This window comes from Megascapheus bottae, chromosome 16 (genome assembly GCF_031878675.1).
Source record: "Megascapheus bottae isolate mThoBot1 chromosome 16, mThoBot2.hap1, whole genome shotgun sequence".
In the NCBI taxonomy this organism is placed as follows: domain Eukaryota; kingdom Metazoa; phylum Chordata; class Mammalia; order Rodentia; family Geomyidae; genus Megascapheus; species Megascapheus bottae.
This window is the reverse complement of record NC_143524.1, coordinates 15,362,289-15,434,377: the sequence shown is the minus strand read 5'-3', so window position 1 is coordinate 15,434,377 and position 72,089 is coordinate 15,362,289. Positions and strand designations below refer to the sequence as shown.

At 38.9% G+C, this 72,089-nt stretch overlaps 1 long non-coding RNA gene across 1 annotated transcript; it reads left to right on the top strand.

The window, feature by feature from the left end:
* Nucleotides 1-14,256: 14,256 nt before the first annotated feature.
* LOC150052942 (uncharacterized) lies at nucleotides 14,257-70,083 on the top strand. Its single transcript, XR_016538135.1, has 4 exons — nucleotides 14,257-14,473; nucleotides 25,723-25,925; nucleotides 40,345-40,439; nucleotides 69,856-70,083. It is a non-coding gene; the product is annotated as an uncharacterized LOC150052942 (long non-coding RNA).
* Nucleotides 70,084-72,089: the final 2,006 nt, after the last annotated feature.

The following is a 72,089-nucleotide window of genomic DNA, read 5'->3' as shown; positions in this document are numbered from 1 at the left end:
AAGAAAGCAAATAATTAAAATCAAAGCAGAATTAAATTATTTGGAATCCAAAAAAACTATAGAAAGAATCAACAAAACAAGGAGTTGATTCTTTGAAAGAATTAACAAAATTGACAAGCCCTTAGCAAATCTTACCAAAAAAAGAAGAGAGCATATTGAAATAAACAAAATCGCAGATGAAAATGGTAATATCACGACAGATATTACCAAGATCCAGAATATCATGAGGGAATACTTCTCAAACCTTTATGCCAACAAATTTGAGAATCTAGATGAAATGGATGAATTCCTAGCCAATATTAACATACCCACACTGAACCAAGAAGAACTAAGCCAACTCAACAGGCCTATTTCAAGCTCTGAAATAGAAATGGCAATAAGAGAACTTCCACCTAAGAAAAGCCCAGGGCCAGATGGACTCACAGCTGAATTCTGTAAGGTCTTCAAAGCAGAGCTCACACCAATACTCCTCAAGCTCTTCAACGAAATTGAAAATGAAGGTTCCTTACCAAACTCATTCTATGAAGCCAGTATAACCCTCATCCCCAAAGCAGACAGAGATTCATCAAAGAAAGAGAACTATAGACCTCTATCTTTGATGAACATCGATGCAAAACTTCTCAACAAAATACTGGCCAACCGTCTACAACAACTCATCAAAAAAACTATACACTATGATCAAACTGGATTCATCACAGGGAGGCAAAGCTGGTTCAACATACGCAAATCAATTAATATAATTCAACACATCAACAGGAGCAAGGACAAAAATCACATGATTGTCTCAATAGATGCGGAAAAGGCATTTGACAAGATCCAACACCCCTTTATGTTAAAAGCTCTGGAGAAACTAGGAATCCATGGAACATTCCTCAATGTAATAAAGGCTGTGTATGAGAAATCCACTGCAAGTATTACACTTAATGGTGAAAATCTAAAGCCATTCCCTCTAAAATCAGGAATGAGACAAGGATGCCCACTCTCTCCACTACTCTTTAACATAGTACTAGAATTCCTAGCCAGTGCAATAAGGCAAGAAGCAAGCATAAAGGGGATCCAAGTAGGGAAAGAGGAAATAAAACTATCCCTCTTTGCAGATGACATGATTCTGTATTTAAAGAATCCTATAGACTCTACCCCCAAGCTCCTTGAGCTGGTTCAAAACTATGGAAGAGTAGCAGGCTATAAAATCAACCCTCAAAAATCAACTGCCTTCCTTTACGCCAACAGTGAGAGGAATGAGGCAATAATCAGGAAAGCAACTGCTTTCACAATAGCCTCAAAGAAAATAAAGTACCTAGGAATTAGCTTAACTAAGAATGTAAAGGACCTTTTTGACGAAAACTTTAAAACCCTAAAAAAGGAAATTAAAGCAGAACTAAGGAAATGGAAAAACCTCCCATGCTCCTGGGTTGGAAGAATCAATATTGTGAAAATGACAATCTTGCCAAGAGCAATCTACAAATTCAATGCAATACCCATCAATATCCCAAAGTCATTCTTTAAAGAAATAGAAGAGGCAATCCAAAATTCCATATGGAATAATAAAAGACCCCGTATAGCAAAAACACTTCTTAGCAGAAAGAAGAGCACTGGAGGAATTTCAATTCCAAACTTTAGACTCTATTACAGAGCTATAATTCTCAAAACAGCTTGGTACTGGCACAAGAACAGGCCTGAAGACCAATGGAATAGAACTGAGGACCCAGGTATTAAACCACAGACCTATGGCCACCTATTCTTTGACAAGGGAGCCAAAAAAATAGAAGGGAAGAAAGATAGCCTCTTCAGCAAGTTGTGCTGGCAGAACTGGTTAAGCACCTGCAGAAAACTAAAGCTGGATCCTTCTTTGTCACCTTGCACTAGAATTAACTCCAAATGGATCAAAGACCTGGAGGTAAAAGCTGACACACTGAAAACTTTACAGGAAGGAATAGGAGATACACTAGGCCTCCTTGGCACATGTCGAAACTTTCTTAATAAGGACCAAGAATCATAACAAATCAGAGAAAGGCTGGATAAGTGGGACTGCATTAAACTGCGGAGCTTTTGTATGGCAAAGGACATAGCTAGTAAATTAATTAGGAAGCCTACAGACTGGGAGAAAATCTTCACCAACCAAACAACGGACAAAGGCCTCATATCTAAAATATATCAACAACTCAAAAAATTGAATCACTCCAAAACTAACCTCCAAAGTAACAACCATCCCATTAAAAAATGGGCCAAAGACTTAAAGAGAGTCTTCTCTGAAGAAGAAACAAAAATGGCGTATAGACACATGAAGAAATGCTCAACATCTCTGGTCATAAAAGAAATGCAAATCAAAACAACTCTAAGATTCCACCTCACTCCAGTTAGAATGACCAGGATCAGGAAAACGAATAATAACAGAAGCTGGAGGGGATGTGGCCAGGAGGGATCACTACTACACTGTTGGTGGGAGTGCAAACTTGTTCAACCACTATGGAAAGCAGTGTGGCAGTGCCTCAAAAGGCTAAACATAGAACTCCCCTATGATCCAGCAATTCCACTACTTGGCATTTACCCAACCATCCAGAAACAAGGGCATGCTAAATCCACTAGCACAACAATGTTCATTGCAGCACTATTCACCATAGCAAAGATATGGAACCAACCCAGATGTCCCTCAGTTGATGAGTGGATCAACAAGTTGTGGTATTTGTACACAATGGAATTCTATGCTGCTGTCAGAAAGAATGACATCGCCCCATTTGTTAGGAAATGGAAAGACTTAGAAAAAATCATATTAAGTGAAGTAAGCCAGACTCAAGGGAACTTAGGCTCAATGGTTTCCCTCATTCGTCATAATCAGTAGAAACCTTGGGCTCTACTAGCAGAGATCTGCAATAGAGCAAAACCTTGATATATAAGGCCATATAATGTGAAGCTAATTGAAAGGACCTCCAGGATATTGAAACAAAAGCCATATAATGAATGATTGTTGTCCTTAATGTACTATGTTGTCTCTCATCTCCTTTGCTGTCCCTTGGCTATCTCATATTGTTATAGTATCTCACTTTGTTATCTGATATATTGAATTTATTTGTATTTGGATATTTGAAATTTGATAGGGAAGGGGGAAAACCAAGACGGGTGGGGGGTGTAGGGGGGGAGGGAAATGGTTACCAAGACATGTGAAAGGGTATCAATGTATGCGAATTAATGCACCTTCTATCTGGCAAATATCATGTAACCCTTTTACTAATTACAATAAAAAAAGAGAAAGAAATCAAGAACTGAAACAGAAAGGCAGTCTAAAATATACTTGATTAAATTAAAAAAAAAAAGGTGATGTAATCAAGATGAGGGAGTGAGGGAAATGGGGACCACGTCATGAGAAAGGGTATCAATGTTTGTGAAGTAAGGCACCTTCTATCTGGGGAATATCATGTAACCTTTCTATTAATTACAATTTTTTAAAAAAGAAAAAAATATAAAAAAGATGAGGGGTAGGTGTTGGGGGGAAGGAAATGGGGATCAAGACATATGAAAGGGTATCAATGTATGTGAATTAATGCACTTCCTATCTGGCAAATGTCATGTAACCCTTCTATAAAAAACCCTTCAATAAAAAATATGAAAAAAAGAAAATATAGAAAAATTTTTAAAAATCACTGTGAATAAAATCTTTATTAAAAAAAAAAGGTGATGCGCTCGAATTACCCAGTAGAAAATAATGTAACTTAGGCAATGTCCTGGAGAGAAGATAAACCCCATAGTACTCAGCCAATAAGGAATTGGGGAGGAAGGGTCTCCCACACTTGAGATGAGATGCTTGTCATTGCCTAGGCCTGCCTGCCCATCAAACACTCCATCTTGGAAGGCTGCCGTTCAAGTCTCATTGTTATACTTCTAGTCTCAAGTCCATCCTTTGAGCATGAGCAAGTGAGTCTGTTTCTTTACACTGTTGCTGAAAGTAATGTAACACACGCATACAAATAAATAAACCACCAAGGATACTATCTGGAACAAACTATGCAAATGTTTGTTGAATAAAATAAATGTGATATTGTACAGCTCTATTGCTGATGGAGCTCCATAACCCAACAACAACTGTGTCAAAAGCTGACACTAGCCAGGTACTGGTGGGTCATGCCTATAATCTGGGCTATTCAGGAGACTGAGACCTGAGAATCAAAGTTCAAAGCCAGCCCAAGCAGGAAGGTCAGTGAGACTCTTATCTCCATTAAACTACCAAAAAAAAATCAGAAGTTGGGACCAGAAGTTTGGCCTAGTGGTTAAAGTGCTTGCCTAGCATGCATGAAGACCCAGGTTCGATTCCTCGGTACCACATACCTAGAAAAAAGCCGGAAGTGGTGCTGAGGCTCAAGTGGTAGAGCTCTAGCCTTGAGAAAGTCCAAGGACAGTGCTCAGGCCCTGAGCTCAAGCCCAGGACTGGCAAAAAAAAAATCAGAAGTGGAGCTATGGCTCAGATAGTAGAACACTAGCCTTTGAGCAAAAGAAACTCAAAGTAGCCAGAACCAGAGTCCAAGCCCCAAGAGACCGGAAAAAAAAAAGCTAAAACTTTCCAGACTTCTTTTTAAACAAAATTGGTGTCATTGATTCCCTCCTCCAAAAAGGAAACAATTTGTTCCTTGTACTAGAAATGGAAAGGACTACCATTAGCCTTCATCAAACATTACTGACAAAGGCCAGAAATACTTTTCTCAGGAAGAAAAATTGCACCAACTTCCGACAGTTATGAAGTGTCAAAATGCTGACAACAAAATGTAAGTTCCACTCCATTCCCCTGAGAGTTAAGTCTGAACCAGGAAATATGAGTGCCACTGCAGATCACCTTGAAGAGACAGGTCTTAAATGTCCCTTTTATCCCAAATTGTTTCGTAAGTACAGAAGAACTACTAACCACCACTCACAGTGAAAACACACACAAACAAATCAGCAAGAAGTATCACAGAAATAGAATTTTAAAATAGCTCCATGAGAGAATAAAGCTAACAATGCTAGTGACTTGATAAGCTTGCCCTAAAATATGCAAAAGCCAGAGGGCTCTGACCTCTTGCTCAAACTCTGCTGGACCTTGGGGTGGAAGGGAGTCAGGCAGGAGCAATTGAATGTTCGTCTGAACTGATACAAGAAGAAAAGCATACACAGACTTCTATTTGTCTAGCATCAATTCTCTCTGAGAACTTGGATAACACAGTTACCTTATTTGAGCTCCCATTTTCCCAGTGGTCAAAGGGCAATATAGACTTACTGAGCTGGACTGCTTGACACGTAACTACACAGCCTTATACCATATCTCATACAGAGAAGGCTCTCCATTTTCTATTCCCTATTTTCCACATAATGTAAGTAATCAATCTCTGAAATCTGTAGTGGGAAAATAAATCATTTATGTGATCCTTCAGAAATGATAGTCCAGGTCTTTTCTATATGCTATGCATTCTCAATTTTCCCAAAAGATACCAGTAAAGATTCTTACTTGTGAGTATAAGACACTGAGTTTTGAGCACTTAAGAAAAAAATTGATTGCAAGAGTTCAGGACTTCACAAATCATTAGAGAATTTAAGGATCAACCCAAAAACCAGACAGGAATTATGAATATTACAGATTTTCAGAACACAGTCCCCAGCAAGAGTTACATCACAGACAAGCTCATATGTAAGACACGAATGCCATCAGCTGAATCTGAACTCCAAACTTCCTCCACTGCAAACCACTTGTTCAAGTCTTGGTATCCTTGGATTTAACTGTCTGTGGAACACAGCTCAACCCTTCTGTATCCCAGAGCATGTACAGGAGAAGGATCTAACCGCATTTGTTTCTGAAGAGGGCACGCAAGACAGCAATCTCTAAAACCTTTTATCAAACAGACCCAAGGGAGACATATGTACTAGGATACAGGAAGGTCCTGTTGAGGTCAAGAGTGGGGATTCAATTGACCCCTAGACAAAGGGTATGTGAAAAAGTACCTAAGCACTCTTATTGAGAAGATCAGTGTCCAGTATAGTTCTAGAGCTGTTAAAGGAACCAATGCACTTCCATTCATTCATTCATCAACTACCTATAGACTACCTACAGCCTCTATGTGTTGAAGATAATTGCTGCCTTCAGAGAGATAAACGAAAACAGATTGGCATAGGTAGTGCATGCAGGGTAGATGATGTCAGATGTACTTAACACCATCTAGGAAATGAGTGGCACAGTAATCATAAAATCAGAGTAAAAAATAAAATAACAAATAAATAAGTACATCTGCCCTTTTACCTAACATCAATACTTCTGTATCCACCTATGCCTGCTATACAGGTGAAATCAGGTCACCCTTTAAATCCAGACTAATAGAACCCTAGACATTGCTTCCCTCTCCCAGCTGAATAAGAGTTAAATTACTACTTTTACCTCTGTTCTAAGGGGAGGCATAACCCAGCTCTGAGATAATTTCTGAAGCAAGCTAGCTGTGAGGCTTTTCCACTTCTTCTATCACAGTAGATACCCTAAATCCCAAATCTTCACCATATACTTACTGGCACCCAGGCCTGATAGGGTCTCAGATTCCAATGATTAGCATTTACAAATACGAACTTAGATGCAAGCAAGAAAAAAATGGCGTTTTGGTATTTTATTATAAAATTAAGTGTTGATGGGAATGACTATGAACACTAAAAATTATCCCCTACACAGAAATTTGTAAATAAGTAACTGAAGCTTTTTCTAAATTCAAGCACCACTAAGAGGTCTCTGCCAGGCTTCTTCTTACTCTCCCCTGCTCTCTGCCTTTCTCACCCTCCCTTATTCCCTGAATGAACTATATCAATGAAGGCGCTTGACTCCTGGTGACTCAATGGACAGAGAAGTTAAGAGAGCAGCAGGAAGGGGGGCTCATGACATGCATTCCCTTGGCCTTTCTTTCCACCAGATTTGCCATCCTTTTACTGAAAGTTATGGCTGCTACCAAGCACCTGTTTCTCTTCCACTGTCTCTTTGGGTCTAAAGAATTAGAAGAGATCTCCAGCCACTAGTGTCAATGATCTACAATGTCTTCTGCTAATTTCTTTTAAGCAAGATTTGTCAAGTGAAGCACTATTGACATTTTGGGCAGATAATTGTTTGGGGAAGCTGCCATATGCCATCCATATAGGACATTTAGCAGCAGGCCAGTTCTCTTAATACCAGCAGTGCCCCATCCCCATCCTGAAGCTGTGACAAACAGCTTCCTGATAAGAAAGATTTTCACAAACCTTCCTATGTGTTTGTCAATAGGCCCTTTGCTAAAATGTTCTAAAATAATTTAAATGTGCAATTTTTTAAACCTGACTGACACTAAAAAGCTATAGGCAAAATTAACACATTAAAGCTTGCTTTAGCTGAGTGCAGCTTGGGTTACTGAGATCTGAAGATTCAGCAAGCTTGGGCAAGAAAGGCCTTAAGACTCTTAACTCCAACTAACAACCAGAAAACCAGAAGTGGCTCAGTGGCTCGAAGTGGTAGAGCACTAATCTTGAGCAAGATGGCTCCCAGATTCCAAGTTCAAGGCCACAACTAGAAAAATTAAAGCTTAGAATATATCGATAGCTAAAAAATTGAATCTCTCCAAAACAAATCTTCAAAGAAACAACTATGACATTAAAAGATGGGCTAAAAACTTAAAGAGACTTCTCTGAAGAGGAAATAAAAATGGCCTATAGACACAAGAAGAAATGCTCGACATCTCTGACTATAAAAGAAATACAAATCAAAACAACTTTGAGATTCCACCTCACTCCAGTTAGAATGGCCATGATCAGGAAATCCAATAACAACAGATGCTGGCAGGGATGTGGCCAAGAGGGAGTGTAAACTCCTTCAACCACTCTGGAAAGCAGTATGGAAATTCCTCAAAAGACTAAACATAGAGCTCCCCTATAACCCAGCAATTTATCCAAACACCCAGAAACAAGGACATACTAAAGCCACTAACACAACAATGATCATTGCAGCACTATTTACCATAGCAAAGAAATGGAACCAACCCATATGCTCCTCAGTAGATGATTGGATCAAGAAGATGTGGTATTTATACACAATGGGATTCTATGCTGCCATCAGAAAGAATGACATCGTCCCATTTGTAAGGAAATGGAAAGACTTGGAAAAAATCGTATTAAGTGAAGCCAGATCCAAAGGAACATAGGCTCCATGGATTCCCTCATTTGTAATAATTAGTACACATCTAGGACTCTCCTAGCAGAGGATTACAATTGCTCAAAGGTCATATAGGATGAGACTAAATGAAAGAATCTCTAGGCAATGGAAACAAGAGCTTTATCTTGTGTGATTGTTGTTCTTAATGTACTATTATTTCTCTTCTTTTTTTGCCCTTATGGTTAATCTCATATTGTTACTGTATCTGACTTTGTTACCTGGTATATTGTATATTTGTTTATTTGAAATAGGAAAGGGAAGGAGGGAAACAAGATGATTGAAAGGGGGTTGGGGACGGAAAGGGGGACAAAAACATGAGAAGGGGTATCAATGTGTGAGAAGTAATAAACCTACTACCTGGCAAATGTAACTGTAACCCCTCTATATATTATCCCAGCAATAAAAAATAAAATTATATATATATATACATTTAAAAGCTTACTTGACTGGCTATATTGTAAATTCCTAAGAGAAGAATAATGAGCATTTTTATTTACTGCTGAGTCCCTTCTTCCAAAAATAGTACTGGACCCTATTACATGCTCAGTGAATATTCCTCAACTGAATGCATTTAAGCTATGGCATCAAAAAGTGACAAGATGATTGGGAGGGGTTGGGAGGAGGGAAATGAGAACAAAAACATGAGAAGGGATATCAATGTGTGAGAAGTAATGCACCTACAACCTGGCGAATGTAACTGTAACCCCTCTAAACATTACTCTGAAAATAAAAAATAAAATTTTAAAGAAGTAATGACATCCAAAGAAATACAAAAAAGAAAAATTCATACACAAAATAGAAAATAAAACACACAACAAAAGGGTAAAACAAGCCAGGTGCCAGTGGCTCAAGGATACATGGGAGGCTGAAAGCAGAAATGTCATGGAAGGCAGCCAGGCAGACACACAACACTTTCTCAACAGCACCTGAACATAGTGGCACACTCTTGTCGACATTCCAAAGGCACAGAGAATGAACATGGGAGACTCTCAGTTCCTGGTTAGTGCTTAGCGTAGCCCAGGAATTAAACTACACAAGATTCCATCTCCATGGAAAGAAGCAGGGTGTGATGATGCACTCTAGGTGTAGGCACCCAGAGTCTACAGAGTCTAGAGACATGTCCAGGTATGTAGCAATACCTTGTCACACAAACAACCAACCACCCCACTACAAAAAAAAGGATGGAGGTACAGCTCATCAAAAAGTTACTCTCTAGGCCCTAAGATTCAAACCCCAGCACTACTAATACACACACAAAAATATCAAAACAATACAGATGTTCAGTAAATTCAATGCAGAAGAAATAAAGTCAATGGCTTCAATGGCAGCACCTACTGCAGGACAATCCCTCAATGTAATGTGGCTGTGGAACTGTTAATGATAGGAACTGCCTTGTACCTCAGTCTCAAACCGATGGAAACATAGTCAATTCTAAACTCCATGAGAACTGTATATTCACTGAGTGACTCCAGTGAATTAAAAAAAATTATTGAATCAATTCACATTTGATTATGATGTGGCTTGGCCACAGGGAGAAAGATATAATCTATAATATTCAAGGCCATCTAGCATATTGTTTCTTCATATGTATATTGATAAGTTGATCAGTTGTATTTATATCAACTACACTTAAAAAAAACCTCCTTATACCAGACTCAAAGAATAGCCAATGGATCAGAAAAGAGAAAGTCCAATTCTAGATGGAAATGGGGTTCAAGTAATGTTGCTTGGGGTTACCAAAGTAGCTGAGAAAGTGCACATTTTGTAAGATTCCACATCTTCTATGTCAAAAGGGGGAAATCTGGAATCTATCCTCTCTTACTTAGAGCAGGACATGAGTGTTTTCTTACAGTAATACTATATCATTACCCCATTTGTATCATTGCTAATATTATGACCTTCTTTGGTTAAACTGAGACAGAGTCCAAGCAATTACTTGGTCATCTCTGAGTTTTTAAGGATCAGTCACAGTCTGATCTTCAGCAAAATGATTGCATGTAACCCAGGAACAATCTGAATGTCTTTGGAGGAAGCCAGCATCGATGACTGTCCTGACTCACTAGCATCTGGCCCTTGGTTATCTAGTGGTTTAACCTCCAAAATAGCACTTCCATCTTTTTTTCTTGATCTGGCCTTCTTGTTTTGTCATTTGGGAGCTAAATTATAGCTTCATAAAACACCAGGGGTGCCAGAGAAATCGCTTAAATACAGTAACTTTTAAAACCTCAAACCGCTGTGCTAATTAAATTGCCTTATTGCTACAAATTTTGAAATACAAGGAAAGTAAAAATGCCAATCTCCTTCCTTGGCAAGAGGAAATAATCCCTTCTATACATGCTTACATTTGACTCTCAAGACGGATCTCAACCCAGGTGGCAAAGTGTATGTTCATGTCAGCTATCTGGCCTTCCTTTTTCTCCGTGAAGATGTCTGTACTCAATTAAGGTTATGTGGAGCTGGTGGATAATAATAGAACACACAAGGGCCACTGCTCACAAGATCCATGAGTTCAACTAAAAAGCTCAGAGAGGGCTGGCTTAGTGGTAGAGTGCTTGCCTAGCATATTGCAGCCCTAGATTTGATTCCTCAGTACTACATAAACAGAAAAGAGGCAGAAGTGGTGCTGTGGTTCAAGTGATAGAGTGCTAGCCTTGAGAAAAAAAGAAGTTCAAGGAGAAGAAGAAGAAGAAGATGGAGGAGGAGGAGCAGGAGGAGCAGGAGGAGGAGGAGGAGCAGGAGGAGCGGGAAGAGGAGATGGGGGAGAAGGAAGGGGTGGGGGAGAAGAGGGGGAGGGAGGGAGAGGGGGAGGGAGGAAGGGAGAGGGGGAGGGAGAGAGTGAGGAAGAGGAGGCAGTGTAGGAGCTCAGTGACCTTTGTGCTTGGCACGACTGTTGACACCTCTCAGTTCCTTTGTTCAAAGGAAATGATGATGGTGCTCTATCCTGATAGCCCTCCTTGAGTGGGGTAAGTCTGGGATCAGAATGCCTAACTTGAGCTCCATTCCATCAAGAGTGGAGGTTAGCACACTGTGGTCTAAGATAAAGCCCACTATTTTGGGCTGTTTTGTTAGAACTCCTTCTTGGAAACCTCAACTGGAAGCTACAAGGTAAAGGAGACCATTGCTGCAGTCCATCAACCTGCCAAAGGAGAGAGCAGGATGAAAAATGAATACAATAGATCAGCACTGGACCTACACAAGCTGCTTCTGCTTCAAGGGAAAGCATGCCAAGCCCATGCCTAACACACACACACACACACACTCACACACACACACACTCATACACGGATTGACTATGACATAGAGGTGGAATGGTCAAGAGAAATAATTTTATTCTCCACTCCTACTCTTTCGTCTTCCTTCTTATCAACACAAATGTAGAACACCATGATAAAAGACAAGTGTGATTTCAGTTATTTCCTCCCAGCAGGAGCCTTCTGTGAACATATCCTACAGATTCTCCAGGATATTTACAGGACTGTTGTGTTGGCTGACCTCCCTCTGTTGCCAGGAAACCTGGTGCAGACTGTATTATGTGAACACTCACATCTCTGTCCTCAGATGATCTGGGAGGAAGAAGTGGGCAGATGCTAAGGTCCTGGCCTGTGGTCAGTGCTGCTCACTGTCTGAGGCCATGTGAGAGGCCAGTTCTTCCCTGGCACAAAGTCTCTGCTGACTGCTGAGGCAGAGTAAAGCATGCTGTTCCATCAATGTTACCAGAACCCACTGTTACCAAATGCTTATATCTGTGGATATGAGAGTGGACCCTCTGCAGCCCATTTCCTTTGCAAAACTCATCCTGGATTCAGAGAGTGATACGGAGCAATAACACTGCAGTACATAGAATTGATCTAAAGCTCCAAACATAGGTCTCTGGAATATGAGAAGATTCAGGCAGGCACCGACCAGCCTTGATCTTATGAGAAATAATTTTCTTCTTGAGCAATAGTATTTAAAAAACACTCTTTGTAGACAGATGCTGGTGGCTTACACCTGAAATTCTAGCCACTTAGGTGGCTGAGATCTGAGGACTAAAGTTAGAAGTCAGCCTCAGCCAAAGCAGGAAAAGTTGGAAAGACTTATTTCCAATTAACCACGAAAGTCCAGAAGTAGAGCTGTGGCATAAGTGATAGAGTTAGCCTTGATCACAAAACCTCAGAAACAGTTCCCAGGCCCAAATTCAAGCCCCAGAAACACTGTGGGGCTTTTATCTTTCCTGACCTAATAGGAAAGATAAAAGAATCAGTTACAATTAGACTACAGTTGGACCCTGCTGCAAATCATGTTACATTATCCAGCCTCAAATTCTCTTCTGTATAGAGGGTACAAATAATGCTACTATATTAATCAAGTGCCTATTATGAGCCATGTGTGAGGTGCTTGGAATAGAGCAATGAAATCCACAAATCTCTTCCTTGTTTTATAGCTTATGTTCTTATTGAGTAGGTACTCAAGCTAATAAATATGCTCCAGGCTGTCAGGGAGTGAGTGATGGGTAGAGATGTGAAGACAAAGCAAGTAGGTTTGAGAGATTGATAGGGAGTGCTTATTGGCATGTTCAGGAAGGATTTTGTAAGAAGATGATTTTTTAGTACTTGTGTAAATGGAGTAAAAGAGTAAATGCTGTGGTGATGTGGGGAAATAGCATCAGAAGAAAACAAAACTTTAAATACCAACATTCTGAGAGGGGAGACTGTCCAGTCTACTCAGGGCTAATCCTGCTGAATACAGCAAATAGGTGCTCTAGGAGATGATGACAGAAATCAAGCCAGGGCCAGGGTTTTCTTTCAAGCATGACAAGCATTGATAACAGGAGACCAGCAAGACCTGATGGATGTTTCAGGAGGATGGCTGTGAGTGTTACATAGAGAAGGGACCTAACAGAAAGAAGGCAGCGAGAACAGGTAAGGAGGCTACTGATGCTGGTAAAGTACTTGGAACTGTGTCTGCCTCAACCATTATCCAATAAATAGTATCTTTTCAAAATATCTTCCTGAGGGCAAAGCAACAAGAAAAACTTGCATCATACTTTAATTTCTTGGCACTAGGGCTGAACCCAGGGCCAAAGTAAACACTGTCCTCATCCAATTTGGTATCTCACAAGCAGCATTTGTTCCTATGTAAGGTAGTTCTAAAACATATCCAGCATTCATTTCTCTGGCTCACTTTTTCAGGCAAGGTAGTTCTAAACCTGAGGCATTTGGAGGGGGGAGGGGGAAGGAGATAGTTCTCTGCATTAAAATATTGAATTAAAATAAATCAAGAAAAGATTTGATGATTAAATCTGTTGTTTCTCACCAAATTTTTCAACATGAAACAATTTCATAGCCCAATGCCTGGAATACATAGAAAATATTCAACAAATACCCATATTAAGTAAATAAATATATACATACGTACATACATACATACATACATACATACATAGTCCCAGAATAAACTACACAATACAGAAAGAAGGCTAAAGCATTTGGTCTCTGGGGATGTTTGTCTTATGAGTTGTGGAAGTACAAAACTTCATTTGTTTTTTCTGGAATATAGGAAAATGAAATGAAACCAGTAGGTGTAAGACCAACACTTGACCTTACATCTTTAAAATTAATTTTACCCATTCTTAGATGAAAAGAATTGTCTGATTTAAAGGGATAGCACCTAGACTACACTAGGTTGTCAGTCAGTATTTGCCAAATATTTGGGAATCATGTGAATGAAACTTTATTTCAAAGGATGCTAGCGACATTTTCATCAAGTTCTGGTCAATTTATTTTCTTTCTATTTCCTTACATATGGAAAAGCCAGTGACTTCTGCTTACCTCAAAACTATTTTAACAGCATTATGGACAAATGGAGTAAGGTTCTGTTTATATTCCGGTCAAATCTTCCTTGTTCATAGGAATCAATTTCGTAAAAACTAATCTTGACTGTATCAGCAAACCTAGAGATTCAATTGTACCTGGTTGAAAAGTCTCCTGGAGCTATGCCTGTTACCACCCCAATCTAGTCAATCCAGCTGTTTATTTCATCACAGAGGAAGGAACAAAGATTGATGAGAGTCTCACTCTGCTACATAAAGTGACAGACAGAAAGGCAAAAGGTCTAAATTCTCCTGTCTCTGAGAACCTTATCCTTCTCAACTTCCTCATTACAACCAGTAATCAGAGTGTGCCCAGACTGGCCAACAGTAATACACTTCAAATTCACATATTCTACCTGGACCTGGCCCTTGACCTCACAGCTCTGCCTTCCATTGGCACTTACCTGAAGCCATGAGCAGGGGTCTCTCTCTCTGGCCTCCATTTAGTGGTAAGTATAAAAAACTCTGACTTTTATCCTGGATCATTTTCATCTTTCATCTTAATTATCACCACCAAATGTACTAAAACCATTATCTTTACAATGATGAACATCCAATTAGCATTTCCCATATAAATTTTATATTATAAAAGAGGTTATAATGGAGAATGCAAATGCTAATAGCTTTTTTTTCCTGATCTGAGAAATAGAGATACTTAACAAAATGAAATTAAATCTGAATCATTTTCAACGAAGTCAAAAACTTTAATTACTTTGATGGGAAAAGAGGAGAGACAAAGTAAAAATTTTAAATGGTCACAATTTAAAATAGTTTCTCTTTCCATTACATTACTCAAGCTACCCCTCCAAATAGCTAAATGTTTGTCTTGTTATGCTCAATGGGTTTTAAACTGTTGTGAATATTGTTAAATGTGATTTTTTTCATTAGTAGCACTATTTAGCAAGTGGGGAAAACTTATTGCAAATAAACATTGTTTGCCCAATGACATTTTAATTGGTTCCCTTCTACCATAGTTCTTCACAAAGAAACAGATCATGTAGGCAGCACAATCTCTTAAACATCAAAACATGTTCAACACATTGCACTGAAAAGAAGTGTGAGATGCTGTGAGGATCCAGATGTAAGATGCTGGCACTATCCAGGCAGGTTAAGGCAACCCAGTGTTCAGCAATGTGATAATAGCGAACTGTCACGTTCTGAAATCCTACACACACCTCCATTTTAGGTCTGGTTTCATGACTTCCCACTTCTGTCAATTTCTGTGAAGTGAGATAAACTTCAGAGAGCCGTTATGACATATACAAATCATCTAGAAAAATCACTCAGAAAATAACCTCAATTCTGGCTTTAGGAATTATTTGTTTGTTCAGTGAATATGCCTTGAGCTGTTAATATGTGCTGGACAGGAGTCTAGACACTTGAGAAACACTAAAAAAGGAAATGGAAACTTTCTAAAGATCTCCGGAGTCTAGGTGAATCACTCAAATGATTTAACATACATCTGTCAAGTTCATGGCCCTGAGTTCAAACCCTAGCACAACTAAAAATAATTCCTAGAGAGAACTAAACATGGTAGTTGATTCTAATCCCAGGTACTCCAGAGGTGGAGATAGAAGGATAACAATCTGAAGCCATCCAGCAAAAAGCATGAGACACTACTTATAAAACCAACTTATAAAACTAAAACCTGATCCCAGCTTGTCGCCATGCACAAACATTAACTAAAAATGGATCAAAGCCCTGAAACTGCTGCAGGATAGAGTAGGAGAGACACTGGAACTCATAGGCTCAGGCAAAAACTTCCCAGGGTCACAACAGATTGGAGAGAGACTTGACAAATCGGACTAGCTAAAAATTAAAAAAAAAAAAAGGTTCTGCACAAAGGCGCAGCTACTAAAGTAGAAAGACAGCCAACCAACGTGGAAAAATAGTTACCAATAATACATCAGACAAATGCTTAATATCCAATATCTACAGGGAACTCAAGAAACTAATTCCCCCCCAAACCCAACGAACTAATCACTAAAGGGCGAGGGAATTTAAGAGAGACTTATCAAAAGAAGAGGTTAAAATGGCAAAAAAAAATATGAGAAAATGCTAATCATCCATGGTCATAAGGAAATGCAAATAAAAACAACCCTAAGATACCACCTTACCCCAATTAGAATGGCCAAGATTCTGAACTCAGACAACAAATGCTGGCTAGGATGTGGAGAGAAAGGAACCCTACTGCACTGCTGGTGGGAATGTAGACTAGTACAGCTACTCTGGAAGGCAGTTTGGGGGTTTATGAAAAAAATTAAAAACAGACCTTCCCTATGATCCAGCCATACCATTCCTGGGCATCTACCCTGAGCATCATAACCCAGGGTATGATAAGGACATCTGCGCAGCCATGTTCATCTCTACACTATTCACAATAGCCAAACGATGCCCACTACAGATGAATGGATACAAAAAAATGGGATGCATATATCCAATGGAATTCTACATAGCCAACAGACAAGATAAAATAATGGCTTTTGCTGGGAAGTGGATGAAACTAAAGCAAATCATGTTGAGTGAGATAAGTCAAGACCAAAGCAACAAAAGGTGCAGGGTCTCCTTGATATGTGGATATTAGATCCAAACAGTGCAAGAGTGATGACTCAATATTCAGGTATGGACAAGGTTATGAACATGGTCTTGGAGATATAAAAATAACTACATAGATTTAAAAATCTATGATGGCATATAAACTTTATAAACATAATGTTATACTAGATAGATTGATATGTATCTATGACATACAAACTCTCAGCTTAATTTTAATTGTGTTCTAAAATCTATGTGCATATAGAGATTCCCTTCTTGATTACTTGTTAAACATTATATTTTAAATATGATGTAAAAAATCAGTGTTAATAAAATCTTTCAAAAATAAGTCTTGGGACATCATTAAAGTGAAAGTGTTAACCTAGCAAGGATGTTGGCCTGAATTCAATCCCCAGTAACACACATACAGAGAGAGAGAGAGAGAGAGAGAGAGAGAGAGAGAGAGAGAGAGAGAGAGAGAGAGAGAGAGAGAGAGAGAGAGAGAGAGAGGGAGAACCTTGAGAGATAAGCAATAAGTAAATAGGAAAAATAATGAAGTAGGTAGTTATTTCAGAAAGGAAAAAGAAATCCAGGTAAGGATGGTTGGGAAAAAAGTAGTAAGAATGGTTTACAATTTTAGGTGGTTGCAATTTTAAATAAACCCCCTTTCCTTAAAAAAGTAGCCTGCCTCAGGTATTTTATTGCAGTGGCCAAAAAAGAAGAATACAACAACGAACTGAAACAACATGACAGGTTTCAGAAAACTTGGAAGTAATTTAATGATTCAAGTGTGTGAAATGAAATGATGGAGTTGATATAAAATGAACACAAAATGGCCCATTTATTGTCAATGGAGAAACAATTAGCAAAATCAGAAATAGTACAGATCAAATGACACACTAAATGAAAACTATGGCTATTCAAAAGTCACTATAACCAAATGGAGCATGCAGATGCTACAGAAGCTCAAGGTTCACAACTTTGTAGTCATCTAAACATAAAAGAAGAAAAACAGGCTTCTGGCTTGCTCACACTATGAACTTTAAAGTTCAATTCCTGTCTTATTTCCTTTCGAGAAATGACTGGTAAAAAGTTACATGATGTTTTTTTCTTTTCTTCCAGATTATACATGCGTGATAAAGAATTGAGATATTGTCTGACCTATAAATACAAAGCAAAAGTTTGTCATTGAGTGGATTTCAATTAAAAAAAAAAAACCCTGAGTAGTTCTTGTTAAAATCAGTGGATTGACCATTTGCCCAAACATATTGTCCCTCCTACAACTCTCAAAACAATAATAAAGTAAGTGGCACTGTGGCACAAGGGGCATGGCAGTACCTTTGGGCTGAAGTGCTCAGGCCCAGAGTTCAAGCTCCATGATCAATAAAAAAAAATATAGCAACGAAATAAAAGGGAGCTGGGAGTGTGAACTAGTGGTAGAGTGTTCACCTAGTATGCACGAAGCCCTGAGTTCCATTCCTCAGTGCCATTTACACAGAAAAGGCCAGAAGTGGTGCTGTGGCTCCAGTAGTAGAACGCTAGCCTTGAGAAAGCTCAAGAACAGTGCCCAGGCCCTGAATTCACGCCCCAGGACTGGCAAAAAGAAATTTTTTAAATATACATGGAGGTTCACAGTGATTAAAAAGTCCGAAAAGGGACTGTAGTAGTGCACATCAAACTTCAATGAGTTTCTAGAATCAGAAAGAGTAGAGCACAGCAGAGGGAAGGACAGGAGCAATCATGGCTTATGCAGATGCAGAAGGATAAGTGGGTGGTTTTAGAGTTAATTTTTCACTAAATCTAAAAAAGCTCAAGGTTTAGAATCACCAGATATAGCTAGCAGAGAATCAAGCATCTGAAAACAAGAGGGCTAGGTTAATGTCCGTGCCTGTGTGTGTGTGTGTGCATGTGTGTGTGTGTGTGTGTGTGTGTGTGTGTGTGTGTGTGTGTGTGTGTGTTGCTTTTGTTTTATTTGGTGTCTTGTTTGTTTTTTTTCCTTCATCGTTTTTTTTAGATTTCTGTACCTTTTATCTTATATGCAAGTTTATCTATGTCGGGGAGAGTAAGAGGTAGCACAGAAATGGTGAAACAATGGTGGACAAATATAGCAATGACACTCACTAGACACTATGTCAAAAATAAACCATACAACTTCAGTGAGTGGAGATCGGGGAAATGCAAAAGAAGGAGTGAGACTGTTCAAAAAGAAATGCTCTCATTAGTTGACATAATATATATATATATATGCATCACCTCTGCATATCACCTTTACAGTAACAATAACAGAAACAACCAAAAATCATCATCATCATCATCATCACCATCACAGTCAGCATTTCAAATACTCAATCTTTACACACACACACACACACACACACACACACACACACAAGTAAAGAGAGGGAGAGAGAAAGAGAGAGGGAGAGATAGCAAATCAACATAAAGTTTACCATTGCAACAAAAATTAAAAAATCTTATAATAAATGAAAAAAATATCACCAAAATGAAAAAGATACAGAGTAAATGAAATAAAACATATATAAAACCCTTTACATTTAGGCACACACAGTGGTTCACACCTATAATCCTAGCTACTCAGGAGGTTGAGATCTGAGGATCGAGGTTCAAAGACAGCCTGGGCACTAAAGACTGTGAGACTCTTAACCACTAGAAAACCAGAAGTAGTGCTGTGGTTGAAGGAGTAGGGCAGTAGCCTTGAGTTGAGAACTCAGGGACAGTGGCCAGGCCCAGAGTTCAAGTCCTACAACCGACTAAAAAAAGAGGAAAAAAGAAAAGAAATAACCTTTACATTTGTACACACTCATTCACTCATCATGTTTGTGGTGGGTGTCTATATTTAAAATTAAACAGTAACATTATTTGAAATATTTTGTTTCTTCAGTATCTCAGTGCTACATAAACATTATCAATAGCTTCTATTGTTTTATTTATAGATTGCCTCATCTTTTTGTGGGGGAGGGGAATCGGTCATGGGACTTGAAATCTAGGCCTAGGCACTGTCCCTGCACTCTTCAGATCAAAGCTATAGCCCTACCCCTTGAGCCATAGTACCACTTCTGGTTTTCTAATGATTAATTGGATATAAGACTCTCACTGAATTTAGTGCCCATGCTGGCTTTGAACCTCAATCCTCAGATCTCAGTCTTTTGAGTAGTTAGGATTACAGGCGTGAGCTGCACTGTGTCCAGCTATAGATTTCCCATCTTATCTACTATTTGTGGTTTCTCCAGTTATCTGGTTAGGAAGACAGTAGACAATATCCTTCCCGTTTTTGCAAGGTTAAGACATTGTCAGCACCACATCATTTCTCATTGGCCCATTTCATCATAGTAGGTTAATTCATCCTGCATTTCCTTGTCCTCTTTTCTCTTCACTCCGATGCTGTCACCCTCTCACACAAATTCTAAGTACCCTTTTTAGCTTGTTTTACTGAAAATCACAAAACATAGTTTAAGGTTTTAAGTCATGATAATACACATCATGACTTCTCCTAATGGGGAAACATGAAATAAATGAGTTTTTTTAAAGATTACTTAGTAAAATAAATGGAAATCATTGAGCCATTAATTTGTATTAGTTTCTTTTTTTATTCTAATGTATAGAGGTGTTACAGATATATTTGCCAGAAAGTAGCGTTAGTTCTCACACATTGATACCCCTTCTCATGGTTTTGTCCCCATTTCCTTCCCCCCATCCCCTCCCAATCATCTTGTTTTCCTCCTTCCCTTTCCTATTTCAAATAAACATATATACATTATGCCAGGTAACAAAGTCAGATATTGTAACAATATGAGCTTAACCAAAGGACAAAAAAAGAGAAGAGAAATAGCATAGTACATTCAGAACAACAATCACATAAGATAAAGCTCTTGTTTCCACATCCTGGAGATCCTTTCATTTATCTTCATCCTATATGGCCTTATGTATCTAGGTTCTGCGCTATTGTAATCCTCTGATAATTTGTATTAATTTCTAATAATAGAGGATTGATTTCAGAGTGAGAGAAAGACAGAGAGACAAGAGATTGAGACAGACAGGAAGCAGGAAACTTCATTGTAAGAAAAAAGTTTCTATGTACATAGTTATCTATCACTGTGCATAGTGTGTAATTCTGCTATTTTAAGAAGCAATAAAATTGCTAATATGAATCCTTCATGTACACATATCATTTAATCTTTACAGACGATCTCTACATTATACTTAAAACTCCTTTCAAATACAGTAACACTTCTTCAAGATTAATGCCTTGCATGATGCATCCCTCTTTACCAGAAAGGAAAATTAAAATTCAATTAATAATATTGAATATTTGATTAGTCAAATCTAAGGTGTAGTGTCAAGATTTTTAGCTACATGATTCTTTTTATTAAATTCTCTTTTACAGGGGCATTTGGCCTAGTGGTAGAGTGATGTCTAGCACGCACAAAGACCCAGGTTCGATTCCTTGGTACCACATGTATAGAAAAAGCCAGAAATGGTGCTGCGGCTCAAGTGACAGAATGCTAGACTTGAGGAAAAAGCCCAAGGACAGTGCTCAGGCCCAGAGTTCAAGCCCCAGGACTGGCAAAAAAATAAATAAAAAATAAAAAATAAATTCTCTTTTACGATATTCTAGCTCCACATTTTGCTTGTTAGTTTATCATCAATGTGTTTCCCAGCCTCCACAAATAGAATCAAAGCTCTAGCCTTGACTGTGGACATCTGTCTCATAAAATCCATGTAAACAAATGAACAACACATTTACCTTTCAAGGCCACACATTCTCTCACTGACATTACTTTTCTAGAGATTTCCTATAACATTAAAACAAAAAAGAAATCAATTGGAAGAAATAGGATTTGATGATCTGTGATCTGTGATATGCTTTGTGTCGCATCAATGACTTTAGAACAGTCTAAAAATTTTACCCAATTTTAAAACAAAAGCAAACTAAATCCTAAATTCAAAATTAAGTGATGCAAATAAACCTGATTATATATATATAGTTATCTAATTACCAAATTAAAATCATTTCAAGTGATTTTAAACCATAACTTGAATGCTTATTGCCAAAACAATATCCGCAACGCACTGAAAAAGTCTTGAATGATTTTGAACATCACATTCTTGGTACCGGTTGGTGTTGGCCCTGCTATTCTGAGATGGATCTGTGCAGAATGTAGAATGAAGAAAACTAGTTATTACATCTGTGCTGCTAAGCACCAGGATTTTCATCATGGATAAAAAATGTACAGATTAATATTGATAAGATTAAATATGTCTATGAAATGCTTTTCTCTGAAAATTAAAAAAAAATGTATTTTAGGCCTCTCTAAATGCCTAGAAGCACTAATACAGTCAAAGACAATGTACATTGTGTTCTCCAGATCCTCAGGGTTCTATCAAGAACCAAGAATCTTTGGGGGAAGGGGATGGGTTCAAACCTACAGCATAAAATTTGCATCTTTTCATTGGATTTTGTCAGAATATAAAAGGATGTTGGGCAAAAACGCTAAGGAGCTCGATTTAATGGGCTTTCACTGGCTGACAACAGGACTACTGAGCATCAACCAAGAGGATAATAGTCATCATTTTAATCATATAATACACATTTCAATGCGTGTGTTTATAACTTGTAAAAATGCAAGGGTCAATTCCATTACTTTGGAGACTGACCTTTTAAAAAAAACTGGGAGGAAAATCAAGTAGCTGCATTATCTGAAAGTCAAGGGAAGCTCTGAAGAAGAGACAAGAGCAAAGATGTAGGGATGGTATGATGAGCTGGACATCAGTGACTCAGACTTGTGATGTTAGCTACTTGGTAGGCTAAGACCAAGAAAAGACTTCAGTACAAAGGACAGCTGGACAGACAAGTTCACGAGATCCCCCTCTCAATCAATAGCTTGATTAAGTGGCACATGACCGTTATCCTAGTGGCACTGTTAATGGTGTGTCAATATTTCAGGCTAACCCAGGCAGAAAAGTCTTAGAGATTCCATCACAAGGGAAGTTGTTGGGTGTGATAGCACACATCTCTTAATCCAACTAAAAAAAAAGCACAGATAGGAAGCTGCATTCTAGGCATAGCCCTTGGATAATTATTATTATTATTATTATTATTATTATTATTATTTAATTAAAAAACAGATGAGGGTTGGAGGCATGGCTTGGTGGTGGTAGAGCACCTGCCTAGCAAAGCCTGAGTTTACACCCAAGTATTGCACCACCAGCAATTAAAAAATAATCCATGACTGAATTAAACTAGAGCTTCTGTATGGCAAAGAACATAGCTAGCAAGTTAAATAGGAAGCCCACAGAGTGCGAGATCTTCAATAGTGATACAATAAACAAGGGCCTCATATTTAAAATACATCTACAGTACAAAAAAAATTGAATCTCTCAAAAATAAATCCTCAAAAGAACAACCATCCCATTGAAAGGTGAGCTAAAGACTTAAAGAGAGACTCTCTTTAAGAGGAAGTAAGAGGGGCCAGGAGTTTGGCCTAGTGGTTAAAGTGCTTGCCTAGCATGCACAGAGACCCGGGTTCGATTCCTTGATACCACATATATAGAAAAAAGCCGGAAGTGGTGCTGAGGCTCAAGTAGTAGAGCTCTAGCCTTGAGAAAGTCCAAGGACAGTGCTCAGGCCCTGAGCTCAAGCCCAGGACTGGCAAAAAAAAAAAAAAGAGGAAGTAAGAATGGCCAATAGACACATAAAGAAATGCCCAACATCTCTGGACATACAAGAAATGCAAATCAAGACAACTTTGAGATTCTGCATCACTACAGTTAGAATGGCCATTATCAAAAAATCTGATAACAACAGGTAATTGTGGGGATATGGCCAGAAAGGAACTCATTCAACCACTCTGGAAAGCAGTATGGCAATTCCTCAAAAGACTCAAAAATCTCTCCTGTGACCAGGCAATCCCACTCCTTGGCATTTACTCAAATGTCCAGAAATGAGAACATACTAAAGGTACTACCACAACAATGTTCATTGCAGCACTATTCACCGTAGCTAAAATCCAGAGCAAACCCAGATGCCCCTCAGTAGATAAATGGATCAAGATGTGGTATTTATACACAATGGAATTCTATGCTGCCACTAGAAAGAATGACATTGTCTCATTCATAAGGAAATGGAAAGACTTGAAAAAAATAATATTGAGTGAAGTAAGCCAGACTCCATAGTTTCCCTCACTTGTAATAATTAGTACACATCTAGGATTCTCCTACAAAGGATCACAATAGCTCAAAAACCATGTACATATGGCCATATAGGATGAGACTAAATGAAATAAACTCTGGGATATGGAAATAAGAGGTTTATCTTTCTGATTATTGTTCTTAATGTACTATGTGAAGTTATTTTTATGCTTTTTCCACTTATGGTTAATCTCATGTGGTTATTGCATCTGACTTTGTTACCTGGTGTACTATATATCTGTATTTGTTTATTTGAAATAGGGAAGGGAAGGGGAAAATAAGATGATTGGGAAGGAGTGGGGGGGAGAAAAGGGGGGACAAAAGTATGAGAAGGAATATCAAGTTTCAAGAAGTAATGTACTTTTTAAGCCATAACAAACAAAGTTTAAGAACCAGTAAAAGTAATAACACTACCTAGTGTGAAGTGGTCCTCTCAGCATTTCCTGTGTTCCACCATTGAAAGTTCTGCATCCCAGGAAGCCTCCCTGAACCCACAAACCAGGGTACGTTGTCATAGTTCCTCTGGAAATACTCTCCAAGACCAGAAGCTCACATATGAATCATAGGTAGGTTAGAGCAAAAGCAACCTAGCACTTGTTAGCAGGCCTTTCTTCACTGTCAAGAGTCTCATGTGTTCTAAGTAATCATTGGCACATAGGATAGTGTCTTTGACTCATAATAACAATAGCTTCTAATTACAGAAAGCCCTATCTTCTGCTATGTAACATATAATACCTTAGAAGTAAGTCTTTTTAATCAAATACTTTAGCCAGTACTATTTTTCTTTCCATTCCTATAAGGGAAATACGAACTTCCCCTGTGTTAATTTACTTTCCCTAGATGTCCCGGGTCCAAAGTAGCGGAGCCTGAATTAAAATTCTTTCCTCTCCATCATTATCTCTGACTGTCACTTGCTTACTGTCAACCAAACAGCCTTTCTAGTCATCGCTAATCAAGAATTAAACATAGAATCTTAAAATACTTGCTTTTTCCCCAAGTCCACGAAATACTTTGGCTAGAATCAAATATAGACTGTAACCCCAATAACCCCTAGAATCTAAGCTACCAAATCTTAGTTTAGACTCAGCAATACTAATTTAGCTTTGTCTTCGAAAAAAAATGGAAGTATGGGCCTTTACAGATGGATATTTATCTTAAAAGACCCAAAGATTATGTGAGCCAAAGTTTTGCTAGTAACACAGATAAACATCCACAGAACTTCAAACTTTTCAACAAGGGAAAAACCTGACGAGTAAAAATCAAAAGCAAAGTAATAGACCTTCTACACTCATACAATAAGGTATCTTTGTAATGACTGGCAGGTCTCCCCAATTTCTGAAGCAGAAAGTTGAACAATGAGACCTCTTTCATGCTCCTAACTGACTGGCAACAATCCAATTTATAAAATGCAACATTTATAGAATCAATAAGATTTTCCCATCACAAAAGAAAAGAATATCTGCAGTAAGGAAAATCAAACTCTGAGCCCTAGGGCTCAGCGACTACAACTGGAGCTATAGCTGTAAATATATCCACAAAGAACAGAACTAGGATACGTTGCAATCCTTTTGAATAACTACATAGAGATAATAATAATATATATGATTAGAATAAACTAAAAATAATATTTATTTATATAAATGAATAAGAAATTATGAGAAGCATGTAATTCATAGTGACACAGGTAAGCCTAATAGGTGTTTAAAATAAATGAAAATTCATTCACCACAGAGTCTGTGTAGTATAGTGTTTACATTTTGGGAGTCAGTGCCAAGATTATATCCTAGCCCTTGTTGTTAATTGCCATTTTTATCCTTGCTAGCATTTAGCAAGGATATTAGTTACTGTACACCTAGCCCTGTAAGTACCTTAGTCTTCTGTTCTCATAAAGGTCACACAGGGGTCTACATAAGTTTTAAACCCCATCTCCATGTCTACCCCATCTACCTTCCAGATGATAGAACCATGTTTACGATCTCCACACGCCTGGATATCATATCATCACCTGTATTTATTGCTGCAATCTTCATAGTAGACAAATTGTGGAAACAGCCCAAATGCACTACAACAGATCAGTGATTCCAAAAAGATGCCGAACCTATATACAATGGAATGTTTACACAGCTGTTAGAAAAAATAATAATATGTCACTGGCAGGTAAATGTTTCTACCCAGAATAAATTATGTTAAATGATGTAAGCCAAGCTCAGAGAGACAAAAATTACATGTTTTCTCTCCTACTCAGATGCTAGATCTAAAATATACTGGGACATGATTAATCAAATACGAATCTAGGTACCCGTGGACAGTGAGACCAAAGGAAGATACTCTTGTGGGAGTGACACAAAGGCACAATGCCCACGTGCCTCTGATCATACAAAATAACACTTATCAATATCAACTCCAGGAAATGTAACTTTTTTTTCGTTTTTCCCCCGTCATGCTCATTTATTTATCAGTCTTTGAGGGATGCAGGGGGGACACGGAAATGGAGGGGCAAAGAGTAAACAAATGCAGCAGTACTACTCACTGAATGCTGGGTTGAAAATAAACTATACAACTTGTGGGTGGAGATGGGAGGGGGAAACTGGGAAAGAGGAAGGGGAGGGTGACGTTGTCCAAAAAGAAATTGCAATAGGAATGGATGTAGCTTTCTGGCACCATTACCAGCTCTGCCAACCATCCTACTTGGTAAAATAGATCCTACTTGGTGTTTAAAGTGCCTGTAGCAGAAGCACACCAAGGGCAAGGTCATCGCATGTTGAAGAAGAATGCCAAGCCCACTGAGTATCTTGTGATCATGGTGAATGAAAACAATGTGATACCCCACACACACACGCACCTGAATTTGCTCCTCTATGAAAGGAAGCAGTTGAATATATTTCCTGAGTAGTTTACCAGCTCTAAAGAAACTTTAATATCGTATGCCAGAACTTTGCATTTTCTACCTTGCTAAACTGCTGGGTGCTATTCATCCTGTTTTCTAATGTGGTTGCCAAACTGCTAAACCCACCCTCATAATAAATTAGGAGACAGTTTTAAATGTACTGTGTCTTCATTCAATAGCTGTGAGCTATTTGTTATCAATAATGGTTAAAATGTCAAAATCTTCTAAGCCTTTTTTTCCTGAACTTGAACATGATTATAACTATTAAAATATTATCACTCTTACTGCTAAGTCTTCTGGCATATTTTGCTGAGTAGCAGAACAGTGGAATTATGACCTTTCCAGGGGAAATTTTTCACATGGGGGTCATTCAATGTAGTTGTCATGCCAGAAAATTAGGTTGAGAGTTACTGATCTGTTGGGTCAGCAGCTTTGAAGAAAAAGTGAAAGAACTGTTTATCCTGAGCCAGAATATCAAGATTATATATATGATATATATACATACATATATGTATGTATATATATATATCAGTGGTGGCCTATTACATTACAATGAGGTCCCTGTAATGCATTAATTATAATGATGATGATGCAATAATTCAGTTAACTACCTAGAGAGTCTATGCATTCTCTGCTTCAAATATTATTCATAGTCTCCTTCCTTTTGTAGCCATTACACCCCTGTGTTTCTTCTCCAACTATAAAGAGTTATTGTGTTCCTACCTCATATAACTGGAATGAACTAAAATCTCCTTCTGCTTTTTTTGTTCTAAAACCAATGATAATTTTTTTCAGTTCCCACAAAAATTTTCAGTGATGAAATAAATATTTCTAATCACTAAATAATTTGTATATATTGAGAATATCATTTGCCTGTCCCTAGACTAGATATTTACAAGACTTAAAAGGAAGAATTAAATGACTAACTTGCCTTTAGGGAATTTATAATCTTTTTTCCTTAAATGCAATCTATTCATTGATGGCAAACTATGCGCCATGGGACAACAATAGTGAAATACAATGATTAAATCTTCCACTTCTAGAGTCACGTAGCCTGTAGATAAATTCTGGCTCTTGTTCGGGACAGCTTTGTTCCTGAGAAGTAGGGAAAGAAGGATGGTTGATGCTGTTACTGCCAGGAATTATAAAACTGAGGTGGTTGATTGTGAGAGCGGCCGAGGTTAGAGTGCATGTTTTGTTAAGGAGAGAGGTTGTTAGACATGTAGTCACTGTATTCCCAGGTTCCACAGAATTCATTTCCACTGTGAGATCAACGAAGTCCTTGGGCTAGAGATATGGCTAAAGTGGTAGAGCACCTGCCTAGCAAGTGTGAAACCCTGAATCCAAACCCCAGTGCTACCGAAAAATAAAACTAAGTCATTGTGAAGAAGGTAGCATTCCTAACTTCACCCAGATGGATGAATAAATCGAAGGCCAGAAAAGGGGTATTGCAAGACAAAGGAAAAACTCCAGGAATAAAAGCAAAGAAATAGGAATGCAAAACATGTGTCCTTGAAACCCAAGCAGTTCAATATAACTAAAAGAGACAGGAAATAAAGTTAGAAAGAAAGATGCAGGTCAGATTGTGGAGAATTTTGAGCACTGAATAAACTGGGGAATTAACATTTTAATTAGCATGGACATTCACAAGGAGCCTAACAGCTTTCCTGAAGGGAAGAGAATCTTTGTAAGGAAGACATAGGTCCCAAAACAGAGTGATAGTTTAATAAATTTCTATTACTATTATCACAGAAAAATCAATAGCTCTATGGTGTATGCCACGCTGGAACCATGCCTGCTACCTGTCAACCATAGAGAAATGGCTTCTGGCAACTAGAAACATAAGCTGAGGGAAAATGTGTTTATTGATGCTTAGTTTAATTTATTACTGCTTCAAGGGCTTTGCAAAAAGAGAAGGCAAGCTTAAAGGAAAATGGCAGCAGGATGGGGAGGTTTGGGTAACATGGCTCAGATCATTTTAGGAAGTATAGAAATGTTTTGTTCTCTTCAAGCTATGAAAGCACAATATAAGGTTACAACTGAAGCAAGCCCTTCAAAGATTTAGAAATTGAAAATGATTCATGAAATCAACCCTGAAGTCACCAAATCAGAATTTCCCATGGGCAGTTACCCACTTTTTCATATTGCAGCTAATCAAATACAAGTGCTTATAGAGTGAAAAATAAAGAATTTTAAGATTTCTGTTATACAATTTTCGCTTTACCTTCTGATGTCACTAACTGAGGTTCTTTTAGTGGCAAGCAAAAACTAAACTCAAGCTAACTTGAATAAAAACATGAACCCACATAGACACAGTTCCCAGGAATCCAGAGATAGACAATTCTCCATGCTCAAATAACATCAGGCTTTACCTTGCTACAACTCATCTCTGCTTTCCTCAGAGAGCTGGCTTCCTTTTCAGGAAATACTTCTTTTTTAGGAACTAAAAAATGGCCACAAGATACCAGCTTATATGATTTTTTTTTTGCCAGTCCTGGGCTTGAGCTCAGGGCCTGAGCACTATTCTTGGACTTTCTCAAGGCTAGAGCTCTACCACTTGAGTCTCAGCACCACTTCCAGCTTTTTCCTATGTATGTGGTACCAAAGAATCTAACCTGGGTCTTCGCGCATGGTAGGCAAGCACTGTACCGGTAGGCCAAACTCCCGGCCCCAGCTTATATGATTTTTATAACCCATCATCTTCTCCAGTCCCCCCCAAATAATTAAAATACCGTTGTTCTATTAGTATCAGGTATTGATCTTCATGCTCTGACTAACCATGCTCAAAACCTGTAACCACCTTTTGGATCAATCACTACAGTACGTCAGAAAGAGCCCAGCCTGCCCATCTTTATTATTAAAGGTAATACCAGTTGTGTCATCTCATTCTCCTTTAAATCTAAGATTTAGAATAAAAGGAGTTTATTTCTCGATGAAGCACACATTCAAAATCCATTATTTTAAATTGGCAGAGGGCAACTTGGCTCATATCATCACTTAAAGTCTGAGTGGGTTTTATATTATACATATTGGATGAGCAGGATTTTTGAGCTGGGAAAGCCAAGTGGTTAGGGAGTGATTTCACAGTGACTAATGGGAAATGAGTGACCAAGGCCATGTGTGAAAAAATCATACAACCTCCCCTTGCTCAAAGGAAAGAGAGTAGCTTCAGAATAAAACATTCAAGATTATATAGTCTGATAGCTACTATGTTTACATAGTAGGGGGTCAGAAAGTGACAGTGTTAGTCCACTACTATCTTCATCAAGTATGGTCTGATGTAGAATATGCTCACACTATAACCTGGAATGCTTTTCTTCATTCTCCTGTGACTTTTCATCCCCATTTGTCATTCTCTTGCTCCAAATCACAACTTTCCAAACTATCTGTGTGATAGATAGATGATAGCTAGGGAATGAGAGAGAGAGAGAGAGAGAGAGAGAGAGAGAGAGAGAGAGAGAGAGAGAGAGAGAGAGAGAGAGAGAGGATCCAATATCAATATATAAAATGAATTAATCTCTCACAATAAAGACAATTAAGACTCGTTAGAACATAATGGAAGAGAATAAGCATAAAAATGTGTGGGAGTCTGATCCTAGCCTGTTTTGATATCGAAATGGATGATGCTGTTCTCACAAGTTAGAAATAATGTTCTTTACACCCACATCTTGACATATGGACATGCATGGGTGTGGTACCATGGATGAGAGAGTGAGAAGTTATTGCAATTTTAAAACTTATATAATCCTGTCCAAACCTTGCTATCTGAGTCAAGCTTGGACTAAGAAATTATTAATATCTCTTATTACTCTATTTGTCAAACTCATTCAACTTGTGGTTCTAATGAACTATGATTTCTGACTGGATTGGTAAGAGAAGGAAGGGATTCTCAGTACCTAAAGACTGGTATTTAAACCTGCATTTTTCTGGCCTAGCACAACTGAAGCAGTAATCAATGAATAAAAGGAAGGAAGGACAGAAGGAAGGAAGGGAGGAAGGGAGTGAGGGAAGAAGGAGTAAAGGAGAGATGGGAGGGAAGGGAAAAAGGAGGGAGGGAGGGGGAAAAGGGAAGGAAAGAAAGAAATAAGGGAGGAAGGAAGAGTACTAGACTTCTATGATTCCAGTATAGATTTTTGTAAAGATTTTCATTAGCACCCAGAGTAGAGAAAAAAAATCATAATCCCTTGCTGAGAACCTACCTTCTTGGTCCAACTTTGTTACTGAAAGAAATCATAGGCCATAATATGAAATAATAGAAGAGAAGCACATTTCTCTATGCACTGAAGGGGAAATATTTGTGGAATAATAACGCAAATTATACAAAGGTCTCACCAACTCTAGAATCTGAGTTCTTCTTGATCATCCTCCTATGTTTATTATTTCTGCCACTACTTCGCAAGCAATAAAAATAATAATCATTAAATCTCTTTCTCCCTTCATGGGATCTTAATCTGTATGGGAATTTGGGCCACTCCTTTCAAGAGCTGAGAGCAGAGCTGGAGTTGAGTTCATAGCTCTTCACTCCATGCTTCTTTCAGAGGTAGGCCATGCAGCCTCAGCAAGCCACCTGGAAATTTGCTATGCTTTGCTCCATTAAAACTTGATTGGACACAGTATGATAAGTAACTCAATTAATGGTGAGAATGACATAGGAGAATGTCGCTGGAGTTACAACCAATTATTTCTTCCTTAATACTTTTTTGAATCACAACTGGACCACGCTCAACATGAGCCTTGTCCTTTCACAGAAAAAAAAAAGAAAAAAACTTAAGTCTTGTCCCTGCCTTTTACACTAGCTTCCATTCCCAGGTCCTGTAACTGTCACCAGCTATAAACTTCTTTCTACTTTGAACAGCAGTGCAGCTTCCCCCATGAACGAGCTAACTGAGAACACTAATCAGGCTTTCTGGCAGGATTCTGTGTTGTTGGTATATATTTTTTAATTTTGTTTTTCCCCCCTGTTCCATTGTACTTGTCATTGTTTTCAGCCTCAATTTAGAACTTGCCTGTTTCACTACAGTAGAAAGTTATAGGATGACTAATTTTACCCATAGGCAATTGGCTTGCCAATAAATAACCTTCAAAAAAAATTTTTTTAATTACATGAAGGGCCGGGAGTTTGGCCTAGTGGTAGAGTGCTTGCCTAGCATGCACAAAGACCCAAGTTCTTTTACTCTATACCACATACATAGCAAAAAGCTGGAAGTGGTGCTGAGGAACAAGTGGTAGAGCTCTAGCCTTGAGAGCTCAGGCCCTGAGCTCAAGCCCAGGACTAGCAAAAAAAACCAAATACATTAAAGCCAGGCACCAGTAGCTCACACTTGTAATCCTAGCTACTCAATGGGCTGAGAGCCAAGGATGGAGATTCTAAGCCAGCTTAGGTAGGAATGTCCAGGAAACATGGACATTATCTCCTTATCTCCTATTAACCACCAGAAAAGTGGAAGTGGAGCTGTGGGCACAAAGTGGTAGAGGACTAGCCTTGAACAAAATGAGCTCAGGGACAGCACACAGGTCCACAGCTCAAGCCCTAGGACCAGTAAAAATAATATTATGTACTTTGTTCAGTCCAGAAATATTTCATGATTGGAGGTTTTCATCGGGATACTAGCATTGCCTTTGTTCCAGATGGGTGAGTATGGGATGGACTTCTGTCTTTCAAGGTTAAAAAAAGACTGTGTCATGAGAAAAGAAAAACTAAAGGCACTTGAGAATCTCTACCCCCTACACACACACAGAGAGAGGGGGGGGAGGGAGGGGGAGGGAGGGAGGGAGGGAGAAAGAACTTTCTATCTTGCCTCTAAAGATTGAATTCTGAATTCAGATGTTAGAAGAACAGCTCCATGAATGAGTTCAGTTGGAAGCTAGTTAAAAGAAGTAAATTACTGGGGGAAGAGGTCCTACCTTCAAAGTTTATGCCTGCTACACAGACCCATCTAGCTTCTTCGTCTGTATGTCCCTGTCACCATGTCGTTCTGCCCAAGAGCCATCTGTGGACAAAACCCTCTGAAATCATAAGCAAAATACACATTTCCGGCCTTAAGTTGTTTCTGTCAGGTGTTTCATCAACAGTGACACAAAAGTACCTGAAACCATTACTCTGGGTTTAAAACACCAACACAAAAATGTGGTAGGAATACATAATTCAGCCCATAGAGTCACAACATTGAAATGTAGGATGCTAGACTCATACTAGAGCCTTGCCTAATGGGGCACTTCTCCTTTGGGGTATTTGACACAGTTTTAATTCACATCTCTGTGTGTGATCACATGCTTAAGGCCTTCTCTCTGCTATTATAAAATAAGAGGACAAGAATCTTTCTGCTTTAGCATGCCCGTTTATCTTAACATGGAGCAGAGAACGATGCATGGCACATACAGAAAGTAAGGGATCCATACATATGCTCAATGTAAGGATGAAGAATGGATGGGTGAAAATCAAGTCAGCACAGTGTTAGGGATGGAGGGTAACACCCTAACTCACACCTGAAATGTAGATTAGGAGCCAGTCATAGGGAAATATGAGAAGACAGCTGCGAGTTGAGTATGTATAAAGCTAGTGAGTTATGCAACAGGTGTATTCTACACTGCCATACATTAGTTAGATTTCATATAACATTGATCCCAAGCTGTTTTGTGTTTTTGATGTTCTTGGATATCCAGGGACAGTTTGAAAGCAAGATCTAGCAATATACTGTGAAGCTCATTACTTTAGGTCATTCACTAAAAATGAACCCCAAGAAAAATATAAAAGACCAATAATCCCCAATTGACTCCCAATCTCAAACTAGGAAATGATCTTCTTTACACAGAAGTCAACTCCCCAAAGCCAAAGAGAATAACTCTCACCAATCTGTAGATTCACACGTTATATATAGCTTATAAATATGGTAAAGACCTTATTACAGTTTTTCAGCTAAATTTCCTTTGACCTTGAGCTGGATTTGTTTTCATTTGTGCACGGACATTTTAGAATATTGACTTTCAGAAATCCAAAGAACGCTCCATTGGTTTTGAAACTTCTGCAGCAGAGTATCTCTCTCTGTGTCTCTCTCTCTGTCTCTCTCTGTCTCTGTCTGTCTCTCTGTCTCTGTCTCTGTCTCTGTCTCTGTCTCTCTCTCTCTTTCTCCCTCTGTGTGTGTGTGTGTGTGTGTGTGTGTGTGTGTGTGTGTGTGTGTGTGTGTGCGCACATAACTTTGAAAGACTGCTAACACAGGGCTTTATGAATCTTCCTGGAGAGCTGCAGTTGGTAAGATAAGCAATAAACATGCTTAAGCTTTTGCTCCTGAGTTCACACACGCCATGCAGTCTAGACCAAGGAAAGAACAATCTCTAATGGTCAAAATAGCCCTTACTTGAGACTTAGCCTTGCCAGTAGTCATCTATGTGGACTTAACTATAATATCACTCTGATAAGCAGGAGTGGGTGTTAAACTGCATCAGTAGATTTTGCCCCTTGTTCCTGCTACAACTGTCATTTATCAAATAAATGCTGAATATTTGGGTGGAATAAATAAAAAGCACTAGAAATGGGTAAGGCAGGTGCTATCCTGTTCAACAGTTCACCAAAATAAAACACATATACCACAATTAAAAGGTGAAAAATGTATCAGATAAAGGTTAAATTATATGAGATGTAGGGCTGTGTGTGTAGTTGTAGTAGTAGATCACTGGTTGAACAAGTACAAGGTCTAGAATTCAAAATCCAGTATAGAGAGACATGATAGATGATAGATAGATAGATAGATAGATAGATAGATAGATAGATAGATAGATAGACAGACAGACAGATGCCTACATACATTCCGATAGATCATACATACCTATATAATATATCTACCCACAAAATCAATAATAAATCAGTAAAAAAGAATAAGATGAGCTGGGCACAGTGGCTCACATCTATTCCTAGCTACTCAGGAGGCTGAGATCTGAGGATCAAGGTTCAAAGCAGCCTGGGCACTAATGTGAGACTCATCTCCAATTACTCACTAGAAAATGGGAAGTGGGGCTTTGACTCCAGGGTGCAACCTTGAGCTGAAGAGCTCAGAGGCAGCACCCACGCCCAGAGTTCAAACCCCATGACCTCCCCTCCCAAAGAAAGAATAAGACCAGCCTAACTTTCTCCAAACTTAGTTGAGACTGTATCATGTGAGAGCTAAATGAAAATTAACCTTACTAAAAAAAAAAGTACTACTACTTAAAGCCAGACTCAAAGGAACATAGGCTCAATGGTTTCCCTCATTTGTCATAATCAGTAGAAACCTTGGGCTCTCCTAGCAGAGATTTACAATAGAACAAAACCTAGATACATAAGGCCATATAGTATGACTCTAAATGAAAGGACCTCTAGGATATAGAAACAAAAGCCATTTAATGAGTGATTGCTGTCCTTGATGTACTATGTTATCTCTTTTTCTGTCCCTTGGCTATCTCACATTGTTACAGTATTTCACCTTGTTATCTGATATATTGTATATATCCATATTTGGTTATTTGAAATCGGATAGGGAAGGGGGGAAAACAAGTGGCAGGGGTAGAGGGAGGGAAATGGGGACCATGACATGAGAAAGGGTATCCATGTATATGAAGTAATACACCTTCTATCTGATGAATATTATGTAACCTTTCTATTAATTACAATAAAAATATGAAAAAAGTACTACTACTTAGATGTACATAAATTGCCTGTCAAGAATATAGCAAAAGAATTACTGAATTTCTTTATCCTGGGACTTATACCCTTCCTCACTCTTCAAACTGTTTATGATATATCCATACTCATGGATATTATCTTCCTTTATATATCTTTCCATTTTTTTCAACTATAATATTTTCAAATCTAGTTATTTTTCACTTGATTATATTTTATGATTACTAATATGTTCCCTTATTTCCGTAAGTATGTTTATTGTACTTATATAAAATTCTTTCTGTATCTGTTCCAACACTTCTTACTTCAGATGCTAAACCTTAGCCAATTTTATAGACTCTCTCCTTTGGGGAAATTGAATTCTTCCTATATCCAGTTATCTGGGGTTGTAGTTCATGCTTCCCTAGAGTTCACCTCAACTATTCCGGTCATTAGAGCTAAGAAAAATCCCAGTCAAGCCCTTTGGAAACAACTGAGAGACAGGATAAAAGTCTGTTGCACAAATGCTACAGAGTCACAGAATTAACAAAACAGACCCATATTTATGGACATAAATGTTATATTTTTGTGATTATTGACTTTTTCTTATGATTCCATTCATGCAAAGTGAAGGAGGAGGGAGAAAAAATGTTAGGGCCACACAGAGTAACACGCTGTAACCTGTGATTGTCTCTAGGTGCTGGAATTTATACTTTCTGTTGGCTTTTCTATATTGACTTAAGAATACTCACTTTTATAAGTTTTATGATTAGAAAGATATACAAATTTATTTTCTTTCTGTGTGTGTGTGTGTGTGTGTGTGTGTGTGTGTGTGTGTGTATCTGTCCGTCTGTTCTAGAGCTTGAACTCAGAGCTTAGGACACTGTCCCTGGGCTTTTTAGCTCAAGGCTAGTGCTGAAGAGCCATAGCTCTACTTCCAGCTTCTTGGTGGTTAATTGAAGATCAGGGTCTCAGACTTCCCTGTCTAGGTTGGCTTTTTAACCATGATCCTCAAATCCCAGCCTCCTGAGGTATTAGGATTATAGGCATAAGCCACCAGTGCCCATACTATTTTCTATTTTGAAAATGAGTAATAAATATTGTCAGATACCAGTGGCTCATGTCTGTGATCCTTACTACTCAAGAGGCTGAGATCTGAGGGTTGTGGTTCAAAAGCAACACAGGCAGCAAAGTCTGTGACACTCCTATCTCCAATTAACCACCAAAATTCTGAAAAATTGAAATATGAAACAAAAGAAAATTAGAACTATGGTTCAAGTAGTAGAGGGCTAACCTTGAGATGAAAAGCTCAAGAACAGGGTCTAGGACCTGAGTGCAGGCCCCAGGACCACCATCAAAAAATCAAAAATAAATATCGTGCTGATCATGAAACCATATATTCAACCTAATGGCGGAAGACCCATTCATCAGATAGAAGAGTTTAAAAATAATCCGCAAATGTGCAGTAATGACTTGCTTATCTAATCATTTAATATCCAATGATACAGTAAGCTGTAATGTGCTAATTCAGTAGACCTGAAGAAAGATTAATTATCATAGGGAAAGGACTTCCCCTGAGCACAGTCACCTATAACCATGGTGAGACCAGCAGAGGCCCAGGGCCATCATAAGCTGGTGAAGTAGTCATGGTTTTACTGTTTGGAGGGCTCATTGAAGCATTGTTTATGCTGTTATTTCCTACAAATCTGAGCTAACCGCTCAGTGGTGGGAGGTGAGAAGGCTAACAGTAAACATCAGAGTTGTCAAGGCTGGGTGCTGAGAGCAGAAACCAAAATTTAGTCAAAATATCTTGCTGATGCTTCATGACCCTATGACCTTGAGATTTTTGGCTTAAAGTCTGGAAATTTAATTCAGATCAGCTAATGGGCACCCCTTGAGCAAAATAGCTTTTGGTCTTAGTGAGAAATGAATAAGTTAGCTGTAGTTTCCAGAGTTATTAGGAAAGGATCAACACTTGAGCCAAACACAATGGTTGAAGCTTCCCTGGGGAAGAAGAAAATGATTCCAAGTTAGCAAGATTTGCAGACCATTCAGTCTTTGTTACCAATGTAAAAATGCATTTATATTTATTGGAAATTTCAGTAAGTCAGATTTTTTTCCCTCACAGTTCAAAGAGAAGTAGAAAATAAGGGATTAAATTACTTCTCAGGGCACCAATCCCTTTGCATAAGAAGGCTCAAAGGAACTGCCACGGATGCACACAATGACCCAAGAACAAAACAAAAAATAAATTATGCTATGATTTCAGAGTTGACCTAGGGACTAGAAACTAAGAACTTGCATTTATTTTGCACTTGGTGCCAGGCACTGCACTGCATACTTTATGTGCATAATCTCATTTATTTCTCACAAAACTAAATACAATGAAGAAATTATCTTCAAATTGCTGATGAGGAAAAATGGAGGTCAGGGAGTAGAGACTGTCCCTAAATTAAAATGGTTTCACTTATGATTTTTTGTCTTAATGATGGTTAAAAAACATAAATTTATTGCTGAGTATACTTCCAGTTTTGAATTTTTATCTATACGCAGGCTACTGTGATTTACAGTGTTCCACTGTCTTGTGGTATTGGGCAGCAGTTATAAGCCTCAGATCTAAGTCACTCATGATTGTAAAGGTAAAATAATCAATACTATACTGATTGTTAAGCTATCATATTCATAGGTTATGTATACATAAAAGATCTTTCACTTGAAATATTTTCAACTTTTGATGGGATTTTCAGGGCAGGCCAATACCATGAGTTGAAGCCAAGGTTTAATGCTCAATTAAAAGGTTCATACACAGTTTTACGACTCAGATCTGTTTGTACTTGAGGAACAAAAGAAATGGCCTTCCGTCTTTACCACACTAGCCCCCATACTCCTGTCTTTCTGCAACGTAAGAGTTGTTCCTCATCTACATATATAGATACACAATAATTCTGAAGCAAGAGGAGATACTGACTTGGCTGGTTACTAAGCAGATCAAGGATTCTTTGGTTTTCGAACTTGCTGGTTTATTAACCAGCATCTATTCTTCTATTTCCCTTGATTTTTCTTCCAAGAAACTCACTGAATTTTGGCAAGACCAACTTCACTCTAGTTCCTAAGCCTTAATTTATTCAAGTTGATCACTGCATGCCCTTATCCTGGTGAAAATAATTAGAATAGGAAGGACTGGAGATGAGGCTTAACTAAGTTAATTGAAGTAGATTTCAGACTCTTGCTAGTAACATGGAATGTTCCTGTACAAACTGATGCTGGTTCTACTGCAGCCTCTTTTTCATCATGTGATAAATCTAGCTCAGAACCAAGATAATCCAATATATAACATGCAGAAACAGAAAGAGAGGTAGAGACAGAGAGAGGGAAAAATGAATGAAATATCTGTGTCAATTGAATTTATCTGCGAATTCCAGATAAATTGTGTATGTCAACAAAGGTTCATTGTTATTTAAGCCACTGTCATATCTGATTTGCTCCCAAACTGACGTGAAACTTTGTAACAGAAATGAATTTTTTTAAAAAAAGGAAAAAATAAGTCCCCTCATGAAGTTAGAAATGTCTGGGTAGATCCCTTGGTTATCTCATATTGTTACAATATTTCACCTTGTTATCTGATATATTTTATATGTGCTTAATTGGTTATTTAAAATTGGATGGGGAAGGGGGGAAATCAAGATGAGCGGGGGGAGGGTGGGAGGGAAATGGGGACCATGTCATGAGAAAGGGTATCAATGTTTGTGAAGTTATGCTCTTCCTATCTGGTGAATATAATGTAATCCTTCTATTAATCACAATTTTTTAAAAAGTTAAAAAAAAGAAAGAAAGAAATGTCTGGAGGTAAAAAGCAGAGAGAGGGGCCAGGAGTTTGGCCTACTGGTAGAGTGATTGCCTAACATGCATGAAGACCGGGGTTTGATTCCATGATATCACATACATAAAAAAAATAGGCAGAAGTGGTACTGTGGCTCAAGTGGTAGATCTCTAGCCTTGAGAAAACCCAAGGACAGTGTTCAGGCCCTGAGTACAAGCCCCCAGACTGGTAAAAAAAAAAAAAGCAGAGAGAATTGAATGATCTTAAGCTAGGAAGTCATCATCCTTGTTCTCTGATTATAAAACAGCTACTTACCCTATGACCCAGCAATTCCACTACTTAGCATTTACCCAATCATCCAGAAACAAGGACACACTAAATCCACTAGCACAACGATGTTCACTGCAGCACTATTTACCATAGCAAAGATATGGAACCAACCCAGATGCCCTTCCATTGACGAGTGGATCAACAAGATATGGTATTTATACACAATGGAATTCTATGCTGCTGTCAGAAAGAACAACATTGCCCCATTTGTAAGGAAATGGAAAGACTTAGAAAAAGTATTAAGTGAAGTAAGCCAGACTCAAAGGAACATAAGCACAAGGTTTCCCTCATTTGTCATAATCAGTAGAAATCTTGGGCTCTCCTACCAGAGATTTACAATAGAACAAAACCTAGATACATAAAGCCATATAGAATGATGCTAAATGAAAGGACCTCCAGGATATAGAAACAAAAGCCATATAATGAATGATTGTTGTCCTTAATGTACTATGTTATCTCTCATCTCTTTTGCTATCCCTTGGCTATCTCATATTGTTACAGTATTTCACCTTGTTATCTAATATATTGTATATATGCGTATTTGGTTATTTGAAATTGGATAGAGAAGGGAGGAAAACAAGATGAGGGGCAGGAGGGGGGAAGGGAAATGGGGACCAAGACATGAGAAAGGGTCCATGTATGTGAAGTAGTGTTCCTTCTATTTGGTGAATATAATGTAACCCTTCTATTAATTACAACAAAAAATATGAAAAAAGGAAAAAAATAAATAAAACTACTTATTCATAAAGCAATCATCCCAATTATTAACCAATTTGGATATATTTAAGAATAAAATCAGTCACATTAATAATTATTCCAGGATAATCATTCATTAAAAGTGAGTTTAAGCTCAGTTTTTTAACATTTTGTGCCCAGTGATCGATTTATATTTGTTATATTTTTGCAGGATCTGGCATAGTTTAAGTTTCCATTCAGTATGTGGTGTATCACTGTAATGAGATTGCATGGAAAGGCAAAGAAAGACAGAGAGATGGAAAAGAGGTAAGAGTCAAATTACAGAAAGATCTTCTGTGCTAAGCTAAGGCAGGAGAATTTATCATGAAGGTAATAAATACACGTGTATTTAAGAAAAGTAAGAATCTGAAAATCTTGTATTTCAAAACAAATATCCCACTTTACAATGAGAAAGCTAGTTAAGTGGCTCGGAAAGATATACAGGCAATTGCTGTAAAAACATCAGAACATTTTTAATATTCAGGTGGCCAGTATGGATGGGAAAAGATTTGAGTGCCAATTTGAGAGGCTGAGAAGCAAAGAAGAAGATGACAAAATCACTTGAATTTTCCCCCAACCCCTATGTTCTTGTGTGCTACACTGGCTTACATCTAGTAACGTCAAAACTGGTGTGACAGTTCCAGCTCATTAAGTTCATAGTCTTGGTTCTGCTCCCTTCCGCTGTACTGTTCAAGGTCTTCTATCCATTTATCAGAGGGCATTTCTGTATTTAGATCATATGGCTCTCCTAAGTACCCAAGGAGTGTAATACCTTTTGTGTACAAAGCACTGGTTATAGGCCCTTTTATGTATTCTTTTTATTCCTTCAGCTGTCTTTTTCAGCTATACCTACCACTGAGCTTTTCAAGGATTTTTATTCAGCCTAAGGGCACGTCTGTCTGAGTCTCATCTTTGTAATAAGTGTTTATCACATTTGTAAAATTCCACATATGAATCTCCTAATTTATCCCATTTGAGGAGTCTGCCTTCCCTTTGTTAGATATCATATGTGCATGGTTTGTATCCTCTGAGCCACTAAATAGATTTATTAAGCAAATTGGTTCATATCAAAGATTTCTGCCATATTTAACTGTGATCTGTATCTATGTAGTTCAATCTAAAGATACAAAGATATGTAAAAATCAAAAGAGATGTAAAAAAGGAAGAAAATATCTATAGTTCTACTGAATTCTGATTTTTACAAAATATACAGGATCACCACTAAATTCTTTTTTTAATTGTAATTAATAGAAGGGTTACATTATATTTACCAATAGAAGGTACATTTCTTAACAATCACTGCTATCCCTTCTCATGTTTTTGCCCCCATTTCCCTCCCCCTCATCTTGTTTTCCTCCTTCCCTATCCTATTTCAAATAAACAAATGAACATATACAATATATCAGATAACAAGGTAAGATGAGAAATAACATAGTACATTAAGAACAACAGTCACACCTTATATGGCTCTTATTTCTATATCTTGGAGGTCTTTTCATGTAGCCTCATCCTATATGGCCTTATGTATCTAGGTTTTTGCCCTATTGTAAATCTCTGCCAGGACAGTCCAAGGTTTATACTATAAATTATTTTTTATTAAAGAATTTATTAACATTGGTTTTTACACCATATTTCAAATGATGTATTTAACAAACAAATATTCAAGAAGGGAATCTCTAGATACAATCACTGGCGCTTAGATTTTAGAACATAATTAAAATTAGGCTGAGGGTTTGTATGTCATAGATGCATATTAAGCTATGTAATAAAACATTAGGTCTATAGAGTCACGGATTTTTATGTCTATGTCGTTGTGTTTATATTTCCGATACCATATCCATAGAATTGGATACGCAAATATTGAGTCCTCACTCTTGTACTGTTTGTATTTAAGGATACCATGAGCCTTTTCTTCCTTTGGTCTTGACTTGTCTCACTCAACATGCTTCACTCTAGATTCATCCACTTCCTTGCGAATGCCATTATTTTATCTTGTCTGTTGTCTATGTAGAATTCCATTGTATGTATATATATATATATATATATACCACATTTTTTGTATCCATTCATCTGCAGTAGGGCATCTGGATTGTTTCTATAGCCTGGCTATTGTGAATAGTGCAGAGATAAACATAGCTGAGCAGCTGTCCTTATCATATCCTGGGTTATAATGTTCAGGATAGATGCCCAGAAGTGGTAGGGCAGATAAATTCTTTTTTTAAAGTCCCACTATCAAGATCCCATCTTATAAAGAACTGAACACTGGCCATCAGAAACATCTCCATGGAATAAGATTCATGTAGCACAGCTTGTTTAATGAATCTAGGAATTGCCTGATGTTGAACTTACATACTGGCCATAGGATCTTCCGAGCTGTATGGATATGACCAAACTGTTTGTCCTTTCTATTCCACAATTGCTACATCTGCAAATGTCACCAATATTTATTTTACATAACCTTTACCAGGATTGAATCATGTATAAAACACTGAATGCACGCATGCATCGGAAGCCCTTCAAAAGTTGCAATTATTATCACTGGGGTTACTCCAGATTCCTCTTCCTTTGGTAAATCACTTAGAAACCCAGTAGTGTGATGCTTGGAAGCCTGTCATTTTTCAACATAACCAACCAGGTTTCCATTTTTCCTCTTGGAAAATAGAATGTCAAAATGTACCTTGTTGAGTTAGGGTGAGAATTAAATGATACAAGAAATATAAACATGTGACACACAACACTTCTTATATTTAGTCATTATAATTATTATTATTATACACTCTGGTTGTATGCAAATCAAAAAATTCTTTTATTCAGATACTGTTTGCAGTTCTCAGTACCTTGTATCTCAAGATCGAAAACTGACAGAATTTGTATTAACTTTGGCTTTTACTAAGAAGAAAGTTATCGCTAGATTGTATTTAATGTTGAAAAGATCTTACATCAGCTTCAATTTCCAATCTGCTATGACATTTTGGGCTCTGATAGCTATAGAAACTGGACACTAGAAGTGTTCCACAGTACATGGAAGCCTGATAACCAACTTCTGAGAAGCAAGAATGAATTTTATCTAAAGCCATCTGAATTCCTTTCACTTTACCAGAGTAAAAAAGATCTTAAGAGTATGATGGGAGGCATCCATTAATCTTGTTAGTCAACTCAAACTCTAGAATGGCAACCTCTTCCTTGTGGATTATTTTACTAACCCTCTGCTATGGATGATATACTCTATTCCAGAAAAGTTGCTAACAATGTCAATATGGGGTTCCTGGAAATAAGATCAGTCGCCCTTCTCTTGGAACTGTCAGGACAGATCACTAAGAGAAAATATCATCCCAAAACATTGCTTGAGATTCAGGGGGGAAAAAAAGCTTCTGGCTGCAGCCTTTGAAAAACAATAAGTTGATTTTTAAAAGTTGCTTTTAGGAATAATATGGGCTCAATTGCTGTAGGTCTCAGTGATTGTTCTCAAAATGTCCTTATCTCTCATTTAATAACCTGTATTTACATAAGAAACTGAAGCACTTGTATCAAAGCTCCAAATGCTTTCTGTTGCTTTTACTCCCTGTTCCCTAGTAACTCACGTTTCATACTTAAATCTCACACACACCACCATGGTGTCACTCAGGTTAGACCTTTCCCTTCAGGAGCATGATGAAGTATTTATATAAGTTCAACCCACCTCCAGGATATTGAAACAAAAGCCATATAATGAATGATTGTTGTCCTTAATGTACTATGTTATCGCTCATCTCCTTTTCTGTCCCTTGGGTATCTCATATTGTTATAGTACCTCACTTTGTTATCTGATATATTGAATTTATTTGTATTTGGTTATTTGAAATTTGATAGGGAAGGGGGAAAAACCAAGACAGGGGGGGGGGGGTGGGGGGCAGGGTAAAGGGTACCAAGACATGTGAAAGAGTATCAATGTATGTGAATTAATGCACCCTCTATATGGCAAATATCATGTAACCCTTTTATTAATTACAATAAAAAAGTTAATAAAAAATAAATAAGTTCAACCCACCTAGGTCCCATTAGCCAAAACTTAAGCCATGTGGATGCTTGCCTCAAAGGAGGCTAAGAAATATGTCATTTCTCTGGGGAGAGAGCACACATCTCCATCATGGAGTACTTAACATTAGGTCTTATACTGAGGAAAGATAAACTACAGCTAGCATGTTCAGCCACAAAGGTAATAGATTGAGTAGTTACGGACATGGGCCTAAAAAGCTGAAAGTATGGATTTGAGTACTGAAATAACAATGAAGTAGCTGGATGAATAATCAATTAGTAGGGTGACCTTGGCAAATATAGTCACCTCTCTAAATTGCTATTTCCATGCAATAATACCCAATTCTATTGGATTATAAAGTATTAAAAGGGCTATTGTAAGTAGACTACTTAGTATAATTGTTGGTACCCAGTGAGTACCCAACAATGGAAATTATTATTATCAGTAATGAGGAAAACAAATTCTTCCCTTGGGGCTTCTTTCTAGGGAAGACACTACTGTGATTTGAGTGTGAATTCAGGGTACCCCAAAGCCCCAACAAGAAATGGAGACCTGGTCCTCATAGTAGCAATATTAGAGGATGGGATGGAGTTTTAGGAAGTCCTTAGAATCCTGAGGTGGGGGGGGTGGGTTGTGGGGACTGGGGCACCTCACATGGAGGCAGGTAGCCTCCCAAACTGTCAGCTAAGTAAATCTGTTCTCTACAAATAATTAGCTGCATCTACCTGTTCATTTTTATAAGACGAAGTAGATTGAAACATATGCACGGTACAGCTTAAGGGCAAGGACAATGCCCTTGGAAAGGGAGTGGGTATATTTTGCATGGTTTATAGAAATAGGAAGGATGTTAGCACTTGGATGCCTTTTCTAATAGCCTCTAAGTGATCTTGGTATCCCAATAAATTTAGTGTTTAAGGAAATCAGCCAGCTTTATAAAGTCAAGACTCACATGCTATTCAGGATACTACATGTTTTCAAATGACCACTGATTTAAAAAAAAAATGTATAGCTTTCTGGTCATCCTGTAATCAGAATCACCAAGAACAGGACACAAAAATTCCTAGTAAAATATCTGAGGTAAAGTTGGTATGTACTAGGTACTGGAACCATTTCTGCATAACATCACCAAAGCTAATGAATTTTTGTTATTGTTAATATCAAATATGTCTACATAGCCTTCCTGCTTGCTTGGCACTGCTGTAAATGTGCATTAACTCATCCAATCCTCACAAGGCTCTATAATTCATTATGATCATTTTACCACTGGGTACTAGTGGCTCACACCAGTCATCTTAGCCTCTCAGGAGGCTGAGATCTGAAGATCACTGTTCAAAGCCAACCCAGTTAATCACACTATTCTGCTTTGATTTACAGTGGTAGAGAAATGAGCAAATTCGAACACCTTGGCAAACAACCAATATTATATCACAGTTTTCCATGGTGTGTCCCACATCCTATTGTAATATTATTACTCACTAACATGGGTTGGTTGCTGAGACACACTATTAACACATGAACTAAACAGACTTATGAAGAACATAGCGATATAAGAGATGTCTTTCTAAATGGGACAAAATAAGCCATGTCTGAGTTGGCTGTGAAAATACCCAAAGTAGATTTCAGACCACAGTGGAACTTTCTGTCCATAAAGTTAATTTTGTATTGCTTAGAACAGTTGTCCAGCTGGGCTTCCAGCTGTGTTAGGATCCTTAGGGAAAACATGCAAAGGTGATTCAAAGAGAGAGAGAGAGAGAGAGAGAGAGAGAGAGAGAGAGAGAGAGAGAGAGAGAGAGAGAGAGAGAGAGAGAGAGAGGAGAGAAAGGGAAGGAAGGAAGGAAGGAAGGAAGGAAGGAAGGAAGGAAGGAAGGAAGGAAGGAAGGAAGGAAGGAAGGAAGGAAGGAAGGAAGGAAGGGAGGGAGAGAGGGAGGGAAGGAGCGAGGGAGGAGGGAAGGAAGGAAGGAAGGAGGGAAGGATGTTTTCAAGAGCCAGGCTACCAAAGATATGAGAACATCTTCCCACTGATCCCGTCCAGGTTTCAAGAAGTTCCCTTCCCAAGGAAATTATATATACTTGAGGCAAACCCCAAGCTCTTTATTGCCCATACCATTTTAGATACAAATGACAAAGGCAGCCTCCATATTTATAAGCAGTTCTCAAAATATCCAGTCATTTATCAGTTTGTATATCTCCCTTCTGCATGAGGCTGAGTGAACTAGCAGAGCATACATATGGTGGACTGTGAAACTGAATAGAAGAGTCTATTCTCCAACTCTGAATCTGGGTTGAAATGTGACTTGCTTTGGACAAAAGGCCATTGATTAGCAGGTGGGAGAGGGAGGAGCAAAGCACATTTGCGTGATAGTGAAGCTCTCTTGAACCCTGATGTTACCATATGCAAAAGGCAAGAGTTAACTATTTGGGTGGCTGGTAGAGAAAAGTCAGCGAGTCCTAGCCAATTGCCGAAGTGCTTCAGATATAGGTCAATCAGGTATCAGTGGCCCCGACACAAACATAAGATATAAGATATGGCAGAGTACGGACGAGCTAACAGACAAACTTGCCACACCAAACAAAACTTCACAGAGAGCACACAAAATCATGAGCCACAAAAACAAATTACCGTTTTGCTTCATTACTTATTTTCTTCTCTGTGTTTTTATTAAGCAGTATTGGGATTTGAACTCAGAGCCTTATGATTTTTAGGCTAGCATAATACCTTTGAGACATGCCTCTTGCCTTGCTTTTACTACTTTTAAAATTTCACTTTCTACCCAGGCATGTGCCTGAGCTATACAGCCTGCCTTCTTTCCAGGTTTCCATGATTTCTGGGATCACAGTCACAAATCACCATGCAAACACTTTCCGTACATAGAGAGTATAGCAGATTTTTCTGCCCAGGCTGGCCTAGTACCACAATTCTCCCACTCTCAGGCTCCTTCCTGGCTCAGGATGATGGCCATGTACCACTGACCTAGCTATGGGCTGAATGGGGGTCTAGCAAACTTTTCTTCCCTGGCTGTCATAGAATCACCATTTTCCTATTCTCAGCCTCTGAAGTAGCCAGGATTACAGGTACAAAAACCCTCAACACCTGGCTTTTGGCATCACCTGTTGATAGGTGATCCATAGTTCCTGCATCTATAAAATTACGAAAATGGATATAGTTAATGCCTGGTTATTTCTGAGGAGCCAATATGGAATGTCTGAAGAACAGTGTTTGCATTGTGGCAGCTATGTAGTTGTTGTTATTGTTGTTGTATGCTTGTTATTTGAATTGAGCTATGTGTAAGAACAGAGGTAGTCCACTTCCAGAAGCTTATCAGGTTCCAGAAACATGATTTGGCTTGAGAAAGAAGTCAACAAATATTTATAGACACAAAATGCATTGTGTAACAAATTAACACTACCTAAGGACTTCTCCATGGTTGCGAAGGCTTTGTGGTCCCTGAAAAACACCATTAGAGTCACTCCAGTTCTCAGATTTGGAAGAGAGAAGGAGAAAGGGGTCAGGAAGCAGCAAGCAAATTCAAAAGAGGGCATCCAATTATCCAAAACAGGCCAAGGATTCTTACAGCTGGGGGAAGAATATTGCGGGGGAAGAGACAGTGGAAAGTTACCCAAGGGATACTTCTATTCATCTTCAAGGAAACACACATAAGAAACCAACAGAGTTGCCTGACAATAATAAGAACAATTTCAAATTCAGAATTCAGGAAGACTGATTCAAGCCCCTCTGAGTCTTAGTTTTCTCTCCTATAAATTGAAACTATTTCACCAGCGTGATTCATATGTTGGTTTCCATAGTAGTTATAAGAACATGATGAAGAGTGATACAGCAGGGTCCCCTCTCCCCATCTCTTCTACATTCATAAGCTATGTTTGTTGTTCATCTCTTCACATAGCATTCATCCTACAGCCTGGGGAAATGATCCTGTTCAACCAGCATTTGGAACATAAATATTACTTCTGGCTTTGTGACCTTGTAAAAATTACTTAGCCTCTCTGTTTATCAGATTCACACTGACGAAATGACAATAATACTTTCTGTCCCTGACAAGGCTAATGGGATGATTCATTCAGTTTTAAAATCTAACTCAGAGTTTAGTGACAGTGGGTAGGAAATAAATGCGATGTGAAAGAAAAGTCAAATGACTAATACTTAGAATCCCAAAGCACTTATTCATAGTTGCTGGCATTTTCATTGTTATTAATTCCTTTTCTGCTCTCTCTCTCTCTCTCTCTCTCTCTCTCTCTCTCTCTCTCTCTCTCTCTCTCTCTCTTTTTCTTTCTCTCTCTCCCTCTCTTAGTCCTTTATCCTGGACCTTGTGGGAAAAATGTGAAACTTGTCAGATTCAAAATGGAGTCATATTAACTATCAAAACAAAGAATAAATAAAGCCAGGAGATTATGAAGGAAGGGCTCTTAATTATGACTTTCCAATAGAAACTGTCAGGGAAGACTCTGAAAATGTACACAGCAGACATTATAACCAGAGAGAGAGAGAGAGAGAGAGAGAGAGAGAGAGAGAGAGAGAGAGAGAGAGAGAGAGAGAGGAAAAAAAACTTCTACAAGGACATTGTCCCACCAACTGCCTATTCAGATATTCAAGATATTAATCACTGAAACTCAAGGTTATCATTTCAAGATATCTGATGTAGCTGGGTGCTGGTGGTTCATATCTGTAATCCTAACAACTCAAGAGGTTGAGATCTGAGGATCATGATTTGAAGCCAGTCTGGGCAGAAAAGTCCAGGAGACTTGTATCTCTAATTATCGACCAAAACACAACCAGAAATGAAGCAATGGCTCAAGTGGTAGAGTACTAGCCTTGATTAAATAAATAAATAAATAGAGCTAAGGGACAGCACTCAGGCCTTTGCTTCAACCCCATTATTAGCAAGCAAGCAAGCATGTCCACGTGCACATATGCATGTGTGTACACAACTAATGGAACCCTCTTCAACTTTGTCTTTAAATACTTCTCCTTAGCTGAGTGCCTGTGGATCACACCTATAATCCTCGCAACTCAGGAAGCTGAGGTCTGAGGATTGCAGCTCAAAGCAAACCCTAATAGACAGATCTTTAAGACTCTTATTTCCAATTAACTAGCAAAAAAAAAAAAATGGAACTGCAGCCATGGCCTCAAGTGATAGAGTCCCAGCAATGAGCGTCAGCTTCTTTGACTATTCTCAGAGTTTGTTCTAGCATGCTTGTTGCCAAAGTAATGTTATTCCCAAATAATAACATTATTCTTAGGAGAGCTTCTCTGAATAGTTAGATTTATATACTTCTTGAAAATTATTTTGGCTAAGATGTGGTTCTAAGAGAACCACAAAAAAAAGAAGAGATTTGGTTTGATTTGGTTTGGTTTTATCATAAAATTCTAGGCTTTTCTTCAATGTGCTGTTCGAGAGGGATGGCATCAACATCCATCTCTTAGCCAGTCTTGCATAAAGATGTGATTGACAAGTTCCTTTCTAGAGTATGTGAGCGTGTTATCAGCTATTGTTCTTTGCTTCAGGGCTCAGCTGAAGCTCCAGAAAGAGGGGACATTCTTCCACTTAACATTCCATTAGGTGACATTTTTCACCTTCAGTGCTGTGCAGACTGATAAGAGCAAAGCGCTTTCTTTTCTCCCTTCTCTGTCTGTGTTGGAGTAGAGCTTTCTCCTCAGTTCTGACATCTTCACTGGGGCTCTTACGCCTCAGCTGCCACAGAGATGAGCTTAGCTCCATTTAGAGAACTGACAGGCAAGGAAAAATGTTTATAAAACAAAAAAGTCAAAACCCAGACACCTGGCTGCCACCTGGGAGACTGGCAGTGTCAATGACGACTTCTGTTCCTTGGCTCCAGTCAGTACCTGGCAAGCTAAGAGGACGTACTTTACTTTGCCCCTGCTCCTTTCTCTGATCCATTTCCAAGAAGCCAAAGTATATCTCTGCAAGGTGAGTCATTTTTCCAGGGCCCATATATCCATCCTTCAGCCATCATGCCATGGCATATGTGGGGTAAATGCATGCAATGGTTTAGAAGGAAAGCAACCTCCCAGGGACTCCTGCTGTACCCAGCATGTGCATGAGGGTAGACATGGAGGAATGGGTGGGTCAGTCATTCAGCAGGCTTATCATCCAAATGCAATCCCTGGTAGAAAGCTTTAGTATAAGGGGATTTTTAGGGGGAAAGCCAAATATGCCAAGAACCTGATTCATATGATGCCTCTGACTTTATATTACTGCTGCCATGAAAGCAGCACAGACAGATAAAACAGAGGAAAATCTATGAAAACTATTGTGCAATGGCTAAGAGGACAACATTGGTGGCAAAGGTGATTGTCCTTTTCTTGTTGTGTTGCCTAGGCTGGTCTTGAACTCCTTGAATTGAAATGAGCTCCTGCTTCAGTTTTCCAATTACTTGAGATTACACATGAATGCCACAATACCAAGTGTACAACAACAAAAAAATGTTCAGTTACAGAGATCTGAATTCAAAGCCACTGACTGAGGTTAGCCTTAGGCAAGTTTATAGCTTAAAACAGGTTATATAACCTTTCAAACCTTGGTTTATCCTCATTGGTAAAACAGACTTTTTGCCTTAGAGGAATGCTGTGAAGATAATAAAACACTTTCAGAAAGTGAAGATAATAAGGGATGGGGAAAATGGGGAGATGATGTAAAGGAGTATTCCAGTTATGAAGCAGTAATAAACTCTGGAGAGCTAATGTATGATATAGTACATACAATTAATAACATTCTGTCATATACTTGAAATCTGTTGCTTAAATTGATATTAAATAGTCTCATCTCAGAAAAATCTATGTAAAGGGACATATTAATTTGCTTAGTGTGGTAATATTTTCTTGTGCACTCATACAAAAATATGACCTGGGCTGGGAATGTGGCTCAATGGTATACCATTTCTGAGTAAGACCCTGAATTACATTCACAGCACCAAAAAAATCAAAATTTACACTAAGACTTTATATAATTTGTATCTGTCAATCTTATTCAATAAAGCTGAGAAGTAAAAGATCCATTTCCACAATACCATATTATGGTTAATTTAGCCAAGCTGGAACTACATTTCCCAGAATTCTCTGCCCAGTGAGCTCTTAGTTTGGATTCCTCATCTCTGTGTGGAATTTGCTTTTTAAAAAAAAAAAGTGAAAAAAAACACATGCTGAAGGTCTAAAGGTTGATGAATTGTACAATAGCTCAATGGAATGATTAAGGATCTGTTCCTACACTGTTGAGTGCTGCTGAGCTCATTCTTCCACCTCTTTGAGCCCCTGGGCAGAGCATGTCTCAACCTTTCTACAGCTCCCCTCAACTTCCCAGGTGCTTCTAGGTCAAAGACAACGGATTTAAAGGGTCAGATTCTCTTTGCTACACTTTATGGCCAGTTCTCCTTTCCAATTCTCCACCTGGCTAACTTATAGTGACTTCAGGCTACCACCAGCAACAAATAACAGTCTTCCATGAGCTGCTCCTCTGACGCCAATAAGATTTGAAACTTAATCCCATTATGCAGGTCCTGACTGAATATGACTCACATACGCACTGATAAACGGTGCCTTGTATTCATTAACTGCTCACAGATGCAAACAGAGGGTTATATTAACCAGATAGAAGGTACATTACTTCACATACATTGATACCCCTTCTCATGTTTTTGTCCCCATTTCCTTTCCTCCACCCATTCCCCTCATCTTGTTTCTCCCCTTTCCTTTCCTATTTCAAATAAACATATATACAATATACCAGATAACAAGGTAGGATACTGTAACAATATAAAAACAATGAAGGGACAACAAAAGAGATGAGAAATAACATAATACTTTAAGAACAACAATCACACATTATATAGCTCTTGTTTCCATATCCTGGAGGTCCTTTCATTTAGCCTCATCCTATATGGCCTTTTGTATCTAGGTTTTGAGATATTATAATCCTCTGCTAGGAGAGTCCAAGGTTTGTACTAATTATTACAACTGAGGGAAATCATTGAGCCTATATTCCTTTGGGTCTGGCTTACTTCACTTAATATGATTTTTTCCAAGTCTTTCCATTTCCTTACAAATGGGGCAATGTTGTTCTTTCTGATGGCAGCATAGAATTCCATTGTGTATAAATACCACATCTTGTTGATCCACTCATCTACTGAGGGGCATCTGGGTTGGTTCCATATCTTTGCTATGGTAAATAGTGATGCAATGAACATCATTGCTGGCATTATTTTTTAGCATTTCTTCTCTATATTTTTAGGGCTCCAATTTGATTCATATTAAAATTGTAACTCTATATCTTACCGATAAATCACCTTTTTTACTATGTAAAGCATATTACTCACATACTAAGTTTCATGATCTGTCCTCTAAAACTGACATTCTTACTTTGTTTCCTTCTTTTTTTTGAGGGTGGAGAAGTGCCTTGTAATTTACTCCTTTGTTTTTTTGTTTATTTTGTTTTGGGTTTTTTTTAAATTTTGTTTTTCTTATACAGGGATTACAGTTAAATTCATCAATCTTGAACATTGATACCCCTGCCCATGTTTTTCTCCCACTTTCCCTCCCCACAGCCCCTCCCAGTCATCTTGTTTTTCCCTCCCCTTCCCTATTTCAAATAAACAAACGTGTATACAATATATCAGGTACCAAAATCAGATACAGTAGCCACATGAAACAAACTGTAAGGGGAAAAAGAAAAGAGAAAAGATAACCGCACATAGCACAATAAGAACAACAATCACATTGCCTTTATACTTTGAGATAAATTTCTTCTATTTTCTCTTCCAGGCCGGTAGTTTTGGCCTTCTAGTGATCATCTTTGTCTTAGTTTATCTATAGTTATGGGAAGCATTTTAGCTCTAAAATATGCTGCCTTTGAATCTCTTCAAGAACACTTTTTCCCCTGTCTGAGGTTTATCTATTTCCTTCATGACTTATATTGTGGCTGTCCTCCAGGTAACTCTACTAGATCTGGTTTGGGTGTATTGTTCTTTTCTTCATAACTGAGACTCGGGTGGTGCAGTTGGACTAACCAAACCAGGTGGTAATTCCTAAGCAAACAAACATAAAAAGGCCTCTAGAGAGGAAGCAGTCCTCCTCTTCAAGCGAAGAAGAAATGACTACTCCTTATCGTCTCATAGAGACTTCACACACACACACACACACACACGGGGCGGGGGAGGGGGTAGACTGTCAGATTTATTCCCAGTACCCATAAATATCTTTGGGCTGAGCTCTTCCAGATATCCCTATTTGACGATCCCTGTCTCAAGAATTTCTGTCACTGCTATCTAGATACATGTCAAAGTCTCCCAGAAGCTCTGCTCCAGTTCTCGGCCAGGAAACCCAGGGTCTTAGATCTCAATTACTCATTCCCCAAGATGATATCTATGTTGGTGCTGGCTGAGCCTTCATGGAAAAGTGGGTGTGATTTGCTTTTGCTCTTCATTTTCAGGTAGTTCTTTTCATATCAGCCTCTTACCCAGCCTCAAATCCTAGTGAACTTATTTCTTCCACCTCCAGGCAGCAAGTTCTACTGATCTTAGTTCAAATTCTCACTTACAATTAGAGAACAACCTTACGTGTGCGACATAATAGCATTTCTGAGCCTCAATTCCTCAATTTAAACAAAACGCACCAATGGTAGAAAATGGTGAAGTCTATGTTTTCCCAGTATACAGTACATGTCAATCTCCTTTACCACGTAATTTGATTTTTAAAAAATTTTTTTGCCAGTCCTGGGCTTGAGCTCAGGGTCTGAGCACTGTCCTTGGACTTTCTCAAGGCTAGAGTTCTACCACTTGAGCCTCAGCACCAGTTCTGGCTTTTTTCTATGTATGTGGTGCCAAGGAATCAAACCTGGGTCTTCGTACATGCTAGGCAAGCACTGTACCACTAGGCCAAACTCCCAACCCCATAATTTGATTTTTTATAAAGTGATGGTTATGGGCCCGGAGCATAGCCTAGTGGTAGAGTGCTTGCCTAGCATGCACGAAGCCCTGGGTTCGATTCCTTGCTACCACATAAACAGAAAGCCAAAAGTGGTGCTGTGGTTCAAGTGGAAGAGCTCTAGCCATGAGAAAGCCCAAGGACAGTACCCAGGCCCTGATTTCAAGCCCCAGGATTGGCAAAAAACAAAAATTTAAAAAAAAGTGATGGTTGTACAGTTGCCCTCAATCCTTCTCAGTCTTCATTCCTTATAACGGTTGTTATTTTCATGAAGTATCTAGGTTAGTGATCAATATTTTAAGGATCTTTGCATCCTAATACCTTCCTATGTGGTACATCTACACAATGAAAAATCACATATTACATAAAGAGAACTCATCACTGACCTTGGGCATATACTTTCAGGCCATACTTGACAAGAATGTTCAGAAATCAGTTATAACAACAAGGCTGAAGGCATGAGAACATAATTATCCTTTTAAAGGTTATCATGTAATTGAATATCTAATTTTACTTGGCTGTAGATTAATTCATTCCACTGAGACCTCCAAGGGAAAAAAAAAGCATTATCCCCGTTGCTCTATAAGAAAAGCCAAAAGAATTTTTAATTGCAACAATTACGTGAAGACATTCTACCTTTTAAGAGGGGGAATATATGACAAGACTTTTTAAGATAGCTAAAATGAAAAATACTAAAGATATCTAAATCAAAGATCTAGAATCTCTACACTGAAGAATAATATCAATATCCACAATTTCAACATAACCCCAATAGATTACATAAGTCTCTTTTACTCTTACTCCAACTTCTTAGGATGAACCCTAAAAAATACTTTAGTTTGATCCATTTTTTATACATTTTTAGTTTGCATCTTTTAAAAATTCTAAGTATTCAAAGAATTTTGGTTATGGAAACTCATTTAATCCACACAAGCAGTCTTTAAGGTGTAGTCTTATTATGATCCTCATTTTGTGGATGGAAAAACTGAGCACAGAGAAGTAACATGCTTCACAACAGCAAGATATTAACTGGTGAGACTAAGATCCAAATCCAGAAACTCTAACCTGAACTCTAACTTGGTAACCATTATTTTACAATTCAGAAAGCAAATGGTTAGAAGAGTCCATGTCAGAAGGGAAAGTGTGTGAGCCACTGTTATAAAAACACATTTCACAGAAGGTCTTGTATCTTTCAATGGATTTTAAAGGATCGAGAGCATAACTAGTAGAAAAGGAAGAATTTATGGAAGGAAGAAAATGTCAACAAACGAACATAAAATCATTGAAATTTAAGAGGATGAGTAAAAACCTTATGCTGATCTTTTTTCATTCTAAGAATATACAGAATATGTACAAAGTTATCCTACTTCAACAATTGCTATCTCACAGAAACTGGGAGGGAGGAGAATACTCAACCAAACCCCTTGAGACATGTTTGACTTGAAACAGATAACAAGAAAAGCTAAGCTAACTACGCTAGCACACTGCTAAGCACATCAGAGACTCAAGCAGCATCTCTTGAATTTAGCTTAAATGAGGTCATTCACACAGACACTTAGCACGAAGTAAATTTCCGTAAGGCCATCCCTTACTAATAATGTTACTAGCATCAAAACCAAGTGAGAAGGAAGAGCATATGCAGCCCTTGGCTCTGCAAAGATTCAGGCCATTTGTCTGCATCATCTAAACTATGTACTCCCTTATCAGCATGCCTTGAAGTAAGAAAGTAAGCCATCAAGGCCAATGGAAACTATGTTATACCTTTTCAAGAAACCAGAATAAATTTTCAACCATGAAAATTATAAAGTATACATTCAATCTGCTGATAATTTGATTCTAATTAGAATCTTCATCCACAATACTGGAATTTACAAGGGGGGAGGGGAAGGGCAGAAATGAAACAGCAATTAACCTTTGGTTCTGAGCTTATTTGAGTCTACTCAACATGGGTCAGTTGCCATAGAGATGATACTGCTGTGATCTGCAGATGTGACTAAAGACGCCTGGAGCCTCTGAACTAGCCTCCTCTCAGCGTGCTTTTGGGATAATTAAAAATGTACCAAAAGAGAACTGAAAGTCGCTCTGAAACTCTAACCCAGTGCAGACTTAAATGGAAGTGGAAGATAATAGGAAGAAGACGAGAATGAAATAAAGCACATATAATATTTGGCCTAACTTTGAAAAAAAGAAAACCGAGTCTCTTTTATTTACAACTTTCTAAAATCTGATTATTGGTGACTTTGGAGAAACTAATGTAAGAAAATTTGAAGCGTACAGGAGTTTGTCACTTTATTCAGGAGGAGACTTCTTATTTTAGATGGCAACAAAGACTTAGCCAAGGAGGGTAAAGCAAAAGAAGACTGGAGGGTGGAGTTTACTGTCTGGATTTTTTATTTTTTATTATTTTGTCAGTTCTGGGGCTTGGACTCAGGGCCTGGGCACTGTCCTTAAGCTTTCCTAAGGCTAGAGCTCTATCACTTGAACCACAGCACCACTTCTGGCTTTTTCTTTTTTTTTTTTTTGCCAGTCCTGGGCTTGAGCTCAGGGCCTGAGCACTGTCCTTGGACTTTCTCAAGGCTAGAACTCTACCACTTGAGCCTTAGCACCACTTCTGGCTTTTTTTCTATGTATGTGGTACCAAGGAATCGAACCCGGGACTTCGTGCATGCTAGGCAAGCACTCTACCACTAGGCCAAACTCCCAGCCCCATTTCTGGCTTTTTCTGCATATGTGATAACCACGGAATCGAATGCAGGGCTTTGTGTATACTGGGCAAGCACTCTATCACCAGGTGAAATACCTGGCCCCTACTATCAAGCTTTTATTTAATATCTAGAGAAGTGGCAGGACATGCAAATATAGTTAATGGTGTCATGTCCGGATCTTGAGCTCAGTCAAAATAACAGCATGAACCTCGGTCCATTTTCTTTTGCTCATACAAAACCAGTAAGACTTGGTAAATATGCATGGAAATGGATTCATTTTGGATCACAGTTTTGGAGGGTCAAGATGAAAAGGTCATACCTGTTGATGGCCTTCTTACCAGAAAATTCCTGAAATAATCCAGAATATTATGTGGTAGGAGACAGAGTGTGTATGTCTGTCTGTGTCTGTCTATCTCTGTTACTATCTGTCCTCTGCCTTTTTTTCTTATTCTTACGAAGCTAATAATGTATAAGTATTCTAGCCTTATGATCTTACCTAATTTTATTTATCTCCCAAAGGACCTAACTTTAAATACTATAATTGAATTCACTTTCAAGCCTTGTAATGCTTCACAATGGGGCTTTAGTTCCAACATGATGTTCAGAGGGGACAATTCATTTTCAAACCCCTATATCCCCAAAGTTGATAGGCTTCTCACCTACACATTCCATACATGCAACCCCATCAGTTCAAAACCCCAAAGTCCCAAATTCCCGTTTAAGAAAGTAAAATCCTAGCTGCAAACTTGGAGAATCAAAATAAGTTCTCTACTTCCAATAACAGTGTTAGAACAGATAGATGCACAGGCCATCCATTCCACTGCAGAGGGGAGAAGAAAGTAATTACTAGCCCAAAGCAGATCTGAAACCCAAGCAGAGCAGACCTCAAAGCTCCAAGCCCATATCCTGTACACACCCTGCACCAGGGTAAGAAAATGGCTGCTCAAAACCTTGAGCAGAACTATTATTGTTGGCTTTGCTGGGCTCTGCTCATGCTCAGCTGTCTTTGCCCCTGATGGAAACTTCCCAGGCTAATCTTGCACGCAAATGGCTTGATAGTCCTAGAGTACTAGAGTCCTAGATTCCATTCCCAAGGGTAATTTAGGCCTGATGGGGACTCTGTGATGACTCTACTTCCTAGCTGGTCTCTGTTTGGCCTCCAAGATTTAACCTTTAAAATCTCAGGAGAAACTTCCATAACACCATAGTGCTTGCCATTTATGTACAGGCAGAATTACTACTATGTGTCATCAATATCTGCCTCTTACCTTCACAGAGATGAAGAACCCACCTAAACCTTGACCAGAATGGCCATGGAGGGATGCCCTAGAAAGCAGAAAGCAGTCTCCAAGCATTCCTAGACAGTAACCCACGGACAACACCCAGGGGTTTCTCAAAAGATTACTAGACCTGTGAGGAGAGAGACCATTTTGAAAAGTTTCTGAGAGGCCACTGAGACCTGTTTCCAGTGCCATGATGATTAGTACCTGACTCTTCTCTATTCCCTAAGTTCTTTAGCAAGCAATTGCCGCCACAGACTTACGTGCTTTTTATTTTTTGTAATTATCATTAAAGAGTTGTACAAAGGAGATGCCTATCACAAAGCAGTTTATGAATACAATGCAGCTTGATCAGTGTCCCCCCCCTTCAACATTCTCACTTCCCTTCAACCCAACCCTCTCCCTATTTTTCTTAGTTTTGTGATATGTACAATGAACTCTTGACTGAATTTTCTTCCCCTCTTCCCCGTCTTTCACTCCTCTTCCCCTCTCCTCTTGGCCCCAACCCCCCCACTCTTAGATGTGCCCATATGTTGGATATGACATAGTCTTTCTACAAGATTATACTAACTGAGCTTTCCTTGGAGTCATTGAGCTCCACGGAAGAGCACTTAGATGGCAAGTGCAAGGGCTTACATTTGATCCTCAGTTCTACACATACACACACACACACACACACACACACACACACACACACACACACAGCTTTTTTTTAAAGAATTCATTAACGTTGATTTTTACATCAGATTTTTAAATGACAGGTTTAATAAATGAGTGTTCAAGAAGGGAATCTCTACAATCACTGGGACTTAGTATTTAGAACTTAATCAAAATTAGGCTAAGGGTTTGTATGTCATAGAAACATTAATTTATGAAATAAAACATTATGTCTATAGAGTCATAGGTTTTTATATCTATATAGTTATGTTTATATTTCCATTATCATGTCCATAGCATTGGGTATGCAGATATTGAGTCCTCGCTCTTGTACTCTTTGGATTTAATAGCCACATATTAAGGATACCACGCACCTTTTGATCTTTAGGTCTTGACTTGTCTCATTCAACATGATTCGCTCTAGAATCATCCACTTCCCTGTGAATGCCATTATTTTATCTTGTCTGTTGGCTATGTAGAATTCCATTGTGTATATATACCACATTTTCTGTATCCATTCATCTGCAGTAGGGCATCTGGATTGTTTCCATAGCCTGGCTATTGTGAATAGTACAGAGATGAACATAGCTAAGCAGATGTCCTTATCATATCTTGGGTCATGATGTTCAGGATAGATTCCCAGAAGTGGTATAGCAGGATCGTAGGGAAGGTCTATTTTCAGTTCTTTAAGAAAACTCCACACTACTTTCCAGAGTGCGGAACTAGTCTGCTTTCCCATCAGCAGTGTAGTAGGGTTCCTTTTTCTCCACAACCCTGCCAGCAACTGTCATTGTCTGAGTTCAAAATCTTGGCCATTCTTGTTGGGGTAAGTTGGCATCTTAGGGTTGTTTTTATTTGCATTTCCTTTATGACCATAGATGATGAACATTTTCTCATATGCTTTTCTGCCATTTTAATCTCCTCTTCTGATAAGTCTCTCTTTAGTTCCCTTGCCCATTTAGTGAATGGTTTATTGGGTTTGGGGGGGGGATTAATTTCTTGAGTTCCCTCTAGATACTGGATATTAAGCATTTGTCAGATGTATTATTGGTGAATATCTTTTCCTAGTTGGTTGGCTGTCTCTACTTTTGCGACTATGTTTTTATCTGTACAGAAACTTTTTATTTTTAGGTAGTCCCATTTATCGAGTCTCTCTCCTATCTCTTGTGACCCTGGGATTCTGTTCAGGAATCTTTTGCCTGTGCCTATGAGTTCCAGTGTCTCTTCTACTTTATCATGTAGCAGTTTCACAGTTTTTGGTCTGACGTTGAGGTCTTTGATCCACTTTGAGTTAATGCTTGTGCATGGCGAAAGGCTAGGGCCAATTTTTAGTTTTCTGCATGTGGCTGCCCAGTTTTGCCAGCACCAATAATTGAATAGACTATGTTTGTTCCACTGTATATCTTTGGCTCCTTTGTCAAATAGAAGTTGACTATAGGTATGTGATTCTATTTCTGGGTCTTCTATTCTGTTCCATTGATCTTCTGGTTTATTTTTGTGCCAATACCAAGCAGTTTTTGTTATTATGGATCTATAGTAGAGTTTGAAGTCTGGTATTGTAATACCTCCAACCTTCCTCTTTTTGCCTAGAATTGTTTTGGCTATTCTAGGTCTTTTCTTATGAATCTTTGAATTATATCTTCTATTTCAGTAAAGAATGTCTTTGGGATTTTGATGGGGATTGCATTGAATTTGTATATCAATTTTGGCAGGATAGCCATTTTCACTATGTTGGTTCTCCCTAGCCATGAGCATGGGATGCCTTTCCATTTCCTAGTGTCCTCTTTAATTTCTTTAGTTAGGCTTTCATAATTTTCATTGAATAATTCCTTCACTTCTTTGGTTAAGTATATTCCTAAGAATTTTATTCTTTTGGGGCTATTGCGAATGGGATCATTTTCTTGATTTGGCCTTCTGTTTGTGTATTGTTGGTGTACAAGAAGGCTACTGACTTCTGAAGGTTAATTTTGTATCCTGCCACTTTGCTGAAGTAGTTTATTAATTCTAGAAGTTTGGGAGTGGAGTTTGTTGGGTCACTCAATTAGAGGATCATGTCATCTGCAAATAGGGATAGTTTACTTTCTTCTTTCCCTATGTGGACCCCTTTGATGATCTTATCTTGCCTTGTTGCTCTGGCTAAGGGTTCCAGCACTATAATGAAGAGAAGTGGAGTGAGCATCCCTGTCTAGTTCCTGATTTTAAAGTGAATGGTTCCAGTCTTTCACCATTTAGTATAATACTGGCTGTAGGTTTCTCATATATGGCTTTAACTATTTTGATGAATATGCCTCTTAGTCCTATTTTTCCTAGTGCTTTCAACATGAATGGATGTTGTATTTTGTCAAATGCCTTCTCCGCATCCAGTGAAATTATCATATGGTTCTTATCCTTAGCTCTATTAATGTGAAGCATTACATTGATTGATTTACGAGTGTCAAACCAGCCTTGCATCTGTGGGATGAAGCCTACTTGATCATAGTGAATGATTTTTTTAATTTGTTTCTGGATTCTGTTGGCTTGTTTCCTTTTGGGCTTTGCGTGGGACTTTGATTATATATGTATGTCCTAATTTGTCTTTGCACTCTTCTAGGCATCAAGAACTGTTGTAGTTCCCTCTGTGGTCTGTAGGTGGTGGTCTTTACTTGGTTTGGGACCCATGGTTCTGGGAATCTGTGTATACCTGTGGTTCTCAGCCAAATTGATTCCTCTGCTGACTATGTCAGTTTGCAGTTTTTGCAGGTGTTCAGCCTGTTCCCAGAGGCTGTGTGCTGCTGCACGACTTGCTCTCAGCCCAACCAGTGGCCTCATAGTGGGCCATGGGTTGGATCTGTGAACTTCAGTCTCAGCGCTGGCGAATGGTTGATTTTCCTATGCTGTTTCCAGGGGCAGGCCCCCGGCCAAGGGTCTGGAGTTTGGGGGTTTCCAGGAGCTCTCAGCTGGACCAGCTGGTTTCTGCTCTGTTCCCAGGGGTGGGGCCCAGCAGAGGATGTGGGCTCCAAGGGCGGAGCCGCAACTTTCTGATTCTCAGAAGGTGAGCTCGGCTACTAGTCTGCCCTTCAGTTCCCTGCTGGGTTTCCACCTCTTTGGCCAGAGTCTGTGACTGTGGGGAGCCCCTTGGTGCTGTCTTGCTGGGGATTCCCAGCTGGAGGGTGTCCAGCTCAAGATTTGAGTGGGACAGATGCTGGCTCCTAGACTCCCACACACCCCACCCACTTTTGGAAGGCAGGGTCTCAGCATCCCCCACTCTCCAGATCCAGTGGCCTGGGAGAGGAACCTGTTGGGCAAGTGAGCTGGGATATCTCCACCCCCTTAGGTGGGGTGCTGGCGCCTGCCCGCCTGTGAGTCTCGAGTCAATGGACTGGGGGAGGGGGATGTTGAGGGAAGGGACAGGATTCTAAATTCCTTGCCCCCCTGCACTTGCCAGTCTTTCTCGGGCGGAGTGGAGGGTCTGAGTTAAGGTCTATAGCTCGCCACCAGCTTTGCTTTCCCGATGGGTTTGGGGACCAGCTGGGCTACCCGCTGGGCTACTCATGGTGAGCTGCACTGCAGTGTTGGAGAATCATTCACTCCCCTCGGATCCCAGCCGCCACCTGTGCTCCATGTGTAGGTTCTGCTGCTTGCTGTTCTGGTCTGCGTTGGTTCCTGCGTCTGCTTCTGCCGCTTGCTGGCCCAGTCTGTGCTGGTTTCTGCAGCAATTGGGACTGCCCAGCCCGGTGTCCTCTGCTGTGGCTTTCCCTGCTTGGAGCTGGCAGCAAGGGGTGGGGGAGGGGTCCTCGCATTTCGAATTCTTTGAGAAAGTTGGATGTAAGCTTTATCTGGATTTCTTTTCTGGTTTGAGTCCTTCTCCCTTGCTTCTTGAGTTTGTTGTTGTGGATTTCTTAAGGTAGTTGGCTCGTGGGATTCCCTGGTTCTTTTTGTGGGAGAGAGCTAGGCAGCATCCCTATTGTCTCAGTGCCCTCTTCCTCCTTCCACACAGCTTTTTTTGGCTTCATATATTTTTATTGTAATTAATAGAATGGTTACATGATAATTGCCAGATAGAAGGTGCATTCATTCACATACATTGATACCCTTTCACATGTCTTAATCCCTATTTCCCTCCCCCTCATCTCCACCCCTCATCCTGTTTTCCCCCTTCCCTATCCAATTTCAAATAACCAAATACAAATATATCCGATATATCAGGTAACAAAGTGAGATACTGTAACAATATGAGATAACCAAGGGACAGCAAAAGAGATGAGAGATAACATAGTACATTAAGGACAACAATCATTCATTATTTGCATTTGTTTCTATATCCTAGAGGTCCTTTCCTTTAGCGTCATACTGTATGGCCTTAGGTATCTAGGTTTTGCTCTATTGCAAATCTCTGCTAGGAGAGCCCAAGGATTCTACTGATTATGACAAATGAGGGAAACCATTCAGTCTATGTTCCTTTGAGTCTGGCTTCACTTAATATGATTTTTTCTAAGTCTTTCCATTGCCTTACAAATGGGGCGATGTCATTCTTTCTGACAGCAGCATAGAATTCCATTTTGTACAAATACCACATCTTGTTGATCCATTCATCAACTGAGGGACATCTAGGTTGGTTCCATGTCTTTGCTATGGTAAATAGTGCTGCAATGAACATTATTGTGCTAGTGGATTTAGTGTGTCCTTGTTTCTGGATGATTGACTAAATGCCAAGTAGTGGAATTGCTGGGTCATAGGGGAGCTCTATGTTTAGTCTTTTGAGGAATTGCCATACTGTTTTCCATAATGGTTAAACAAGTTTGCACTCCCACCAACAGTGTAGTAGTGATCCCTCCTGGCCACATCCCCTCCAACATCTGTTGTTATTAGTTTTCTTGATCCTGGCCATTCTAACTGGAATGAGGTGGAATCTTAGAGTTGTTTTGATTTGCATTTCTTTTATGACCAGAGATGTTGAGCATTTCCTCATGTGTCTATAGGCCATTTTTTTTCTTCTTCAGAGAAGACTCTCTTTAAGTCTTTGGCCCATCTTTTAATAGGATGGTTGTTACTTTGGAGATTAGTTTTGGAGTGATGCAATTTTTTGAGCTGTTGATATATTTTAGATATGAGGCCTTTGTCCATTGTATGGTTGGTGAAGATCTTCTCCCACTCTGTAGGCTTCCTAATTAATTTACTAGCTATGTCCTTTGCCATACAAAAGCTCTGCAGTTTAATGCAGTCCCACGTATCCAGCCTTTCTCTGATTTGTTGTGATTCTTGGTCCTTATTAAGAAAGTTTCAACCTGTGCCAAGGAGGCCTAGTGTATCTCCTATTCCTTCTTGTAAAGTTTTCAGCCACACAGCTTTTTATTATTATTATTATTATTATTATTATTATTTAGAGAATACTTTATTAGTTTCTGTAATCAAACCCCTGTAGATAAGACCTTACATATTTAATACAGTGTGTTTATCCCTGTACAAATGAAAAAAAAAACATTTAACGTTTCTAGACCAATATGGCTATTAATTTCTGTACAATGCCAACTCAACACGGTAAACTGGGATACTTTTTTCCAAAGTTGACAGCACAGCTAAAGTTTCCAAAAATTTAAATTATATATATATGTATATATATTTATATTTATATAAAAAGATCAATAATAGCAGTATGTTATGCATTGATAGCAGCAACGGCTTTTCCAGGTTATGCAGTCATCTGGACAAAATTAGACATCCAGCACACTCCATTAATAAAAAGAAAAAGATAAAAAAAAAACCCAGAAAAATGCAAAGTTCTGTTACTGTTCCACACAGCTTTTTTTTTTTAATTTTTTTTATTGTAATTAGTAAAAGGGTTACATGATATTTGCCAGATAGAAGGTGCATTAATTCACATACATTGATACCCTTTCACATGTCTTGGTACCCATTTCCCTCCCCCCACACACCCCCCACCCATCTTGGTTTTCCCCCCTTCCCTATCAAATTAATTTTTTTAATTTCTCTGGTCAGGTTGCTAATTGTTTAAATCTTCTGACTCTGATTCCCTTTGAACGATATAGTCTTCCTTTAGATTTTCCATTGCTCCTGAATGTATTCAACGGTAAGTATAAAGTAGCCTGAACACTACCAGATCCACAGTGTATCTATCACTTGCAGATTCAGCTTTCCACCAGGGTCTAGGGTCACAGATACTGTTCATTTAAGTTGTATGATAAGGGTAGATTTTACTCCAGTTGCCAATAGCTCATTCCAGAAGCACTCATCCAGTCTCAAAGGTGTTCTAGCTCTTCTCTAGTCCAATTGCCTTCTCAGCCCCGATGACAGTTCTCCCTGTGCTCCATCCATAGCATTCTATATTTTTTTCTAGTCAACTCCCTCTAATTCTTCCAACCTCTGCCCATTATCCAGTATTCATTCATAGCAACAGTACCACTCTCTGTTAGTCTGGATTTCATCTCTATAATAAAGTATCTAAGGCTAAACATCCTACATACAGAAAAGAGATTTTTTTCTCACTAGGGCACCCTGACCATATCCCATCATTGCATTCTAGTGGGAACATTGACCACAGAGGAGGAGGAGAACCTGCCTTCTTTTTTAAAACAAATCTGTGTGAGAACCAGAAAGTCCCCCCAAAAGAACCACATCAGTTCAGTCCGGTGTGGTTGTGCATATCTGTAATCTCAGCATTTGGGACAGAGGCAAGAGAATGGGAAGTTCAATGCCAGACTGGTATTACATAACTAGAACTCTTGTTTTCATAAATTGACATGCTGAATCAAAGCCTCTTTATACAACTATTTAAAGACAGTAAAACAATGATTATTTTTAAAGCAGAACTTGTATCCAAAAATAGAATTCTTTAATTCCTTCTGAAGGCACCCTTGATGGCCTAATTACTTCCCACCATGCCAATTTCTTTTAATTTTTTTTTATTGTCAGGGTAGAGGGGTTAAAGTTACATTCATCAAGCAGTAGGTGCATTACTTCCCACAGGTTGAAACTCCTTCTCATGTTTTTGTCCCCCTTTCTCTCCTCCTACCCCCTCCCAATCATCTTGTTTTTCCCCCTTCCCTTCCCTATTTCAAATAAACAAATAAACATATATACAATGTACCAGGTAACAAAGTCAGATACAGTAACAACATGAGATTAATCATAAGCACAAAAAAAGAGAAGAGAAAACTGATTTCTTATAGGTTCCACACCACCACCTCTCAACATTGCCACATCCAGAACCAGATTCCCAACACATGAACACCAGGGAACACTCAACCCCCACTCAAATCTTAGCAACATGAGAACTTCTCTCTGGATCATAGCGTTTAGAGAGAAAGAACTAGTGAATCTGGTTACTAGAATCTTCTTCCCATCTAAGATCTCATCAATAGATCTCATCATTCCTTACATTGCCTTCATTTTCTAGCTAGATCCCAGTCCCTTTCATTTCTGTTAACCCAATGTTCAAGGTCAGACATAATTAAGTTACCCCCTTCCACCCCGCTCAAAGTTGTTAATTGCCTAAGACAGTGTTAATCACTACTAGGAAACAAAATAGATTCTGACTTAAGTAGATTCTAATTAAAATTTGAACAATTATCCTCTACCACAGGTGACTTTGAATATTCTTTTGTCTTCTTTTTACATAAGAGTCTTACAAGAGGCATACTCCCCCCTGATGTCCTCCACAAATGCCCTCTTTCTCCAGGACACCTTCCTTACCCTCCCCTCTCATTAGCACCCTCACACTATTTTGTCATGAATAAGTTCTTCATGGAGCTTAGCGCTTGCTAGAACAATAGTTGTAGGCTGATATTTTCTCTAAGATTCATTAAAAAATGAGAAACATGATACTTTCCTTGCAATTATATTTTCAGCACCTCGAGCCGTGTTTAGACTGGGGAAAAAATACTCCATATATCTAAATGACTTCTACAGGCTAATGCTGGTCATAAGCAAACCTGTTGTCATTCGATTCCTTTTATCCCTCTCTAGGAAGCATTTTGGAATGTAAGAGTGGCAGGATTTCCAGGCACGGTGTCTCACAACTGTAATCCTAGCTACTCAGGAGGCTGAGATGTGAGGATCCCAGTTCAAAGCCAGCTAGGGCACTAAAGACCGTGAGACTCTTATCTCCAATTAACCACTAGAAAACCAGAAGTGGTGCTGTAGCTCCAGGGGTAGAACAGTAACCTCAAGCTGAAGAGCTCAAGGACAGCACCCAGGCCCAGCATTCAAGCCCTACGACCGGCAAAAAAAAAAAAAAAAAAAAAAGAGTGACAGGATTATTGGACTAATCATCCTTTCAGTGAGTATTTATTGAATGCTTGCTACATATCAGGTAATGTGCTAGGTGTTGGCAGTAAATACCAAATAAGTCAGACAAATAAATAAGACAGGCCTCTGCTTTATGGCACCTCCATGATAGGCGTGAGAATAGCTTCTGTCCATGGATAAACAGGCAGATAGTGAGATGTAGGCATTAAAGTCGATACTTGTGGCTATGGAGAAAACAAATAGGTGATGGGACAGTAAACTAAGTATAGTGAAGTAAGGAAAGATTAGTTCAATCCAATTGGTGGTCAGAGATGCCTTCTCCCATAAGGTGACATCCTGAGGCTGGCCTTTGAGGAGATAGGGAAAGGAATATTCCCTTTAAGAAGGGAAAGTGTTCAGCATTTCCAAGAGACCAAACATACTGAGTTTGGAGGAAGAGAAAGAGTGCCAATAGAGATGTATGTTTATTTTATACAGGGTTCTGAGGAACAGGAGAAAATTTTATTTTAGTAGAGTGAGAAATCACCAGCAGATTTAAGTAGGAGAATAACAATCTGATGTGCATGCTAAGAAAACTACCCTAGCTGCTGATGGGAAAGAGTCCTGGGGGGGAGGGAGAGGGGAGAAAATGTGAAAGAGCAGTAAGGGGTCCAGCAGCTCCTTGGGCAAGAGATGATAGCATGTGCCTTGTCCCTAGCTGGTAACAAAGGGGAGGAGTAGTAAAACAAAACAAAACAAAAAAAACAGATACCACCTCATTGCATTCCAAGATACATTTTAACTACATTTCAAATGATTTACACATTTGGTTGAGACACACAGCATGGTGTAATATGTGCCTAAGGGTTGAAGTTCTGGAAAAATTAAGCGTAATTGGCCTAGAAAGCCCAGGGTTTATAATATTATATATGTATATATTACATATATACATGTATGTATATATACTCACACATATATGCACTAAGAGCTCACTAAATAAGGCTGTGTTTCTGTTCCGTCCTGATCTCTTATTGAATCTGTCACCTCCTGACACCTGAACTCTCTATCTTGTGCTAGACCTGAGCAGTACCACTTTGATCATATCCCTTTAGGGAAGAAGCCATGGTTGATGGGTTAGTTAGTACCCTAAAACATGCCCCTACTGACAGCACTCCACAGTGTCTGATATTCCTGAACAGTGGCCATTGTAAGACACTGGCTAGTGGTTCCTTGACCAGGAACCCAACCTCATGGAGAAATATAGATGGGAAGATCAATGTGTCTCCATCAAAGCCATCTGTTTCTAGGATCGCCCAAGCCAATAGTTCTTAACCTGGCTGAACAGTTAGAATGATCAGTAGGGTTTTTCTTAAGTTGTATAGAAAGTCATCACTATATAGAATTCAGAGATCTTTACAATTTAAAATCCTGCCAACTATGCTCATAAGCAGCCAGATTTTCAAACCACAGGCCCGACTGTCTTTATTATCAAGAAAGGATTTGTGGAATCATTTGCTTCTCAAACCTTCAGTTCCACAGAAAACACAATGAGACCCATGTTTATAGTGAATGCATAGTCCAAAAAGTAAAGAGAAAAACAATGCCCACAAGTGTTTAAGTCATTTCATTTTTTAGCTTGTTTATCAGAAAAAAAGGAAGATGAAATGACAATTTTCTATGTAGTGATTTCATAATAAACTCTGGCACACAGTGGGTTCTCAGTATCACAATTCCCACTGCTATAAGAAATATTCAATGAAAGGCCTACAGAAATAGAGCATCTAAGTCTCCAAATTCTATTGAGAGAATAATGGCATCATGTCACCAGGCCAACACAACACTTCACAGATCCACTGCACCAGTGTTTATGCACCATTTAGCAACCCCCAGATGCCTATTAACTTGTCATTTGGAGACCTCAATTTAGGAATCTATGTCTTTTCTCTGTCCACTGTGACATCTAATATCTAACTTTTCACTTTCCTTGATGGATCCTATGGTCTTCTAAGAAGAGAAATTGAGAGTATGTAACCATTAAAATTAATTGTTCGCAAACACTAGAAATCAGACACCCACTGCAATCATGAAACATGAATAAGGATTTGCAGAAAGCCATTTATATTAAATTCCTTTTATAATAATATTTGACATTTAAACATTAAATATTGAGTGATCCTTTTTCTGCCATTCGCAAAGATGCTTCTAGCTGCTTCATAGCTAGAGAGATCCAGGCCAATCATCTTTTCTTGTGGACCTACAGAGCTGAACACCATACCAGCAGTTCTGAGTTGAGACCAGTAGATCAATGACTTGATATTAGCAAGCACTTATTCAACAAAATGGACTGGAGTTCCTGGTGGATATATTAGTCAGAATTTTCAGGGCTGAGACAAGATATTTGAGCAAAACAATTTATGGGAAGAAAGATGTATTGTGCTGTTTCAGAGGTTTCAATCCATCATAGAGGGCAGGATAAAGCAGAGCATTTCACATCTTGGTACACAGGAAGTGGAGGTTTAGGAGTTTTTCTGCTTTTATTTCATCTTGGCCACTCAAGATACACCCAGAAGTTTGCTTTACTTATCTCCTAGGCAATTCCCAGTCCAATCAAATTGACAACCAAAGATTAACATAGTGGACTATTAAGGGATAGACATACAAATAGAATCCCGGAATTCAAAAAAAAATACTAGCAAAGACAGAAAAGGAAAACCTAAGAGTTACAAAACGTCATCTGCCTCTCCATCAACCTCACCTCCCACAGAATTATTTAAAAGCCTTTGCAAGTTGTCTTGCTCTTTCTCAAACTCTATGTTTTTTTTATTTTGCCATGTGTTCCTCCTGCTTTCAGCAACCCCTTCTGCCAGTCGTCTCCAAATTTCTTCTCCTGGATTGACTTCAACTGTAAGGGATGCCATCACTTCCAGGCGGCTTGCCCAGACTCCACCTGCAGTCTTCCTGATTCACCTTGAGCAGATCCAGGCCATGAACCCATCACGCTATACTCCACTTGCTCCAATCCATTCCCTACTAGCCTGTGAGCTGCTCACTTCAAATCCAGCATTGCATCCCCAGTGTCCTCTGCAACGACTAGCAGCATAGATGTTCAATAAACTTTCTGGCAAGCTGGTAAATTAATTGAACAATTAACTAATTTTATGTACCCAATTTACTTTGTGTGATGCAAGTATACAAGAAAATGTAAGCATCTGCCTGTGGGGAAGGAGGAAAGAAAGAGGCTATCTGAAAATTCCTAGAAATAGGCTGGGAGTTTGGCCTAGTGGTAGAGTGTTTGACCAGCATGCACAAAGACCTGGGTTCCATTCCTCGGTACTACATACATAGAAAAAGCTGGAAGTGGTACTGTAGCTCAAGTGGTAGAGCTCTAGCCTTGAGAAAGCCCAAGGACAGTGCTTGGGACCTGAGTTCAAGTGCCAGGACTAGCAAAAAACAATACCATAATGAAAATTCCTAGAAATAACAATTACATTGAACCATATTTGGAGGGGAGGGTGGATCTCAGTTCTAACCTTCACCAAAGATGATGATGCCCTCAAGTGGGATTAGCAATCCAACTGTCATTGCTACAGAAAGTTTCTTATGAGAGGAAAGGATCTTGAATTTATAGAAGACTGTGTGCTCCATATTTTTGAGGTGGCCAGACCATCCCAAAAGGTAGCTGACTACCAGTGGAGTTTATATTGTTTATAAAATGGGGGCACAAGTGAAGGAATTGACAAAGCAGGGGTTGAGGAGGGATCCATGTTTGTAATGGCGTCTCCCTTCTTTTTGTTGCCTGAGCATTCATTTTAAGTATCTTTAGCTAGTTTCACGATGGCAGAGGGTCTTGGCCCCGCTTTACATGCTTTCTAGTTCTCCATCTCTGACTATTTCCTCAGCGTGGCTTTATTCACTTTCATCTTTATGGAGCAGCCAGCTCCTGAAATTGACCCCATTGGTCTTCATGCCTCTCTGGACTGTACAGAGATGCTACAATAATGCTTGCTCAGTTACAGTGTGACAGGATCTGTATCTGCTTGCTGCAAACCTGCCAATCGGAACTCCCTAGGAAAACTGCCTGAGAAAACATCCTGTTTCCCCCCAAAGGCTTAAGCCCACAGGTCTCTTCATTGTCTCTTGATCCCATCTGGTATGTGAGCATGATGATCTTGTATAGCTTTCCCTTCCTATTGAGCTCAAGGAATGTTTTACTCTCTGGGATCCATGAGCAAGTAATTTGCTCCTTCTATTTCATATATTTCTGCTGCGGTGCCTTTTCTGTGCCCCAACTTCCAGCATGCTTGACCTTAACTCCTCTCTTGGTCGAGGCTAGAAAGTAGGAAAATACTGAGACAAGAGCCATAAAAGTATCTGCCTTGATTAAAAAAAAAAGTTTCTTGGGAGAGAGTTCCCTGGTTACAGGTCAGATACAAAGGTTTTAAACCAGCTTCCAGAACAGCACACTTAAGTATTCACAACTACCTCACCTAGAACTCCCATCCAGGCTAGAGCACACAACTGGAAGTCATAGCCCCTCTCTAGAGAAAGACCTGAAGACCACAGACAGGAAAATAACAACAGTGCTTCTTCTTCACCCAGTACTGACAGAGTCTCTGCCATTTTCCATGTGTGGTTTCTCTCCTTGCAAGGAAACCGCATTGCAACTACTGTAGGTTCCAGGAGAACACCAGAAGCGACACATACTACCTGCGTTCTTCTGGCCAGTAATGGCAAAGGACAATATTGCAGTCTAGTGATGTGCTCAAGAAGAGGAGAGCAACATGGATTTTGGTAAGTGGCAGCTGTTGATGGAAAGAACTTTGTATTTTTTTTTCTTTTGAGAGGATTCATGCCAGACACCTGTAATCCTAACTGCTCAGAAGGCTGAGATCTGAGAATCAAGGTTCAAAGCCAGCCCCAGCACAAAAGGACCTGAGACTCTTATCTCCAGTTAACCTCTAGAAAACTTGAAGTGGGGCTTGGCTCAAGGGTAGGGAGCTAGCCTTGAGCTGAAGAGCTCAGGGACAATGCCCAGACTCCGTTTAAATCCCATGACCCACAAAAAAAAAGAGGATTGGTATAAAC